Source organism: Rattus norvegicus, chromosome 9 (genome assembly GCF_021556685.1).
Source record: "Rattus norvegicus strain SHRSP/BbbUtx chromosome 9, alternate assembly SHRSP_T2T, whole genome shotgun sequence".
NCBI classification, from domain to species: domain Eukaryota; kingdom Metazoa; phylum Chordata; class Mammalia; order Rodentia; family Muridae; genus Rattus; species Rattus norvegicus.
The window spans coordinates 27,947,602-28,008,549 of NC_141542.1; the positions used below are offsets into that span (position 1 = coordinate 27,947,602).

Consider the following 60,948-nt stretch of genomic DNA (forward strand, 5'->3'; position numbering starts at 1 on the left):
TCTAACCTCAGTTCTAACAGTAAAAAGCCTGAGGTGGTGGCCTACACTAATAATAGATCCTTGAGACACACTGGCCAGCCAGCCTAGCTAAATCAGCAAATTTCAAGAAGAAGATGAGACACTCTGCCTCAAAAAGTAAGGTACCCTGAAGGATGACACCTGAGGTTGCTATCTAGCCTCTACATGCATGTACACCCTCACACATGTATATGCACACTCACATGACAATTTCTATGCACGCAGACACAGGGATCATTTAAAGCGTTTGAGTTCCATGGGCCACATGTCTCGTGGCTCTTGCAAATAAAAAAACAAAATGAGACACGACTCTCTCTGAGCTCTGAGGAAAACCAATTCATACTTCAGCCATCCTTTCAGGCTTCCGGAGTACACGCTGATGGTGTATAGAGAGAGCTAGGTCAGGTAAGGATACCTTGGAGGCCAGGGTTTCTAGCAGCCTGGCTTTCTCCCACAATCTTCATCTGAGTTTCAGGACAATAAGAAGTGGATTTCCCTTGGGTAGCACAGTTCAGTAAAAGGTAAGCAGTGGACTTGGAAGACAGTCGGGTCCCATTTCCCAGATCTCTAACTAGAAGTTACATTCTTAGGAAGCCTCTTGCAATCTACCCTCCTGCTCCCAAGATGCCATCGGTGGCCTTACCTTGGGCTTCTAAACTGTGCATCGCAGGCCTTGCTGTGGGCACAAACAACTTAAAGGTCTTATTTCAAATGCAGACCCTGCCTCAGTAGACTAGAAGTGACACTTGCTTATGAGGAAAAAGTCTCTAGGCTCACTTCAGTAGTGACAAACGTACTTACAAGTCCCCACTATGAAATCTGAGTTCTCTGAGAAATAGCCTGTGCCTTGCAGGGCTCTACATCCCCAGCAAGTAACAGTGGATGTGTCAGGGATGGCAGAGAGCAAAGGAACAGGCCTCACTTCCTAGAACCAGGAGAATCTGTGCCAACCCCAAGACGGGGCTCAGTTGCAATACACCAGTAAAGGACAGGCTGAGAGTGATGTGACTTCCACAGGCAGAGGGAACAATGTCAGGAGAGCATGGGGCTGGTGGAGAGTGAGCTGCAGGCAAGAGAATTCCCAACTCAAAGGACCAAGAACTCTTTCCCCATTCCCCTCCCCTCTTCCTCCTTTTCTCCTTCCGTTCCGCTTTTATTGCCTCTGACTCAGGATGACTTCATACTCTTTCTTTGGAGTTTAGCAAAAGAAAACCTTGTTTCTTGGATGGCAATGTTTATTTCCATCCTCAGCTCCATTGCTTTTCACCTGCTCATCTGTCCATCTGTCCATCATTCTTTCCGTTATCCATCAATCTATATTTACATACATACATTTGTTCCTCCATCCATTATCCATCTATCTATCTATACATACATACATACATACATACATACATACATACATACAAACAAACATACATACATCTCTCCCGCCATCCATCTCTCATCCATCCCTCCATCTTTCCGTCCATCCACCCACCTACCCATTCATTATCTATACATGTCTTCCTGCAGTTTCTTCAGATGTGTCCATTCCTGACATCATTCCTATTGAAAAGCTGACTGCGGTTTCCATCCTCGTTACCACAAAATACTCGCCCAGTGACACAACTACGACCCCATCCCTACCCAAGTCCACTGCTGTTGTTTCCTCTCCTGATCCTGAAGTCACCGTCAAAAATGGGACAGATCCTACCAGGTATAATTTCTTGGCTCCTGGCTTGGACACCCTTCATTTCATCATCCTTGTGTTGAGAGGATGTGGGAATGAGGATGTGGGGTGGGTGGAGCAGGATCAGATTTGAGTCACTTCAGTCTCTGTAGATATTTCAAGACATGGAGGAGGTGACTGGCTGTATAGGAGGCTCCTGTCCTCCCTAGCTCGCTCTCATGTTTTCTTGCACATCAGAGTAGTGGGGGGGATGGAAATGGCATTTTTGATGAATGCTGTTACTCCTGCCAACCCAGAAGCAGGACAGATTCTAGACCATATGTGTATGTAACATTGGGTGAGCCAGGGACCCTGTGACCCAACAGTTCCGAGGGACGCTGTTGGAATCCCAGATCAAAGCTAGAGGAGGCTACCAACTGCCTCCCTGGATATTGTATGACAACCATCACTAGTACTGCTCAGTCATTCTGTTTGACTTTACTTATTTGTTTCATTTGATTTTAATGATGGTGGGAGCACCCTCCCATAGACACAAGGCACATACTACCATAGACTGAAGGAACGTCAGTTTGTGAAGTGGTTTGCACTTTTTTCTGTTTGTACTTCTAGGGATTAAACTCGCCAGAGCTCCTGGTTTCTGTATAAGCTAAAATAAGGTTTTTCAGGAGATTGTTAACCCATGATTATGTCAGTCACCTTTCATCTTTGTATGAGCGCCTGAGACAATAGGTTTAACGGAGGATGGGTGTACTTTGTCTCCAAGTTCTAGAGGTTTCAGTGCATGGCTTTGGGATCACAGAGAACACAAGATATACCCACAAGGCATATCATGTCACCTATATTCCCAGTATCTGCACCCTCTTCTGGCTCTCATGGGCAGACATTTCACCTACACAGTGCATAAACATATCAGGCAAGCACACATATACATAAACAAGAATAAATAAAAGATTTGCAGATGATCCCCAATGTTGAAATGGGGTGGTGGTACTGCAGGGCGGCCATCTTGGGTTTAGTTTATTAAAACATTTCCTCTATGGCCGATCATTGGCTCAGAGAATGGGCTAAGGATGCACAAGAATCTGTTTCCATCTTCAGCATCTAGAAAAAACATATTCCTAGCAAATTAGATGTGGTGCGTTCATGGTACTCATTTCTCTGAGAGTGTAGACTCCTGTTCCAGGCTTGGAGGCAGGCCTAGTGTTTCCCCTCTTCGCATTGTTTGCTTGGTACCAGGTCAAGTGTCTGGCACAGGGTAGGTACTTATTCAGCCTTCACGGACTCAATAACATTTGCAATCTAGTGAGTGTTAGCACTGATCTTTCTTTTCTTTTTAAAAATATTAACTTTTCATTGCACCTGCGTGCGTGCGTGCGAGCGTGTGTGTGTGTGTGCATGTGTGTGAGTGTGTGTGTGCATGTGTGTGTGAGTGAGTGTGTGTGTGAGTGTATGTGTGTGTGCATGTGTGTGTGAGTCTGTGTGTGAGTCTGTGTGTGTGAGTGTGTGCGTGTGTGTGAGTGTGTGAGTGTGTGTGTGTGTGTGTGTGTGTGTGTGTGTATTAATTGTACACCTGAGTTCAGGTGCTTGAATAGACTGCAGAGGCATCTGATCCCTTGGGGTTAGAGTTACAGTAAGCTGTGAGCTGCCCAATATGGCTGCTGGGAAATGTAACTCAGGCCCTCTGGAAGGGCAGTATATGCTCTTAACCACTGAGCCATCTTCCCAGAAGTTACTTTTTCTTCCTTGCCTTTATTTTCCAAGGCACAGGAGGCAGGCGCCCTGCTCACATTCTGACTACCACTGTACCTCTTCCACCCCCTAACTTTATCCAGTGTAGATATTACGTGGGATCATGCACCAGTTCTGATCATTTTGGTCAGAGTCCAGACAGGACAGCAGCAGCCATCCCAGCTGTCCGTACAGAGAATTCTGGGATTCAATGAGTTCTCTGCCTGTGTGACAGAAGAGCAGAGCCCCTGCCCTGTTGATGGGCAGGCATTGTAGGGAGCCCCCTCCTCCTGTGGCAGGGACTTCCTCATAGGTAGGGCATGGGAAAGTAAACCTCATGAAAATGTCTAGGAAGTAGTCCTTGGAAGAGTCATTAGGGAAATGAGGCTGGGCAGGGAAGGAAATCAATAAAGGGTCATAAACAGGGCCAGCTTCCCAGGTGTGCTGTAGTGTGGGTCACACAACAGAGTCTGGTGAACACCTGAACTTGCTTCTATCAGAGGCAGAAGGCCTGGTGTGTTCATACCCCTGCATCCAGTCATTGGGTGAGGGCAGCCCTAAGCAGTGCATGGGTACATGGTGTTTGTCTTAGTCAGGGTTTCTGTTCCTGCACAAGCATCATGACCAAGAAGCAAGTGGGGAGGAAAGGGTTTATTCAGCTTACACTTCAATGTTGCTGTTCATCACCAAAGGAAGTCAGGACTGAAACACACAAGTCAGGAAGCAGGAGCTGATGCAGAGGCCATGGAGGGATGTTACTTACTGACTTGCTTCCCCTAGCTTGCTCAGCTTGCTCTCTTATATAACCCAAGACCACCAGCCCAGGGATGGCAGCACCCACAATGGGCTGGGTCCTCTCCCCTTGATCACTAAGTGAGAAAGTGCCTTACAGCTGGGTCTCATGAAGGCATTTCCACAAGGGAGGCTCCTTTCTCTGTGGTAACTCCAGCTTGTGTCAAGTTGACACACAAAACCAGCCAGTACAGAGACCTAGCACCTCAGGGGCCCCACAGTCTGTGCAAAGTCTGGGAAAGAGATAGGTGAAGTGCTGCCCTGAGGATGTGCCCTGCAGCCCAGTGCATGACAACAGCTCACAGCTCCAGGAAACACAAGAGAACCCTGGCAGCCTTGACTTGGGAAGCAGTGCAGTTAGCCAAGGCCAGAAGCAGGGCCTTTCTAGCAGCAGGTTCCTCTGGGGGCCGAGGCTGGCACCAGGGAAGGTACTGTGGCGACCACAAGATGAGAGACAGGAGCCAGCCTCCCTGCACTGGTTACCGCTCCAGCTCTGTCAACTGCTGACCTTACCAAGTGGCCTTGGGGATATTGTCACCCTGATAGGAGACAGGCAGGAGGCTGGAGAGGGTGTCAGCACAGAGGGGCATGTAACCCCAGTCTATCAGCATTTGCATGACTACATGAACTTCTTCCAAGATTATTATTTTGATTTATTCTTTAACTGAGCTCAATTCCATTTCCTAGTGATTTTCCATGATACCTCCACCATATCTATCTATCTATCTATCTATCTATCTATCTATCTATCTATCATTTATCAATTATTTCTATATCTATACTGTATCATGTAGTTTCTACTACCTCACTTAAAGCTCAGGGCATATCTCTCTTTTTTTTTAGATTTTATTTATTCATTTTATATATGACGAGTACACTGTCACTGTCTTCAGACACACCATAAGAGGGCATCAGATCTTGTCACAGATGGTTGTGAGCCACCATGTGGTTTGGGGGATTTGAACTCATGACCTCTGGAAGAGCAGTCAGTGCTCTTAACCACTAAGCCATCTCTCCAGCACCAGGGCATATCTCATGACCAGCCACCACCCTGGTTCCCTTGGTTTCGTGGACGGAAGACGTGTGTGTGTGTGTGTGTGTGCGCGCACACACACACACACACACACACACACACGCTCATTTTTAACCTGCCATATGGTTCAGTAGCTGGCCTCTTTTAAACCTTTACTCCTTGCTCAACACTAAAAATCTGCCCTCAGCTTAGCTGTGTTTCTAATCTCCTGCCTGCTACCCCAGGCCCTATCAGGGATGTGGCTAAAGTCACTCAACGTGAGATCTCACATGGCTGAGGGCTCTCTTTCCCCCTGAAGCATGGTGAATTCCCTTTCCCTATTCCTGCCTGCCTGTAGGAACCTAGAAATTCCACCTTTTCTTCCCAGTCATTGACTGGGGTCATCTTTATTGATTGATCAAGAACCAGTTGGAGAACAGGACCATCAGGATCACATGGAAATTTCCAATCAAAGCATCATAACCACCCCCTACACTACATATACTATATATCTATACATATATCTAATCTATATCTCTATGTGTCTAACCTATAGGTCTAGACCTCTACACTTCTACATTTCTATATGTCTAATCACTAGCCATGGTTGGAGCAGGGCTGTAGTGTGTGCTCAGACCAGCAGGACTTTACACTGCTCTGTATAACTACACTACAGGGTTACCCACTAAGCTTTAGTTAGTAAGCAGGTCATTGACCAAGCCATTCCATTCTTTTTTTTTCTATTCTTTTTTTCGGAGCTGGGGATCGAACCCAGGGCCTTGTGCTTGCTAGGCAAGTGCTCTACCACTGAGCCAAATCCCCAACCCAAGCCATTCCATTCTTATTTATTTACACAAGGTCTCATCTTGTTGCCCATGCTGCCTCCTGTGGATTTGTGATCTTCTGGCCTCAGCTCACCAATGCTGGGATTATGAGCATGAACCATTTCTGGCTTTGTTAGCCAGTATGTTGTTATATGTAGAGCGTATGATGGCCTTGTGCTTACATGTAAGCAAGCACTGGGGAACCAGTCGTGCTAAACATGCATTGCTGTCTCTTCAAAGGAAGAGATGAAAAGCCTGCCTTCTGCCAGAGATCAGGGAGTGGTCACCTCTCTCCTCACAACCCTACCCATGTGGTTAAGTCACACCTGCCTGGCTGCCCCCTCCCCACCACAACTGTTACGTTTATCTCAGTCATTCACCCAACATCCTCATCTCGAGCACTGTTTCTCAGGCAATAGAACCCATCTTTATGGAGCATGTCATTTGTACTTTGGAACTGAGAATGGGATCCACAATGGAGGTGTTAGAGGAAGGATTGAAGGAGCTGAAGGGGTTTGCAACCCCATAAGAACAACAATACCAACCAACCAGAGCTCCCAGGAACTAAGCCACCACCTAAAGAGTACACAAGGGCAGACCCATGGCTCCAGCTGCATATGTAGCAGAGGATGGCCTTGTTGGGCACCAATGTGAGGAGAAGCTCTTGGTCCTGTCAAGGCTGGATCTCCTAGTAAAGGGGAATGTCAGAGCAGGGAGGCAGGAAGGGGTGGGTGGTTGGGTGGGGAAACACCCTCATACAAGAAGGGGGAGGGGGAGGAGATAGGGGGTTTATTGATGGGAAACTGGAAAAGGGGATAAGATTTGAAATGTAAATAAAAATATCCAATTACAAAAGAAAAAGAAAATACAGAGAGAGAAAAAAAAGAGTTTCGGTATCATCATGTTATATAAGCTTTGTTGTATACACAGGATTGAGTTAATTACAATCAGGAACCTCTTTTTTCTAATTGTGCTGTAGTTAAGTTTGCCTAAAACAAACTGCTCAGGGTCAGACTTCTAAGTTTCAACTAACACCAACCACTGAATTTGTGGATCCAGCTGTCCTTCTTGCCTCACGCAGATGGACACTCTGCTGGCCATGGATTTGCAGAGACCCCCACAAGTATATGTCATAAATACTCCATGTGGCCTCCCTGTGATTCACTGTCACCTGTTCCTTTTGTCTCTGTGTCCTATCATGCAGAGTCTGTGTGTCCTCATCTGTTTCCCTATCTGCCCAGGGTCAGGCAGGGCTCGTTCTTCTCTGTGGGTCTATTTTCTAAGTCTACCTGGAACTTGGCTAAACTCATGACAAGTCCAAAGTGGGCTTTTCAGTGACGTTGGGTTCTTCCTGGTTTATGAATGGGAAAATGAGGCTAAGGTGCAGTGACTGTCCCCAGAAGAGGGTCAGAAGGCTGACCACAGAGATCACTTCCCTAGATGTGGTCCTCACTCATTTCACAGAGAAGGTTAAGATGCTGGGTTAACCCTTCCTCCTTCATTCATCTTCCGGACCTGAGCTCTGTGCTCTCCACAGCACGCATTTCTAATTGGTAATGCCAGGAAGTGACCCTCTGAACTGCACAGGGCCAGAGGCTGTGGGGAAGCTGTAGGAAGGACCTGGGTTGAAAGATGGTGTGGGAGTGTGGGTGGCCACTGCACCGACCTTGAGGTGATGTGACTTACAGAGGCAGCCGGAACAGTGCCAGGGAGAGGATGGGGCCGCTGGAGAGTGAGCACCAGCCAGCGATAGAATTATTGCCACAACTCAAACTGCCCAGAAATCTTTTCTCATGCCTCTTCCCACCCTTCCTCCTTTTCTCCTTCCATTCTTTCTTTTTTACTATCTCTGGCTGAGGATGACTCTGCACTATTTCTTTGGATTTTGGTAAAAGAAAACCTTGCTTCTTCCGTAGCAGTGTTAGTTTCCATCCTGAGCTCCATTTTCTCTCTCCACCAATTATCTTTCCACTTCTCACCCATCCATTTATCTGTCCATTCCATGTGCCATCTTGCAGGTGATTCAAGTACTACTGTCTATTGCAGGTTTCCAACTTTGAGAGCTCATACACGTAGTCCCACACAGGACCCACTCTCCATTGCCAAGTCAACCGTTGTTGTCCTCTCTCTCCAGACCCTGACGTCAACTTCACAAACATGACAGGTGTTACCAATATGTTTTCAGGCCACCGGGCTCTTTGTTTGAATACGTTTTGTCCCCAGCCCTTGCCCAGAAAAAATGTGGGAGATAAGAATGAAGCCAGGGAGGGGAAGGCTGAGGCAGGAGTGAACTCAAGTCACCCCAGTCTGTGTAAAAATTCCCAGAGAGCTGACAGGTGGTGACTGACTGGGAAGGAGGATCATGTCCTCCCCAGCTCACCTTCTACATTTCTTTTACACCAGAGTAGTAAAAGGAAGGAAGTGGCATATTTGACGAAGCCCATCTGCCCTGCCAACCTAGGAGTGTAATGATGTAGTGAAATACCCTGAGCCTGTGTTCTCATGGCAGGTAAACTGCGTGACTTCGAACAAGTCGGGAACCTCTGTAGCTTTAGTTTCCTGTAGTGGAGGGACACCAGAGCAGAAGGGACACTAGAGCAGAGGGGGAGGGACACACAACTCTTTTTTGGAAACAAGATCTGTGTAGCCTTGGCTGTCCTTGACCTCTGTGTTGACCAGGCTGGCTGTAAACTCGAGTGCTGCCCCCAAGTGCTGGGATTCAAGGCATTTGCCACTGTGCCTGCCGAGTCCCTCAGCTCTTACAGCTATGGTGAGGACTCTCTTGAGTTTTTTGCTTTTGTTTTGCTACGCTTTGCTTTGCTTTGCTTACTTAGTTTGTTTTCTTGTTTGATTTCAACACTGGTGTGAGCACCTTATTCTACATGGACGGAATGACAATTTCTGGACATAAATTCTCACCGTTGTTGTTGTTTTTGTTGTTGTTGTTACTAAAGCCGGGGATGGAAATTAGGGCCTCACCCATGCAAATAGATGCGTTCCCTCCAAGCTCCACCCCTAGCCACTGGTCTCTGGGTTTTAGAATAAGATTTTCAGATTTCTATCAGGCAATTGTGTTGGCCAGCTTCCCCTCACTGTAACAGACCCTGCAGGCTAATCAATTTATAAAGATGAGAGGAGCCTAGTTTGTCTGGGAGCTGTAGAGGCCTCAACACACGGCTTTGAACCTGGGACAGGCAGCACGTGGCAAAGCCTTTCTCCATAGCCGGGCTACGAAGAAAAAAAGAAGTGGAGACTGGGTCCCATTGTCTCCTTGAGGATGGGGGAATGGATAGATAATGGATATGTGTATGGAGAGGTGATGGCTGAAGAAACAGGTAGGAAATGCAATAACTAAATGGGTGAATGAATTGGTAGATATCACCAATGATTGATAGATATCACCAGTGATTGATACAAATCGCCAATGACCTGAAGTCTCCGATTAGTCCCAGTCTATCTCATCATCATAATTATCTCATGCTTCGTCGCGTCTGTTTTAGTAAGACTCTTGTTCTCTTGGTGCTGAGGACAGAACCCAAGGCTTCATGAGTCCTTAGCCCATGCTCTGAGCTCCACACGAGGCCCCAGCACAAATATTTTAAAATTCTAAGCCTGCATTGACTAACTTGCAGTAAACCTGACTCACTCTGCACTAAATAAGTTCCAAATTATGGATTTCAGAAGACGGCTTGTACGTGTGATGATATCCAGGGTAACATACATGCTCAAATTTTCATGGAAATTGTATAGGGATAAATAATTTTTTTAAATGGACTGCAGAGAGGACTCAGCAGTTAAGAGTACTTGCCGCCCTTGCAGAAGACCCGGGGTCAGTTCTGAGTGTTAATGTCAAGCAACTCACAACCACTTATATAATAACCAGTCCAGAGGCATCCCGCACCCTCTTCTGACCCCTGTGGCCTCTGTGCTCACATGCACAAACCTGCATATGAGACACCACTATGTACACATGAATAAAAATAAAAATAAAAACTTAGAGAACTAAGAGTAATATCAATGACTAATAACTGACAAAGGATTGTGCTTCTCTGACTGATGGGAAATTTGGCATTTGTTGACATTAGAATCACGGATACTAGATACTGAGGTTGAAGGACAATCTTAGCAGACAAGATGATGATGTGCAGTGTAAATTTTAAATAATCTGCAAAATATGATGATCAGAAGGTGGCTGGTGTGGCTGATGATATACAGAGGGACATGTATGCTCAAATTCTCTGGGGAGATTATATACAGATAAATGATTTTTAAAACAGAATTAGTGTCATGCTAAAATAGGTCTACGCATGGATAAAGACTGGACAAGACGGTGAGGAGTCATTTTAGATTAGTCGGAATGAAGTAAACGTTTTCTCTCTGTGTTAATTCAGCATTTAAATGAAGATACATCAAAATTCAATAGGAAATGCATCAAGTTTGTGGCTCTTGATGCTGCTTATTGGTGTACGCTGGATCTGATGTGTTCTGCAGAGGCCCAAGTTGGTTTAGTCACCCGAGTGGCCCTCAGTCACTGAGGAGAGAGTAGTAGAAACTTCAGAAGGCTCTGTGTACTCTATGTGGCCCTTGTCTGATTCATTGTCATCTGCTCCTTTTGTCCCTGTGTCCTATCACACAGAGTCCGTGTGTCCTCATCTGCTTCCCTATCTGCCCAGGGTCAGCAGGGCTCGCTCTCCTCTCTGGGTCTATTTTCTACGTCTATTGCTCTCTACCTGGAACTTGGAGAACCATTTTGCTAAACTCATGACAGTCCAAAGTGGGCTTTTCAGTGACGTTGGGTTCTTCCTGGTTTATGAATGGGAAAATGAGGCTAAGGTACAGTGACTGTCTCCAGAAGAGGGTCTGAAGGCTGACCACAGAGATCACTTCCCTAGATGTGGTCCTCACTCATTTTGCAGAGAAGGCCAAGATGCTGGGTTAGCCCTACTTGTTTCATGCATCTCCCAGACCTGAGCTCTGTGCTCTCCACTGCCAGCATGTCTAATGTGGGACGATTCTGCTGCATGGGTGGCCATTGCAATGACCTTCAATCTCTTCTCTCTGCAGGGGCTGTGTATTCAGTGTGGTTCCCGTGGTCTGTGCACTTCTCATCAAGAATGTGATCTTCATCGTCTTATTTGCTGTCACACAGAGGTCATTTGGATGACAGATCTTGAAGCTACACAATAGTGACCTTCAGCCATGTCTCTCACAGAAGGAGCTGACATGGGGGGCTAAGGAGGACCTGTGACACGAATTGAGCCTGTAATCATAGGTGACATCTAAGGCTCAGGATGTCCCCACCTGGCCCTGCCCACCCTCCTCATCTCATCCATCATTTAGGGAACGTATTCTGCACCCTCAGGAAAGAGGAACCAATTCCTAGAACACTCTAGTCATTCCCCCTAAATATGTGGGTTTGTCTGAAATAAAGACAGAGCAAAGTACTTCCCCCTGTCTCCTTTTGGGGCAGTCATGAAGATTATGGTTTCCATGCTATCCCCATCCCTCGTCCTTCCCCTGGACGGTACAATTCTAGCCACTGGGCAGGTCCCTTGCTCATGAAGCAGCCTGCACTCCCACCTCTGGGGCCTTCTGCTCTGGGAGTCAGACACTCAGATTTCTGCCTTCACCTGTGCTCCTCGGAACACTCCCAACCATGGATCAAGAAGACAAGATCCCACCTTGACAATAATGCAACTGGGAGAGAGGAATCAAGATAAACTGGGAAACTGCTGTTGCCTGGGAAACACCTAGAGAAGCAGATGGCATCTGTAGGTTTGGATCAGTACAGCACATCAACATGCTGTGCTCATTTTATCATTGACTCCTCAGTGCATCCCATGAGCGTCAAGGAGTGTGTGAGCAGAGTGAGGCTGCAGGAGTGAGGCCATCACCTCTTGGCAAGAATGAAATGTAGAGAGCTCCCTTGGTGAGACAGGGAGTTAGAGGCTCCAGAGGCAGGGGGATGGAGAGCCAGGCTCTGCTGCTAGCTGAATGCCTTTTGGCCTGGACTGAGGCAGGGGCCAGCATTGCAAGGGTCCCAACCCAAGCTGTCCCCCTGTGTGCCTCTGCCTCCCACCCACCTTCTTTCACCTCTCAGTCTCCTCCCAGGTACTCTATGGCTCAGGCGCTTTCTCTGGGACATATCAGCACTTTCTTGTTCCTACCTCTTTGGACTCTACAGGCAAAGTGGCCCCATGGGGCATGGGGGGAGGATGGTACATGAACTCATTCTACGTCAGCAATGGCTGGAGCCAACTTCATCCCAAGGTTCCCAAGAGCAAACACATCACCACATAGCATCCAGCTCATGTGATCTCACCCAGAAGGCTGAGGAGTGGCTGGACCCCTCATCTCAGGTCAGGAAAGCACATTCCTGTCAGGGAGACTTCCACCTCCTCCTGTGAAGATCCTAGGTCCTAAGGCATGCTTCAGTCTCATAAGGATGGTTCATTGTGAACATGGCTTTCTGTGTAATTCCCCCCCTGGGGTGGCATTGATGAGGCACGGGGTATTTACAGCCCTATGACATCTAGTGTGTCCGGAGAGGCCTCAGTGGAATTCATCTATGTTGGTGTTCTGGGTGGGTCTTTGGAGAATTGATCCAGAAAATGGTCACCTCAGTATGATGTATGATTTTTTGTGTGTTCCTAAAGAACCAAGCTGTGATTTCCTGGGCTTTTCCACCCAGGACTTCTCTGATCCCTGGAGTAATGACTCTGAGTCTTCTTGTTTATTAATAAATGCCTACATCATAAGCTTCAGCTTGTTCTCCAACCAGTTCTTAATTTATTCTAAGCTGAGTGCATTCACGTGGCTGGTTTTCTCTCATTGTCTTCTTTTTTTTTTTTGGTTCTTTATTTCAGAGCTGGGGACCGAACCCAGGGCCTTGCGCTTCCTAGGTAAGCGCTCTACCACTGAGCTAAATCCCCAGCCCCTCTCGTTGTCTTCTTATGTCTGAGTTCCCAGAGCAAAATCTGTCACCTTTATTTCCCAGAATTCTCTCTCTCTCTCTCTCTCTCTCTCTCTCTCTCTCTCTCTCTCTCTCTCTCTCTCTCCCTCCCTCCCTTCCTCTCCCTCTCCCTCTTCCCCCTCCCCCTCTTCTCTCCTCCCCTCTCTCTCTCATCCCACCTTCTATTTCCTGCCTCAGCTCATTGGCCGCAGGCTTCTTTATTGACAGGCGATGCCTATAAGAGATTCTCTCTACACCAAGCAGGAGGCTTTGGTCCGGTCAAGAACCAGTTGGTGTAGTACTTGCCACGAACCCAGGATTGGTGCACAGAAACCATGTGGAAATGCTGGTTGCGATGTGGCAGACTTTAATTCCAGCTCTGTAGAGACAGACACGGGTCATTTCCTAGGTTTTGCTGGCCTGCAGTCTAGCCAGGCTAGCTCGAGAGCCTGTGTCAAAGAGCAAATGTATGGCTCTTGAGGAGCAACATCCAAAGCTGACCACTGGTCTCCACATGCACTCTCCCAGAAATGCCTGCACACATGTTCTTTTAAATGCTAAGGGAGAGACTGAAGAAGACACCTAAGAGACCTCCTGCGCACATCGATTGGTAAACTTTAGGTGGTGGACACGGTCATTTTACCAAAAGCAATCTACAGTTCCTATCAAAAGTCCAATGCAACTCTTCACAAAAATTGGATAAACAATCTTAAAATTAATTAATACAGAAGCATAAAAGACCCCTGTATGGCCAAAACAATCCTGAACAATAAAAACACCACCAGAAATATACTACAGAGCCATGGTAGCAGAACCAGTACAGTGCTGGCAGAAAACAAACAACACACACACACACACGCACACACACACACACACACACACACACACACACACAAATGGATTCACTGATCGATAGAATAGACTTAAGGACCCAAATAGTCCATACATCCAGGGGAGGATGTAGCATCTTTAACACACCATGTCGGCAAACTGGTTATCTACATGTGATGAATGAAATTTGACCCTTCTCTCACTCTGTACATATGTACATCAATTCCAAGTGGATCTAGGATCTCAATATTAAACCCAGAACTCTGAAACGTCTAGAGGAAGACATCGGGTGTACACTATGGGATACAGGCCGAGGTAAGAACTTTCTGGATAGGACCGTGGTCACGCAGGAAATGGTGCCAACAGCCAACCTGTGGGACCTTATGAAGTTAAAAAAAAACCTCATTCATTGCAAAGGAAACTTAAGCATCTGAAGAGGCAGACAGCCTACTGAATGGGAAGCAGTTATTTCCAGCCGGGCATCTGACAGGATTGCTGTCCAGAATATACCAAGAACTAAAGCTCACAATAGTATCAACCCAATTTAAAAATGGAAGTAGAACTAAACAGAGAGTTCTCAGAGAAGTGTAAATGGCTAAAGAATGGAGGGTTCTAAGATTTTGTTTCTATTTTCAACAGTATGTGTGTGTTCTCTCTCTCTCTCTGTGTGTGTGTGTGTGTGTGTGATCTGTGTGTGGGTATGTACACATGGGTGAAGTATCCATGGACCATGGAGACCAGAAGAGAGCATTGGATCCCCAGAGCTAGAGTTCCAGGCATCTGTGAGCTACCCAGTGTGGGTGCTGGAAAGAGAACTCAGTCCTCTGTAAGAACAGTATATGTTTTCATCACTGTCGTTCGCCACCTCTCCAGCCCACTACAAAACATTAGTGTTCAAAGTCACTAGCTATCAGAGAAATACAAACTAAACCTGTCTTGAGCTGTCTTCTTGACCCAATCAGAATAGCTAAGACTAGGAAAACAAGCGTTTGGGGAGGATGTGGGGAAAGCATTCACTCACTATTGGGAGTGCCAACTGCTGTAGTCACTATGGGAATTGGCATGGCTCCTCAAGGAGCTAGAAATGCACTTGCCAGGTGGCCCAACTCTGCCCTTCCTGGCATATACCTAATGGACTCTGTTATATGAGGGAGACAGGGGCTCATTCATGTCCACTGCTGCTCTATTCACAATAACTAGGACAGAGAAATGGCTAGATGTCCATCAACTAATGGCTGTATAACAAATGATGGTATCTCTATACAACGGAATTCCATTCAGTTGGAGAGAAAAATCCAGTTATGAAAAGTTCAGATAAATGGGTAGAACTGGAAAAAATTATACCACATGAGGTAGACCAGGCCCAGAGAGACAAACACAGCATGTTCTCTCTCATAGGTGAGTTCCACTGTCAAATCTTTAGAACTGTGAGTTTAACTTGGAATTTCTGTGGAAGACAGGAAGTAAAAAAGCATCGGGAAAGGGAGAGAGATTATGGAAGAGGGGATGGAAGGACACAGGTTATAAAGAAAGTAAGGGGAGGCTTAGGTGAGGAGGGGAATAGGGTAACAAAGAGGAAACGGTAACCAACACTGAGTTATCTGAGAGCCATATTGAAACCCACTATTTTGTGAAGTGGAAGTTTCTGGTTTCTATAAAACTCAGTTGTGTCATGCAATGTGTTTCTGGAAGCTGTCTTGTGAGAGGACACTTGATGTTTTGCTGAGAGCAGACCCTTGAGAGAGTGTGTGATGTTTACAAAGAGTATAAGTAGAACCCCACGGGTAATGAGAGGCTGCTCTTGCACCGCTACACCGTGCAACGCTTCGCTGGTCGTCACTGGTCTTTGCTGGTCTTCACTTGTCCTTATTGGTCTTCCCTTTTTAGAGAGAAACTCAGCAAAGGACTTCTCATGGTATTCTGGCTGATTCTGGACAACTCTGCTGGCTCATGCCGATTTGGCAGAGACTTCTGTTTCTGTTAGGTCACGCCTCTGCTAAGAATTCATTTTTGGTGTTTGCTGTTAGAGTGGACTGCTAGGATCCTGACAACAAAAATTAGAATTGCCTCAGTGAACTACTTCTAAACGGATCCACAAATCACCCCTCCCCTGCCACCCCCCATCCTACAAACCTTCTTTCTTCCCTATCTCTGGTGTATAGGTTAAGAACACTTATTAAAATAGAAGCAGAAAAATCAAAGCCTACAATTTTATAAAATTGTACACATGCATATACACACACACCCCACACACACATATACACACACCACATACACACACACATATACCACACACACCACATACACACACACATACACCACACACACCACACACACACCACACACACACCACACACACACCACACACACACCACACACACACACATACACACACACCACACACACACATACAACACACAGACATATACACACACACATACAACACATAAACCACACACCACACATACACACTTCACACACACACACACACACACACACACACACACACACACACACACAAATGTAAATGGAGTTACCCTACATGGGGGTTAATGCTTCTCCCACAGGTCATAGAATACAAAATAAAAAATCTCAGTTCCAGATGTGGGATACAGTACTCAAGTTGTGGGTTGGGGGAGATCCCAGAACAGTGATAGCAGGCTTTTGCCGTTGCTCTCGAGTGCCCACTCAACCTGACAATAAGGTCCTGGTACTGAAAATAGCACATACTTTTGTACAAGACTTGGAGAAATCAAGATAGTGCTTACCTAGAAGCTTCCTCCTTGTGAACTAGCTGCCTTTGTCCTGGAAAGCACTCTCTTGTGCTAGGGGAGAGGGAGGGAGCATTCACTAGCAGTTCTACCCCCCCCCCCCCCGCTGTGAATCCTGCAAACTACAATAACAATTGTCCTGGCAAGTCAGACCCATAAGCACTATTGGGGTACGGATGTTGTGAAGGTAACCAAGCCCTTTCTGACTGGATTTAAGGTTCACTCCACTGAAGGAAATTCATGCATGGTACTATAAACATGACCAGGGCTGGAGAGATGGCTCAGCGGTTAAGAGCACCCGACTGCTCTTCCAGAGGTCATGAGTTCAATTCCCAGCAACCACATGGTGGCTCACAACCATCTGTAAAGAGATGTATCTGGTGTATCTGAAGACAGCTACAGTGTACTTATATATAATAAATAAATAAATAAATCTTTAAAAAAAAAATAAAAAAATAAACATGACCAAAGCCTCATGTCTGGGGAGCTCATAAGCTCTAGGGGTGACTCTGCTGTTATTGCATTGTTAAATGGAGATAGTATCACACTGGCCAGGGTAGGTCTCAGTCCTCATCAGAGAAACTTTGCAGAGAATAAATGTCTGTAGACATTTATGGTATATTATATGTCCTTACCCATGGCTCAGTGTTGGGAGCAATGCCCTTAAAACCCTCCATTATTGATGTTAAAATTATAATTAAAGTATGACTGGGTTCATTAAGAGGTCAGGACAACAGAAAATCCCCAGCCAGCAGCAGAAAGCGAATATAAATCTGGTGGTCAGAATGCCTAATGATATGACAAACTTGTGACCTTTCTGAGAAACCAACATCCTGTTGACATCAGCTGACCACAAGAGCACTGTGTCCTTGGCTTTCATAGATGTTTCCCGATTCCCCCCTCCCTCTGTTACCCCTGCTATGGTATAAATTCAGCCTTGGGAAAAAAATAAAAGTTGTCACCTTGATCAGACTTTTGTCTTGGCATCCTTCTTCAAGTCTCTTGTCCCCCATTCTCTCCTAGGTGGTCCCCAACCTCCTCCGATGACAGCCCTGCAGGACAGGGCAGCTCAGGAATCATCATAGAAGAAAGAGTGAAAAGATTGTAAGATCCAGATATCAGAAGCAAAGCAGTGTCTCTTGGGTAGAGCAGGACCTTTGCATTTCTAAACTCAGGAGCTGTGGTTGCCTGAATGAAACCTGGGCAAGATTGAGCCAGTCAACATTCTATCATGAATAGGAATCACGTCTCTTCCTACCCTGTGAGTCTATGGGATTGAAATCAAGTCATTGTGCTTAGTAAGAGAGGCCCTTCTCCAAAGAGCAGTCTCAGTGGTCCGTTTTGGTTTTGGTTTTAGACAATCTCTGTACCTAGGGCTGGCTTCAAACTTCTACATAGCTGAGAGTGACCTTGGACTTTTTAAGTTTATTTATCTTATCTTTTGTGTGTGTGTGTGTGTCTGTGTATGTGCGCGCGCGCTCTTGAGCATGCCATGGTGTATGTGTGGATATCAGGAGTTAGTTCTCTCCACCATGTGGGTCCTGGCATTGAACTAAGGTGCCAGTCTTGGTGGCAAGTACCTTTACCTTCTGAGCCACCTTCCTAGCCTCACCTTGAACTTCTGATCTCCTGCTTCCACCCTCTTGAGTACTGCGATCATAAAGCTAGACCACCATTGTCATTTTAAAGAGTTTTGTGGGTTTAACCCAGGACTGTGTATGCATGGTAGGCAGGCCACCTTCCCTAGCTTCTCAAAATGGACTGTGATTCATCTCACCACGCTCTTTCTGGAAGGTGGAATCGATTTGTTTTACGCAGTAGCACATGCAATTATCTTTGACCTAAAACCTTCTATGCCTCTATTAGTATCTTTCCATCATTTCCATTTCCATCATGCTAAAGAGAAGAAGTATCTTTGCATTTATTTTAATAATTTTCATCTTGAATACATCTTATTAATGTTGCTAACGTAAATTCCTTCCAGGGGAAACTGCTTTCCTGCAGCCATATCTCCTATTTCTACTCAAATGTTCACAGTATTGTGTTTCTTTAAAAAAAAAAAACCTGTTTTTTACATGAGGTCTAATAACCTTTAATCTTGCAAATAGGGAAGGAAGTTTTAATACTACTTGTGATGTTTAAAAAACATATGCGTCATATTTTTTAGTAATATCTAACTCTTCATCCTTGTAAAGTGTGAGCTGCCATTTCTTCCTGTATGGTTGTTAGCCCTAATAATCAGAGGTTCTAGAGCTAGGGTTATAGCTATCTAGTAGACCACCAGCTTAACCTGTCCAGGAGTGACACTACCCACAATGCACTGGGCTGTCCCACATCAATTATTAATCAAGAAAATGCACCATAGATTTGCCCATGAGTCAATATAATGTAGACAATTCCTCAATTGAGTTTCCCTATTCCCAGATATGTCTCGGTTTATGTCAAGTCGACAAAAACAACCAGCACAGGGATCAAGAAAATGTAATGGCTTTCCCTTCCCTTTCCTTCCCCTCCTCTTGTCTCACATCCCCCTTTTCCTTAAAACATTTTGTAGATTTATTTATTTCATTATGAATATGTGTTGCACTGTGCACATGCCCAGTGCCTTTAAAGATGCTACAACAAAAGGATTTGGAGCCCTGGAACTGGAGTTACAGACAATCGCCAGCCACCAAGTGGGTGCTGGGAACCAACTCAGGTCCTCTGCAAGAGCAACAAGTGCGCTTAACCACTGAGCCAACTCTCTAGCCTGGTAAAGTGATCTCCTTTTTTCCCCTCATGCTGTCGGGTAGCCAACAAGCTGGGGTGCTGTACACGCTAGGTAAATGCTCCACCACTAGGGGCACCCCAGTCCTTGTTTATTGTTCTGTTGTTATTTATTTTACTTTCAATTGTGTCCACACAGAAGGCAGGTGTGTGTGCACATGCCAGTGTGCAAGAGTGGAAGAATCTAGAAAAGGGCATTGGATCCCTGGAGCTGGGGTTACAGACACGGGTGATGGAGCTGAACTTGGGTCCTCTGTAAGAGCAGTATGCTCTCTTAACATCTGGGCCAGTTCTCCAAGACGCGGGCAGCCAGAGCTACACAGAGAAGCCCTGTCTTCGAAAAAAACTAAACTAAACTAAAGACGTGCTACTTCAACTAGAATTCTCATATAGCCAAGAATGATTTTGAACTTATGATTCTCCTACCACCTCCTCCTGTATGCTACAATTACAAGGGTGCGCCACCACGCCTAGTTTATATGTCCTGGAGGTTTGGGGCATGCTAGGTAAGCAGACTACCAAGTGATCTATGCCTCCATTATGATTTTGCATTTAAAAAATGTTCACTGAGCACCAAACTTTTACATACAATACCTCATGAATTCTCACAATGACCTTGCAAGGTAGGTGCTGTTTCTATAAGCAGTTTTGCACGTGACAGAGTGCAACTCAGTGGGCCTGATTGCTCACAGATGTGCTCAACAGATGTGCTCAACAGGTGTGCTCACAGGTGTGCTCAACAGGTGTGCTCACAGGTGTGCTCAACAGGTGTGCTCAACAGTTGTGCTCTCAGGTGTGATCCCAGGTGTGATTCCAGGTGTGATCCCAGGTGTGATCCCAGGTGTGATCCCAGGTGTGATCCCAGGTGTGATCCCAGGTGTGCTTCTTATGTCTTTCATTACATTGGCCCGTCTGGGCTGAGTCAAGATGATTTGAGCCACACTAGAATGGCATCTTAGGTTTGGTGGTTGTTTTATTTTGTTTTGTTTTGTTTTCCTCTTTCTCTGATAAAAGATGCTAACACAAGAAATTTAAAGAAGGGGTTCATTTTGGCTTAGAGTTCCTGAAGAGTACAATCATCCTAGCAGGGAAGACACGTCGGCCTCCCTTAGCTGGGAAGGAGCAAGTCACATCAGCTACTGGCTGGAGGCTGGCTGGTCACATTGTGTGTGCACTCAGGAGGCAGAGAAGGAACACAAATGGTACCCAGCTATAGAACTCCAAAGTCTGACCCCAGTGACCTGATTTCTCCAGAGAGACTCCACCCCTAAAGGTTCCACAGCCTTCCCAAACTGCACTGCCCTCTATGGATCAAGTGTGCAAACGCACTCCGGAAAGGGGATGTGTCACGTTCAAACCACTGTATATGCTTGCCCTGAAGTCCTCAAGATGCCTGGAGGGTCCTAGAAACAACATTCACGGGGCGTCTCTCTTCTTCTCTGGGTATTTGAAAACATAAGACACCACTGAAGCCTGCAGGGCCAGCCTAGACTGACACCAGGTATCCTCTGAGAGTCTTGGCAGAGCCTGGCCCACGTCTTTCTTCTCCTTAGCAGGAGCCTGTCTGTTGACTTGTCTCCAGCCCCAATGGTTGGACCATGGCAGCCAGCAACCCCTTCAACAGCACCCTTTCCAGATTCTCTACTGGATACCCACTGCCTTTATCCTAACGTCATGTCCTGGGCCACATGTGTTCAACTCTCTCCCCGAGTCATCTCTCACAGACTTCCTTGGATCTCACACTCACCACCTCTCAGGGAAGCCTCTCACCTCTTCAGAGCACAGGAAGACCACACCCTGTCCTGTGGCTGCCATACCTACAATTCCCCAGGCCCCAAAGCCACTCACTGTTTGTTTTTTGGCCCATTTTTTTTCCTCACTTCACCTCCCTGACCATTTAAAACGTTGTTTAATATATTCAAAACGCTATATTTATTATACAGGTAATTCCCAAGTACGTGCATAACAGTACTTCAGACAAACACTCCAAGTGTTGATCTAAAGGTACCGTTTCATTTAGACAGATGGGTATGGCCAGGTGGCTCACTAACCTGTAACCCTGGCTCGGGGAATCTGGCACCATTTTAGCCTCCATGGGCACCTACAGTCACATGCACATACCCATACAGCCAAACACACACACAGACACAGACACAGACACACACACACACACACACAGACACACACACACACACACACACACACACACACACACACTCTTAGTAAAAATAAACTGTAAAAATAATCCTAACCAATCCAGTAATGGTCGACATCATTTCTCCATCTGAGTGTCTCAAGTAGACTCCTCCTTCTAAAAGCCTAGTCGGGCTTTCCCCGACATCCCTGCTATGACCTCTTTTTGTCCATTCCTTTGCCCTTTCTCTGTCAGCCACACTGCAAGGAGCAGGACACTGCCCTGAACTTAGAGGCAAGCCTTTGACAAGGTCCAATTACCAACTCTGAGCTGGTCTCCACCCACTAACAGATAGAGTGGCAGCGCCCCTTGTGGCTCAACAGGAAATTACACCTTCCCCACCTCTGCAGATTACATTCCTTTTAAAACTTGAATCAATAATGAATAAGACTCACTCTTTCTTCTGTTTAGGTTTATATCTCTAGCGTGCACAGGTGGTAGAGTCGAACGTGCACCCGGCCAGGATCTTTCTCATCTATTCTTATTTTGTCTTTTTTTTTTTTTTTCGGAGCTGAGGACCAAACCCAGGGCCTTGCCCTTGCTAGGCAAGCGCTCTACCACTGACCTAAATCCCCAACCCCTCATCTATTCTTATTACAGAGGCGCTGAAAGAGGCACCAAACCCAAGCCTCCCCATCCACCTCCAATGTCCTCTCCACCTGTCCCTCTGCCTGTCCCAGCAGGTGCAGGGAAAGGGCCCCGTGGCCTGCAGGTCCCCACTCGTACCTCTGCTGCTGTTGTGTTCCCAGGTGAGGAGGGGAGAAGGGAGTGGTGGGAACTGTTGTGGGGGGTAGCACTGTGACCACAGGCCTGGGGTGGGGCCAATTCTATGCATACGCTGGACCTTGTTCTCCAGATTCATGCGCACACTCAAAGGTGCCAGTGGTTCAAATAGGGGTGGGGCTGACCCTCTCTGTGAAGTGCCTGTACCCATCCATGAGTAGGGCCTACAGGAAGGAAGTTGGTGCTGGATAAGACCAGCTTTTTTATGCATCAGGTTAACCCTGGAACTCCAGCCCCTAGTCACTAGCATCTCGATTCTCAATCTGGGATGACCCCAGTGTTGGCTTCTTCTTTACCATAACCATGGACAGTGTGATAGAGGAGGACTCTAAGCACTACTAATGAGCCATATACCATGGTTCCAGCAGCTCTGTCAGGTGACCTCCAAATTCCACCTGTTAGCGTCTCCAGGTGAGCGAGCCCCTTTCCCTGCCCTGCAGGGAAGTTTCTTTGCTTACTTTGGAGGTCTTCTGGTCATATCCTCCTGGAAAGGTTGCTGAGAACAGGACTTTGGGGACCCAAGTAGATGTACACACTCAGCCACCTCAACTATCCATGACTTACAAGCATGCAGCTTTTCAGAGATCCTCAGACACACCAGCCAGACGTGCTGAGCAGGCTGAGCCTATAGTAGCTGGCCACATAGAGCCCAGGCTTCTTCCATGCATTACGCACATAGCAGATCCCCAGCAAATATGCATTCCCAGGCTTCCAAGAAACTCTTACCTAGAACATCCCGTGGTGGTGTAAGCTTACTGGGGCTGTCTGTTCTTCCTGGACCAGATGACAGACATTCAGAGAGGGCCTCCAAAGTCCTCCTTACCTAGATGGTAGTCAGTAAGCAAGAGACCCCAAAGTCAGAAGGGTTTTGTGATTAGGAGGAACAAAATCAAGGAGAAAATTGTAGTGGAAATTTCTGGTTTCTTTGGCGATTCAGTTGTGTCATGTGATGTTTTGGGTTTGTTGACTGGCTGGTTGGTTGGTTGGTTAGTTGGTTGGTTGGTTGGTTGGTAGGTAGGTAGGATGGTTGGTAGGTTGGTTCGTTGGTTGGTTGGTGAATTGGTTGGTTGGTTGGTTGGTTGGTAGGTTGGTTGGTAGGTTGGTTAGTTGGTTGGTAGGTTGGTAGGTTGGTAGGTTGGTTGGTTGGTTGGTTGGCTGGTAGGTTGGTTAGTTGGTTGGTTGTTTGGTTGGTTGGTTGATAGGTTGGTTGGTTGATTGGTTGGTAGGTTGGTTGGTTGGTAGGTTAGTTGGTTGGATGGTTGGTTGGTTGGTTGGATGGTTGGTTGGATGGTTGGTTGGTAGGTTGGTTGGTTGGTTGGTTGGTTGGTTGGATGGATGGTTGGTTGGTAGGTCGGTAGGTTGGTTGGTTGGTTGGTTGGTTGGTAGCTTGGATGGTTGGTAGGTTGGTTAGTCGGTTGGTTGGTAGGTCGGTAGGTTGGTTGGTTGGTTGGTTGGTAGGTTGGTTAGTTGGTTGGTAGGTAGGTTGGTTGGTAGGTTGGATGGTTGGTAGGTTGGTTAGTTGGTTGGTTGGTGAGTTGGTTGGTTGGTTGGTAGGTTGGTTAGTTGGTTGGTAGGTAGGTTGGTTGGTAGGTTGGTAGGTTGGTTGGTTGGTTGGTAGGTTGGTTAGTTGGTTGGTTGGTTGGTTGGTTGATAGGTTGGTTGGTTGATTGATTGGTAGGTTGGTTGGTTGGTAGGTTAGTTGGTTGATTGGTTGGTTGGTTTGTTGGTTTGTTGGTTGGTTGATAGGTTGGTTGGTTGATTGGTTGGTAGGTTGGTTGGTTGGTAGGTTAGTTGGTTGGATGGTTGGTTGGTTGGTTGGATGGTTGGTTGGATGGTTGGTTGGTAGGTTGGTTGGTTGGTTGGTTGGTTGGTTGGATGGATGGTTGGTTGGTAGGTCGGTAGGTTGGTTGGTTGGTTGGTTGGTTGGTTGGTAGCTTGGATGGTTGGTAGGTTGGTTAGTCGGTTGGTTGGTAGGTCGGTAGGTTGGTTGGTTGGTTGGTTGGTAGGTTGGTAAGTTGGTTGGTAGGTAGGTTGGTTGGTAGGTTGGATGGTTGGTAGGTTGGTTAGTTGGTTGGTTGGTGAGTTGGTTGGTTGGTTGGTAGGTTGGTTAGTTGGTTGGTAGGTAGGTTGGTTGGTAGGTTGGTAGGTTGGTTGGTTGGTTGGTAGGTTGGTTAGTTGGTTGGTTGGTTGGTTGGTTGATAGGTTGGTTGGTTGATTGATTGGTAGGTTGGTTGGTTGGTAGGTTAGTTGGTTGATTGGTTGGTTGGTTTGTTGGTTTGTTGGTTGCTTGGTTGGTTGGTAGGTTGGTAGGTTGGTTGGTTGGTTGGTTGGAAACTGTCTTATGAGAGGATGTTTTGCTAAAAACAGACATGTAATGTTTTTCTGGAAGCTGCCTGGAAAGGGGGCATATAATATTTTGCTACAACATACGCTTGAGAGAACACAGGAAGTTTGGAAAGGGTATAAATATAACACAACAGACAGTGGCAATACTGGTCACTCTTTGCTGGTCTTTGTTGGGCTTTGATGGTGCCGGTCTTCTCTGATGACACTGTGCGGTATTAGTTTGCCTTGCCTCTCTTTGCTGGTCATTTGTCAAGACTTCATAGAGAAAACACACCAAATAATTGCTGATGGTGTGCTGGAAGTATTTTGCTACTTCCACAGTTGCTGGCCACGTGGCTTGTTCTGGATTGAACTGCCCTTGCTGATTTGTGTGCCATGTCTGCCAAGTGGACTGGGCTGCAGCTGCTGGTTCCTGTTTGGTGTTTGCTAGTGGACTGGACTGAGAACAACGAAGACTGAAATCACCCCAAAGAACTATTTCTAAATAGGTACACTTCCCCCATACCCTAATAGCCTTTCTTTTCCATTACCTCTGGTAGGTGGTGGGCTAGAGGGGAGGTTGAACCCTTATTAACAAAGTAGGCTGTGAAAAACATATGCTTATATGCATACACTGTGATTCTTTTCACACACAGAGTTACACACACAGATAGAGAGACACACGGGCACACACAGTTACACACAGAGTTATATACATACATACAATTATACACACAGTTACACACACACACACACACACACACACACACACACACACAGGGAGAAATAGCAGAGACCAGATGTGCTAACATGTGCCTGTAATCCCAGCAGTCAGGAAATATATAGGTACGTTGATAGAAATAGAAACGTATAAACAATTTCAGGGCTTAATGTTTTTAATTTTGACCAAACATACAGAGGTATTTGGTGTATCTTCAAAATATACCTTTGATTACCTTCTACATTGTTTTATCTTTTAGAAAGATACAGTGCTGCAGATCTATTCTCTCAGTGCTCAGGAGAGGAAGGCAGAAAGATTTTGAATTCTACACCTGGGTAGGCTACATGGTGAACGTAAGCTAGCCTGAACTAAATGAAATCTTGTTTCATAAATCAGTGTCTGGAACTGTACCCCACAGATGGGCTGTGTCAGCCTCATATGCACAAGGTCCTCGGTTCCTCACCACCAACAATAATGTGTTTGTGTACACATGTATACGCGCGCATGTGCTTTTGAGTTATGCCCTCTCCCAATCTCTGGAGTGTTTTTCTCTTTCTTTAATAAACTGTCTTTTCTTTTATCCCTGTGAGGAACAATTTAGAGGCTGAAGAGATGGGTCAGCAGTTTCAAGCCTTGCTGTTCCTGCAGAGGACCCAGCAGTCACATCACCACCTCTGCTTGGAGCTCACAACCATCTGTGACTTCAGTTCCAGAGGAATTGACTCCATTTTCTGACTCTATGGGTACTGCATGCATATCATGCACACATGCACATAATTCACACACACACACACACACACGAAATGAATACACCGGTTAAAAAATTAAAAAGCTATAGCTAAATTTAATTTACTTTTATATAAAAATAGATTCTGAGTCACCATATTTTGATAAAATTGATTTTCAAAATGCCCTACCAAATTATGACTGATTGTGGGAGTCACTTCTGCCCAGACACAGCGTCTAGACCAGCATGCACTCTGTTGAGAGTTGCCAGTCATCAAGACCATGTCATAACGACTCTCTGAAACTGTTCCGAGCTTTTCCCACTCATAACTTTACTTTGATTCAGCTTGGAAAGCAAGCCTCATTCCTTCCTCGCATCAAAACATGAATGCGGCCCAGCCTGGCATTCAGTAGCAAAGACAGGCAGATCTCTGTGAGTTCGAGGCCAGCCTGCAAAGTGAGTTCTAGGATATACAGAGTACATAGTAAGATCCTGTCTTTTAAAAAAAAAATGGCAAAACAAGTAGAGGTTGTGGTGAATCTTCTCCGGGGCAGTGCAGAGCCGTCCGCCCATTTACAGACGCATCAGCTGCTGAGCAGAACAGAAGGAACGTTGGCACTTGGTCCTGGTGCGCAAGAGCAGGCGTTGATGGCTCATTTCTCCACGAATGCACAAGACAGTGGCTTCAATATTCATGTATTTTCTTATTTTTGCGCAGGGGTGTGTGCGGGTGCTCACGTGCACATTGGCGCACATACATGTCCGTGTTTGTGGAAGCCAGAGAGCAACCTCGGGGGTCGTCTCTCATAAGCCATCCACGTTGTTTTCTGAGATGAGGTATCCCACTGGGACCTGGGGTTAAGCAGAGCTGCTGACCCGTGAGCACCGGGGCTCCTCCAGGCTGCGCCTCCTCAATGCAGGAATTGCAAGTGCAGGCTCTCACACTGAGTTTTGACATAGGTGCTGGGGATCCAAGTCAGGTCCTCGTGTGTGTGTGTGTGTGTGTGTGTGTGTGTGTGTGTGTGTGTGTGTGTGTGCGCGCGCGCATGTGTGTGTGTGCCCGCCTGCCTGCTTGCCCATCTGTCTGTCTGTCCGTCTTTCACCCATCTCCAGGTACACAGGTATACATGTATGCATGTGTATGACATCCGAAAGATAACCTTGGGTCTGGGTACGGTTCCCTCAGGTGATAGCCACCTTTTCCCCTCCAATATCTTTCACTGGCCTGGGACTTGGCAAGTAGCTTACGCCAACTGACCTATGAGACCCAGGGGCCCATTTGCCTCTACGTCTCCAGCCTTAGGATTACTAGCACCTGTCAAGAAAGGTTTGTAGTTTGTTGTTGTTGCTGTTGTTGTTGTTGTTGTTGTTGTAACATGGTGTGGTGGTTTGAATGAAAATGGTCCCCATAAGTACACAGGGAATGGCACTATTTGGAAAAATTAAGATGAGGACTTGTGGCCTTGTTGAAATAGGTGTGGCCTCATTAGAGTGGGTGTGGCCTTGTTGGAGTGGGTGTGGCCTCGTTAGAGTGGGTGTGGCCTTGGAGTGGGTGTGGCCTCATTAGACTAGGTATGGCCTTGTTGGAGTGGGTGTGGCCTCATTAGAGTGGGTGTGGTCTTGTTGGAGTGGGTGTGGCCTCATTGGAGTGGGTGTGGCCTTGTTGGAGTGGGTGTGGCCTCTTCTGAGGAAATGTGTCCCTGGTGGTGAGCTTTGAGGTTTCAAATGCTCAATCAGATCCTCTCTCTCTTTCTTCCCTCCCCAACCCCCCCCCACTGCTGTCAATCCAGATGTAAGACCCTCTCTCAGGTCCTTCTCCAGCACCATGTCTGCCTCAATGCCCCCATGCTTCTCACCATGAGGACAAAGGACTAAACCTCTGAACTGTAGGCCAGTGAAATGTTTTCCTTCCTAAGAGCTGCTGTGGTTGTGGTGCCTCGTCATAGCAGGCACCTGAACCCCGCCCCCTCACGTGTGTTCATACGACGGTGGGGCTCTGTGAGCCAGCAACACATGAGAGCTGTTCACTCTGATCCCTCCCCACTTGGGGACTCATGGTAGGGACACTGGGAACAGGAGTGCAGTAGACACCTATTCCTCAGCTCCTGCAGCCTGCATGGCTCCCCTTTTTCTCAAACCCCAACCCAGTCTCCTTCTTCCTGCCTTTCTTTCTTGAGCTCCAGCAGAGCCAGAACCAAAGGAGAGTTAGGTCTGGGGGCTGGGGGGCTCAGCCATCAAGGGTACCAGACAGGCCAGGAATGCTGCCTGCCTTGGAGAGGCAACAGGGGCTGAAGACCCCTGCACGAGCTTGCTTGTTTTTGTGCACTGAGAGTGGAGGAGTAACCCTGTGGCCACAGCTGTGCAGGCTCCCGTAGAGTTTACATAGTGGCTGCAGAATGCGTGCCTTGATCTGCTTACTGGGAAGGATGCTGCCAGGTCTGGCCTCAGCAGCCTTGGACTTCCTGTTCCATAGTGGGAGTGGTGAGGAGTCACCGCAGAGTGCCCTTCAGCGGCAGAATGTCACCTTGTCAATGCTCAACTCCCTCTAGACATCCTGCCTTGCCACTGACTGATTGACACTGGTACCTCAAGGCTTGAAACCCCTTTGCCAACCTGATCAAAGGCTTTCCCACCTCTTAGACCTCCTCACAGGGTGACCTGTGCTTCCTTGGTGCCAGCATCACTACCCACTCCTCTGTCCCTTTCTTCCCCAGAGCCCATCACAAGTCCTGTGCCAATCTGGATCAACCCTTGTTCCCGGGCATCCTACCTGAAACACTGCATTGCCATTTAAAGGTTTCCCCACTATCATAGGCTTTTAAAATTATGTTTATTTGTTTATTTTGGGAAAGGTTCTCATGTAACCTTGACTGAACTTGCTGTGTAGCCAAGAATAAACTTGCCTCGCCATCTTCCTGCCTCTACCTCCTAAGTTCTAGGGTGATAATCAGGCACCCTCATGCCTGATTTTCCCCTTACTCATCTGATAACTGTGAATAGCCTGTAGCTATTGATATTCCCTAGCTCATGTAATGAAAGGTGGATTTATTTACTTTAAATTTTTCACGGTGGGGAACTGAGGGCACGTGTGTTGGGAATTGGGTCTCTCTTTCCAGCCTATGGGTCTTGGGGTTCAATCTCAGGTTCTCAGTCTTGGTAGCCAGTGTCCTTACCTGCTGAAGATCTCGCTGTCCTGTGACAGCTCGTTTAAAAATGTGTGTGATGGCTACATTGACTTCTTAGCAGTGAGTGTGGCATGTTGGGGAGCTGGGTGTATGGGGGTGACACGGGGCCTGGGGCTCCATTCTGAAGTCTTCTATCATGCCCAGGTTTCCCACCCCCACCCTGACCAGGCTCCTTCCCACCCCCTTGTTCTTCTGTTCCTGAGAGTAAATGTCATCTCCTTTCCTCTCATCACCTCTGCTCCGCATGGGACAGGAGGGCTGGTCGAAAAGTTCTGATCCCTGAGCGAAAGCTGGGCTTGGAGTTCTAGCCAGGTCTCCAAAGGGCCTCTAATTCTGTCATCTACCTTCAGTGGGTCCATCTTGAGTGGATAACAGAGACTTTAAGCTGAAGAGGAAGTGGGAGAATGGGGGTGGGGGAGGAGAAATGAGCATTCTCTTAGGGGGAGGAGAAATGAGCATTCTCTTACTTCACTTTCCTCAGGCTTTCTCAGCCCTCAGCCCTGGCCTTATGAGGCAGGAGATCACAGAGTCTCTGAGAGCCTTTACCTAGTTCAGTACAGGGACCTAGACTCAAAGCCTGTAGCTGATGGATACACAGGACCACACTGGCCTTACCTATCTTCCCTCGTGTCCACAGAGGTCTCCGGCTTCCTCAGCAGTTCATGCAGGACTGGCTGTGGTGGCTCCTGAATCCTGTCCAGGACTGCTCTCCTCTCTTCAGAGCATCCCTCCGTTCTTGCTCCCACCCCCTCTCTCAGGAAGAGAACTGAACGATGGCCTGGGAGGCCACATACCTGCTCTCCTCAATGCTGCTGCTGCTCCTGGCCTCAGGTGAGGACAGGGGACAAGGACAGAGGGAAGGAACCAGGTTGCTAAGAGGGCAGGGGGCAGGAGGTGTGCACAGTGGGGCTCTGTGCTTGGGAAGGCAGAATACATGGCGGGTTGTGGCCAGTCATTGGCTGTAAGAAAATTCTGAGCATAGACACAAAGAGGGGTCACCCCCTGAGAAGGGAGCCTATTTTCTCCTGCTGCTGCAGAGGATGGGGCTCTGACACGAAGCGTGTATTTCCAGGCTCCTGGGCACAGGACCCAGAGGTATTTCGAACATGGGAGGGCAAGACTGTTTCTGTGACATGCTGGCATAATCCCGGATACCGCTTCAATGAGAAGTTCTGGTGTAAGGAAACATCAGAAGTCGCTTGTCAACCTTTAGTGTCGAGTGTCAGCAGAGGTGCTGAGAAGCTAAGACTCTCCATCCAGGAAGATTCTCGGTTCAGCTTCTTCACTGTCACCATGACTGAGCTAGAGACGGCCGACTCGGGCATCTATCACTGTGGGTTCTTTGGAAATCAAAGAAACTTCATCTATATTCTCAGAACTATTCACCTGGTGGTATCAAAAGGTGAGCTTCCCCTTTCTATGTCGTTTTTAAGCCTTCCTGAGTAACAAGTCTTGAGATTGGAGAGGACTCAAGAGACTGCGTCCTCTAGTAGAGGGGTTGTCAACCTATGGGTCAAAAGCCCTACTGGGATCACATATCAGATATTTACATTGTGATTCATAACAGTAGCAAAGCTGGGGATTTAGCTCAGTGGTAGAGCGCTTACCTAGGAAGCGCAAGGCCCTGGGTTCGGTCCCCAGCTCCGAAAAAAAAAAAAAAAAAAAAACCAAAAAAAAAAAAAAAAAAGCTTAAGCTCATAACAGTAGCAAAATTACAATTATGAAGTAGCAATGAAATATCTTTATGATTGGGGGTTTCACAACTTGAAGAAGTGTGATAAAGAACGACAGCATTAGGAAGTTTGAGAATGCCTAGGTGCTCTGGTAGCTGAAAACTGACCCCTCCCACAAGGCCATCAATTTGCTAAATTTGGGGCCAACCCTAGGAAGCTTGCTGGCCTCTGAGGACACTGGTAAGAACTGAACATTTTTGCTGCTGTTGCTAACAGAAATCTTCCATTTGGTTTTTAAATATCTAATTTTAATTGTATGTGTGTACATGCTCATGCTATGGCAGACATGCAAATGTTCTTTTGGGATTCAGTTCTCTCCTTCTACCATGTGGGCTAAACTTAGGTCATCAGGCTTGGCACAGAGAACCTTCATCCGCTGAGCTATCCCATCTACGCCATTAATGTGGAAGAATCTTAAAGTTCCCTAAGGCTTTCACAAGCTTCCATTCCTGAGTGTTCCTTGTCTATAATTCCACGAGAGCCCTCTCCAGGGCCGGTGGGCTCCAGCACACCATTACCTCAGAGCAGAGGGAGGTGGTCACATGACAGAGAGGAGGCAGAGAGACAGTAAAGGAGACTCTGGAGTGAAAGATGTGAGTCCTCATCCTGGATCCACCATTAATAAGTAAGAACCTGTGAGCTTTGGCATGGCAGCCCTGAGACCTTCACTGGTCCCTAGACCCCTTCACAGCTCATTCTGAACACTGCAGGGGTACCAGGCTCCTTGCATTTGTCTATGATGTTCAGAGCTTCAACAGAGCCCTCTCCATGATGCCTACACATTTGGTCAAGTAAGTACCTGAAGGTCAGTCCCATCCGAGCTTTGACCCCAAGTCTATTCCATGTAGAAGACATATTAGGTATCATGGTAGTTTGAATGAACTACCCATGGGCTCCTACAGTAGTAGAGGTGTGGCCTTGTTGGAGGAAGTTGAAGTCATGAGCGTGGGCTTTGAGGTTTCAGATGCTTGTCAGGTCCAGGGTTCCTCTTTCTTCTTGCTGCCTTCAGATCCAGATGTCTCCAGCACCATGTCTACCCACAGGGCCCTTTGAGTCCCTCCAAGATGATCATGGACTAAACCTCAGAGCTGCAAGCCAGCCCCAGTTAATTGTTTCCCTTTGTAAGAATTGTCATAGTCATGGTGTCTCTTCATAGCAATGGAAGCCCAAATTGAGACAAGTGTAAAAAGTATGTGGCGTGTTCAAATGTAGTGCAGGCAGGGCTGGAAAGACAGCTCTGCTGGTGTAGGGCCTGACATGCACATGGGGGTTCTAACCTCAGTTCTAACATTAAAAAGCCTGAGGTGGTGGCCTACACTAATAATAGATCCTTGAGACACACTGGCCAGCCAGCCTAGCTAAATCAGCAAATTTCAAGAAGAAGATGAGACACTCTGCCTCAAAAAGTAAGGTACCCTGAAGGATGACACCTGAGGTTGCTATCTAGCCTCTACATGCATGTACACCCTCACACATGTATATGCACACTCACATGACAATTTCTATGCACGCAGACACAGGGATCATTTAAAGCGTTTGAGTTCCATGGGCCACATGTCTCGTGGCTCTTGCAAATAAAAAAACAAAATGAGACACGACTCTCTCTGAGCTCTGAGGAAAACCAATTCATACTTCAGCCATCCTTTCAGGCTTCCGGAGTACACGCTGATGGTGTATAGAGAGAGCTAGGTCAGGTAAGGATACCTTGGAGGCCAGGGTTTCTAGCAGCCTGGCTTTCTCCCACAATCTTCATCTGAGTTTCAGGACAATAAGAAGTGGATTTCCCTTGGGTAGCACAGTTCAGTAAAAGGTAAGCAGTGGACTTGGAAGACAGTCGGGTCCCATTTCCCAGATCTCTAACTAGAAGTTACATTCTTAGGAAGCCTCTTGCAATCTACCCTCCTGCTCCCAAGATGCCATCAGTGGCCTTACCTTGGGCTTCTAAACTGTGCATCGCAGGCCTTGCTGTGGGCACAAACAACTTAAAGGTCTTATTTCAAATGCAGACCCTGCCTCAGTAGACTAGAAGTGACACTTGCTTATGAGGAAAAAGTCTCTAGGCTCACTTCAGTAGTGACAAACGTACTTACAAGTCCCCACTATGAAATCTGAGTTCTCTGAGAAATAGCCTGTGCCTTGCAGGGCTCTACATCCCCAGCAAGTAACAGTGGATGTGTCAGGGATGGCAGAGAGCAAAGGAACAGGCCTCACTTCCTAGAACCAGGAGAATCTGTGCCAACCCCAAGACGGGGCTCAGTTGCAATACACCAGTAAAGGACAGGCTGAGAGTGATGTGACTTCCACAGGCAGAGGGAACAATGTCAGGAGAGCATGGGGCTGGTGGAGAGTGAGCTGCAGGCAAGAGAATTCCCAACTCAAAGGACCAAGAACTCTTTCCCCATTCCCCTCCCCTCTTCCTCCTTTTCTCCTTCCGTTCCGCTTTTATTGCCTCTGACTCAGGATGACTTCATACTCTTTCTTTGGAGTTTAGCAAAAGAAAACCTTGTTTCTTGGATGGCAATGTTTATTTCCATCCTCAGCTCCATTGCTTTTCACCTGCTCATCTGTCCATCTGTCCATCATTCTTTCCGTTATCCATCAATCTATATTTACATACATACATTTGTTCCTCCATCCATTATCCATCTATCTATCTATACATACATACATACATACATACATACATACATACATACAAACAAACATACATACATCTCTCCCGCCATCCATCTCTCATCCATCCCTCCATCTTTCCGTCCATCCACCCACCTACCCATTCATTATCTATACATGTCTTCCTGCAGTTTCTTCAGATGTGTCCATTCCTGACATCATTCCTATTGAAAAGCTGACTGCGGTTTCCATCCTCGTTACCACAAAATACTCGCCCAGTGACACAACTACGACCCCATCCCTACCCAAGTCCACTGCTGTTGTTTCCTCTCCTGATCCTGAAGTCACCGTCAAAAATGGGACAGATCCTACCAGGTATAATTTCTTGGCTCCTGGCTTGGACACCCTTCATTTCATCATCCTTGTGTTGAGAGGATGTGGGAATGAGGATGTGGGGTGGGTGGAGCAGGATCAGATTTGAGTCACTTCAGTCTCTGTAGATATTTCAAGACATGGAGGAGGTGACTGGCTGTATAGGAGGCTCCTGTCCTCCCTAGCTCGCTCTCATGTTTTCTTGCACATCAGAGTAGTGGGGGGGATGGAAATGGCATTTTTGATGAATGCTGTTACTCCTGCCAACCCAGAAGCAGGACAGATTCTAGACCATATGTGTATGTAACATTGGGTGAGCCAGGGACCCTGTGACCCAACAGTTCCGAGGGACGCTGTTGGAATCCCAGATCAAAGCTAGAGGAGGCTACCAACTGCCTCCCTGGATATTGTATGACAACCATCACTAGTACTGCTCAGTCATTCTGTTTGACTTTACTTATTTGTTTCATTTGATTTTAATGATGGTGGGAGCACCCTCCCATAGACACAAGGCACATACTACCATAGACTGAAGGAACGTCAGTTTGTGAAGTGGTTTGCACTTTTTTCTGTTTGTACTTCTAGGGATTAAACTCGCCAGAGCTCCTGGTTTCTGTATAAGCTAAAATAAGGTTTTTCAGGAGATTGTTAACCCATGATTATGTCAGTCACCTTTCATCTTTGTATGAGCGCCTGAGACAATAGGTTTAACGGAGGATGGGTGTACTTTGTCTCCAAGTTCTAGAGGTTTCAGTGCATGGCTTTGGGATCACAGAGAACACAAGATATACCCACAAGGCATATCATGTCACCTATATTCCCAGTATCTGCACCCTCTTCTGGCTCTCATGGGCAGACATTTCACCTACACAGTGCATAAACATATCAGGCAAGCACACATATACATAAACAAGAATAAATAAAAGATTTGCAGATGATCCCCAATGTTGAAATGGGGTGGTGGTACTGCAGGGCGGCCATCTTGGGTTTAGTTTATTAAAACATTTCCTCTATGGCCGATCATTGGCTCAGAGAATGGGCTAAGGATGCACAAGAATCTGTTTCCATCTTCAGCATCTAGAAAAAACATATTCCTAGCAAATTAGATGTGGTGCGTTCATGGTACTCATTTCTCTGAGAGTGTAGACTCCTGTTCCAGGCTTGGAGGCAGGCCTAGTGTTTCCCCTCTTCGCATTGTTTGCTTGGTACCAGGTCAAGTGTCTGGCACAGGGTAGGTACTTATTCAGCCTTCACGGACTCAATAACATTTGCAATCTAGTGAGTGTTAGCACTGATCTTTCTTTTCTTTTTAAAAATATTAACTTTTCATTGCACCTGCGTGCGTGCGTGCGAGCGTGTGTGTGTGTGTGCATGTGTGTGAGTGTGTGTGTGCATGTGTGTGTGAGTGAGTGTGTGTGTGAGTGTATGTGTGTGTGCATGTGTGTGTGAGTGTGTGTGTGAGTCTGTGTGTGTGAGTGTGTGCGTGTGTGTGAGTGTGTGAGTGTGTGAGTGTGTGTGTGTGTGTGTGTGTGTAAATTGTACACCTGAGTTCAGGTGCTTGAATAGACTGCAGAGGCATCTGATCCCTTGGGGTTAGAGTTACAGTAAGCTGTGAGCTGCCCAATATGGCTGCTGGGAAATGTAACTCAGGCCCTCTGGAAGGGCAGTATATGCTCTTAACCACTGAGCCATCTTCCCAGAAGTTACTTTTTCTTCCTTGCCTTTATTTTCCAAGGCACAGGAGGCAGGCGCCCTGCTCACATTCTGACTACCACTGTACCTCTTCCACCCCCTAACTTTATCCAGTGTAGATATTACGTGGGATCATGCACCAGTTCTGATCATTTTGGTCAGAGTCCAGACAGGACAGCAGCAGCCATCCCAGCTGTCCGTACAGAGAATTCTGGGATTCAATGAGTTCTCTGCCTGTGTGACAGAAGAGCAGAGCCCCTGCCCTGTTGATGGGCAGGCATTGTAGGGAGCCCCCTCCTCCTGTGGCAGGGACTTCCTCATAGGTAGGGCATGGGAAAGTAAACCTCATGAAAATGTCTAGGAAGTAGTCCTTGGAAGAGTCATTAGGGAAATGAGGCTGGGCAGGGAAGGAAATCAATAAAGGGTCATAAACAGGGCCAGCTTCCCAGGTGTGCTGTAGTGTGGGTCACACAACAGAGTCTGGTGAACACCTGAACTTGCTTCTATCAGAGGCAGAAGGCCTGGTGTGTTCATACCCCTGCATCCAGTCATTGGGTGAGGGCAGCCCTAAGCAGTGCATGGGTACATGGTGTTTGTCTTAGTCAGGGTTTCTGTTCCTGTACAAGCATCATGACCAAGAAGCAAGTGGGGAGGAAAGGGTTTATTCAGCTTACACTTCAATGTTGCTGTTCATCACCAAAGGAAGTCAGGACTGAAACACACAAGTCAGGAAGCAGGAGCTGATGCAGAGGCCATGGAGGGATGTTACTTACTGACTTGCTTCCCCTAGCTTGCTCAGCTTGCTCTCTTATATAACCCAAGACCACCAGCCCAGGGATGGCAGCACCCACAATGGGCTGGGTCCTCTCCCCTTGATCACTAAGTGAGAAAGTGCCTTACAGCTGGGTCTCATGAAGGCATTTCCACAAGGGAGGCTCCTTTCTCTGTGGTAACTCCAGCTTGTGTCAAGTTGACACACAAAACCAGCCAGTACAGAGACCTAGCACCTCAGGGGCCCCACAGTCTGTGCAAAGTCTGGGAAAGAGATAGGTGAAGTGCTGCCCTGAGGATGTGCCCTGCAGCCCAGTGCATGACAACAGCTCACAGCTCCAGGAAACACAAGAGAACCCTGGCAGCCTTGACTTGGGAAGCAGTGCAGTTAGCCAAGGCCAGAAGCAGGGCCTTTCTAGCAGCAGGTTCCTCTGGGGGCCGAGGCTGGCACCAGGGAAGGTACTGTGGCGACCACAAGATGAGAGACAGGAGCCAGCCTCCCTGCACTGGTTACCGCTCCAGCTCTGTCAACTGCTGACCTTACCAAGTGGCCTTGGGGATATTGTCACCCTGATAGGAGACAGGCAGGAGGCTGGAGAGGGTGTCAGCACAGAGGGGCATGTAACCCCAGTCTATCAGCATTTGCATGACTACATGAACTGCTTTCAAGATTATTATTTTGATTTATTCTTTAACTGAGCTCAATTCCATTTCCTAGTGATTTTCCATGATACCTCCACCATATCTATCTATCTATCTATCTATCTATCTATCTATCTATCTATCTATCTATCATTTATCAATTATTTCTATATCTATACTGTATCATGTAGTTTCTACTACCTCACTTAAAGCTCAGGGCATATCTCTCTTTTTTTTTAGATTTTATTTATTCATTTTATATATGACGAGTACACTGTCACTGTCTTCAGACACACCATAAGAGGGCATCAGATCTTGTCACAGATGGTTGTGAGCCACCATGTGGTTTGGGGGATTTGAACTCATGACCTCTGGAAGAGCAGTCAGTGCTCTTAACCACTAAGCCATCTCTCCAGCACCAGGGCATATCTCATGACCAGCCACCACCCTGGTTCCCTTGGTTTCGTGGACGGAAGACGTGTGTGTGTGTGACAGTGTACTCGTCATATATAAAATGAATAAATAAAATCTAAAAAAAAAGAGAGATATGCCCTGAGCTTTAAGTGAGGTAGTAGAAACTACATGATACAGTATAGATATAGAAATAATTGATAAATGATAGATAGATAGATAGATAGATAGATAGATAGATAGATAGATAGATAGATATGGTGGAGGTATCATGGAAAATCACTAGGAAATGGAATTGAGCTCAGTTAAAGAATAAATCAAAATAATAATCTTGAAAGCAGTTCATGTAGTCATGCAAATGCTGATAGACTGGGGTTACATGCCCCTCTGTGCTGACACCCTCTCCAGCCTCCTGCCTGTCTCCTATCAGGGTGACAATATCCCCAAGGCACACACACACACACACACACACACACACACACACACACACACACACGCTCATTTTTAACCTGCCATATGGTTCAGTAGCTGGCCTCTTTTAAACCTTTACTCCTTGCTCAACACTAAAAATCTGCCCTCAGCTTAGCTGTGTTTCTAATCTCCTGCCTGCTACCCCAGGCCCTATCAGGGATGTAGCTAAAGTCACTCAACGTGAGATCTCACATGGCTGAGGGCTCTCTTTCCCCCTGAAGCATGGTGAATTCCCTTTCCCTATTCCTGCCTGCCTGTAGGAACCTAGAAATTCCACCTTTTCTTCCCAGTCATTGACTGGGGTCATCTTTATTGATTGATCAAGAACCAGTTGGAGAACAGGACCATCAGGATCACATGGAAATTTCCAATCAAAGCATCATAACCACCCCCTACACTACATATACTATATATCTATACATATATCTAATCTATATCTCTATATGTCTAACCTATAGGTCTAGACCTCTACACTTCTACATTTCTATATGTCTAATCACTAGCCATGGTTGGAGCAGGGCTGTAGTGTGTGCTCAGACCAGCAGGACTTTACACTGCTCTGTATAACTACACTACAGGGTTACCCACTAAGCTTTAGTTAGTAAGCAGGTCATTGACCAAGCCATTCCATTCTTTTTTTTTTTTCTATTCTTTTTTTCGGAGCTGGGGATCGAACCCAGGGCCTTGTGCTTGCTAGGCAAGTGCTCTACCACTGAGCCAAATCCCCAACCCAAGCCATTCCATTCTTATTTATTTACACAAGGTCTCATCTTGTTGCCCATGCTGCCTCCTGTGGATTTGTGATCTTCTGGCCTCAGCTCACCAATGCTGGGATTATGAGCATGAACCATTTCTGGCTTTGTTAGCCAGTATGTTGTTATATGTAGAGCGTATGATGGCCTTGTGCTTACATGTAAGCAAGCACTGGGGAACCAGTCATGCTAAACATGCATTGCTGTCTCTTCAAAGGAAGAGATGAAAAGCCTGCCTTCTGCCAGAGATCAGGGAGTGGTCACCTCTCTCCTCACAACCCTACCCATGTGGTTAAGTCACACCTGCCTGGCTGCCCCCTCCCCACCACAACTGTTACGTTTATCTCAGTCATTCACCCAACATCCTCATCTCGAGCACTGTTTCTCAGGCAATAGAACCCATCTTTATGGAGCATGTCATTTGTACTTTGGAACTGAGAATGGGATCCACAATGGAGGTGTTAGAGGAAGGATTGAAGGAGCTGAAGGGGTTTGCAACCCCATAAGAACAACAATACCAACCAACCAGAGCTCCCAGGAACTAAGCCACCACCTAAAGAGTACACAAGGGCAGACCCATGGCTCCAGCTGCATATGTAGCAGAGGATGGCCTTGTTGGGCACCAATGTGAGGAGAAGCTCTTGGTCCTGTCAAGGCTGGATCTCCTAGTAAAGGGGAATGTCAGAGCAGGGAGGCAGGAAGGGGTGGGTGGTTGGGTGGGGAAACACCCTCATACAAGAAGGGGGAGGGGGAAGAGATAGGGGGTTTATTGATGGGAAACTGGAAAAGGGGATAAGATTTGAAATGTAAATAAAAATATCCAATTACAAAAGAAAAAGAAAATACAGAGAGAGAAAAAAAAAGAGTTTCGGTATCATCATGTTATATAAGCTTTGTTGTATACACAGGATTGAGTTAATTACAATCAGGAACCTCTTTTTTCTAATTGTGCTGTAGTTAAGTTTGCCTAAAACAAACTGCTCAGGGTCAGACTTCTAAGTTTCAACTAACACCAGCCACTGAATTTGTGGATCCAGCTGTCCTTCTTGCCTCACGCAGATGGACACTCTGCTGGCCATGGATTTGCAGAGACCCCCACAAGTATATGTCATAAATACTCCATGTGGCCTCCCTGTGATTCACTGTCACCTGTTCCTTTTGTCTCTGTGTCCTATCATGCAGAGTCTGTGTGTCCTCATCTGTTTCCCTATCTGCCCAGGGTCAGGCAGGGCTCGTTCTTCTCTGTGGGTCTATTTTCTAAGTCTACCTGGAACTTGGAGAACCATTTTGCTAAACTCATGACAAGTCCAAAGTGGGCTTTTCAGTGACGTTGGGTTCTTCCTGGTTTATGAATGGGAAAATGAGGCTAAGGTGCAGTGACTGTCCCCAGAAGAGGGTCAGAAGGCTGACCACAGAGATCACTTCCCTAGATGTGGTCCTCACTCATTTCACAGAGAAGGTTAAGATGCTGGGTTAACCCTTCCTCCTTCATTCATCTTCCGGACCTGAGCTCTGTGCTCTCCACAGCACGCATTTCTAATTGGTAATGCCAGGAAGTGACCCTCTGAACTGCACAGGGCCAGAGGCTGTGGGGAAGCTGTAGGAAGGACCTGGGTTGAAAGATGGTGTGGGAGTGTGGGTGGCCACTGCACCGACCTTGAGGTGATGTGACTTACAGAGGCAGCCGGAACAGTGCCAGGGAGAGGATGGGGCCGCTGGAGAGTGAGCACCAGCCAGCGATAGAATTATTGCCACAACTCAAACTGCCCAGAATCTTTTCTCATGCCTCTTCCCACCCTTCCTCCTTTTCTCCTTCCATTCTTTCTTTTTTACTATCTCTGGCTGAGGATGACTCTGCACTATTTCTTTGGATTTTGGTAAAAGAAAACCTTGCTTCTTCCGTAGCAGTGTTAGTTTCTATCCTGAGCTCCATTTTCTCTCTCCACCAATTATCTTTCCACTTCTCACCCATCCATTTATCTGTCCATTCCATGTGCCATCTTGCAGGTGATTCAAGTACTACTGTCTATTGCAGGTTTCCAACTTTGAGAGCTCATACACGTAGTCCCACACAGGACCCACTCTCCATTGCCAAGTCAACCGTTGTTGTCCTCTCTCTCCAGACCCTGACGTCAACTTCACAAACATGACAGGTGTTACCAATATGTTTTCAGGCCACCGGGCTCTTTGTTTGAATACGTTTTGTCCCCAGCCCTTGCCCAGAAAAAATGTGGGAGATAAGAATGAAGCCAGGGAGGGGAAGGCTGAGGCAGGAGTGAACTCAAGTCACCCCAGTCTGTGTAAAAATTCCCAGAGAGCTGACAGGTGGTGACTGACTGGGAAGGAGGATCATGTCCTCCCCAGCTCACCTTCTACATTTCTTTTACACCAGAGTAGTAAAAGGAAGGAAGTGGCATATTTGACGAAGCCCATCTGCCCTGCCAACCTAGGAGTGTAATGATGTAGTGAAATACCCTGAGCCTGTGTTCTCATGGCAGGTAAACTGCGTGACTTCGAACAAGTCGGGAACCTCTGTAGCTTTAGTTTCCTGTAGTGGAGGGACACCAGAGCAGAAGGGACACTAGAGCAGAGGGGGAGGGACACACAACTCTTTTTTGGAAACAAGATCTGTGTAGCCTTGGCTGTCCTTGACCTCTGTGTTGACCAGGCTGGCTGTAAACTCGAGTGCTGCCCCCAAGTGCTGGGATTCAAGGCATTTGCCACTGTGCCTGCCGAGTCCCTCAGCTCTTACAGCTATGGTGAGGACTCTCTTGAGTTTTTTGCTTTTGTTTTGCTACGCTTTGCTTTGCTTTGCTTACTTAGTTTGTTTTCTTGTTTGATTTCAACACTGGTGTGAGCACCTTATTCTACATGGACGGAATGACAATTTCTGGACATAAATTCTCACCGTTGTTGTTGTTTTTGTTGTTGTTGTTACTAAAGCCGGGGATGGAAATTAGGGCCTCACCCATGCAAATAGATGCGTTCCCTCCAAGCTCCACCCCTAGCCACTGGTCTCTGGGTTTTAGAATAAGATTTTCAGATTTCTATCAGGCAATTGTGTTGGCCAGCTTCCCCTCACTGTAACAGACCCTGCAGGCTAATCAATTTATAAAGATGAGAGGAGCCTAGTTTGTCTGGGAGCTGTAGAGGCCTCAACACACGGCTTTGAACCTGGGACAGGCAGCACGTGGCAAAGCCTTTCTCCATAGCCGGGCTACGAAGAAAAAAAGAAGTGGAGACTGGGTCCCATTGTCTCCTTGAGGATGGGGGAATGGATAGATAATGGATATGTGTATGGAGAGGTGATGGCTGAAGAAACAGGTAGGAAATGCAATAACTAAATGGGTGAATGAATTGGTAGATATCACCAATGATTGATAGATATCACCAGTGATTGATACAAATCGCCAATGACCTGAAGTCTCCGATTAGTCCCAGTCTATCTCATCATCATAATTATCTCATGCTTCGTCGCGTCTGTTTTAGTAAGACTCTTGTTCTCTTGGTGCTGAGGACAGAACCCAAGGCTTCATGAGTCCTTAGCCCATGCTCTGAGCTCCACACGAGGCCCCAGCACAAATATTTTAAAATTCTAAGCCTGCATTGACTAACTTGCAGTAAACCTGACTCACTCTGCACTAAATAAGTTCCAAATTATGGATTTCAGAAGACGGCTTGTACGTGTGATGATATCCAGGGTAACATACATGCTCAAATTTTCATGGAAATTGTATAGGGATAAATAATTTTTTTAAATGGACTGCAGAGAGGACTCAGCAGTTAAGAGTACTTGCCGCCCTTGCAGAAGACCCGGGGTCAGTTCTGAGTGTTAATGTCAAGCAACTCACAACCACTTATATAATAACCAGTCCAGAGGCATCCCGCACCCTCTTCTGGCCCCTGTGGCCTCTGTGCTCACATGCACAAACCTGCATATGAGACACCACTATGTACACATGAATAAAAATAAAAATAAAAACTTAGAGAACTAAGAGTAATATCAATGACTAATAACTGACAAAGGATTGTGCTTCTCTGACTGATGGGAAATTTGGCATTTGTTGACATTAGAATCACGGATACTAGATACTGAGGTTGAAGGACAATCTTAGCAGACAAGATGATGATGTGCAGTGTAAATTTTAAATAATCTGCAAAATATGATGATCAGAAGGTGGCTGGTGTGGCTGATGATATACAGAGGGACATGTATGCTCAAATTCTCTGGGGAGATTATATACAGATAAATGATTTTTAAAACAGAATTAGTGTCATGCTAAAATAGGTCTACGCATGGATAAAGACTGGACAAGACGGTGAGGAGTCATTTTAGATTAGTCGGAATGAAGTAAACGTTTTCTCTCTGTGTTAATTCAGCATTTAAATGAAGATACATCAAAATTCAATAGGAAATGCATCAAGTTTGTGGCTCTTGATGCTGCTTATTGGTGTACGCTGGATCTGATGTGTTCTGCAGAGGCCCAAGTTGGTTTAGTCACCCGAGTGGCCCTCAGTCACTGAGGAGAGAGTAGTAGAAACTTCAGAAGGCTCTGTGTACTCTATGTGACCCTTGTCTGATTCATTGTCATCTGCTCCTTTTGTCCCTGTGTCCTATCACACAGAGTCCGTGTGTCCTCATCTGCTTCCCTATCTGCCCAGGGTCAGCAGGGCTCGCTCTCCTCTCTGGGTCTATTTTCTACGTCTATTGCTCTCTACCTGGAACTTGGAGAACCATTTTGCTAAACTCATGACAGTCCAAAGTGGGCTTTTCAGTGACGTTGGGTTCTTCCTGGTTTATGAATGGGAAAATGAGGCTAAGGTACAGTGACTGTCTCCAGAAGAGGGTCTGAAGGCTGACCACAGAGATCACTTCCCTAGATGTGGTCCTCACTCATTTTGCAGAGAAGGCCAAGATGCTGGGTTAGCCCTACTTGTTTCATGCATCTCCCAGACCTGAGCTCTGTGCTCTCCACTGCCAGCATGTCTAATGTGGGACGATTCTGCTGCATGGGTGGCCATTGCAATGACCTTCAATCTCTTCTCTCTGCAGGGGCTGTGTATTCAGTGTGGTTCCCGTGGTCTGTGCACTTCTCATCAAGAATGTGATCTTCATCGTCTTATTTGCTGTCACACAGAGGTCATTTGGATGACAGATCTTGAAGCTACACAATAGTGACCTTCAGCCATGTCTCTCACAGAAGGAGCTGACATGGGGGGCTAAGGAGGACCTGTGACACGAATTGAGCCTGTAATCATAGGTGACATCTAAGGCTCAGGATGTCCCCACCTGGCCCTGCCCACCCTCCTCATCTCATCCATCATTTAGGGAACGTATTCTGCACCCTCAGGAAAGAGGAACCAATTCCTAGAACACTCTAGTCATTCCCCCTAAATAGGTGGGTTTGTCTGAAATAAAGACAGAGCAAAGTACTTCCCCCTGTCTCCTTTTGGGGCAGTCATGAAGATTATGGTTTCCATGCTATCCCCATCCCTCGTCCTTCCCCTGGATGGTACAATTCTAGCCACTGGGCAGGTCCCTTGCTCATGAAGCAGCCTGCACTCCCACCTCTGGGGCCTTCTGCTCTGGGAGTCAGACACTCAGATTTCTGCCTTCACCTGTGCTCCTCGGAACACTCCCAATCATGGATCAAGAAGACAAGATCCCACCTTGACAATAATGCAACTGGGAGAGAGGAATCAAGATAAACTGGGAAACTGCTGTTGCCTGGGAAACACCTAGAGAAGCAGATGGCATCTGTAGGTTTGGATCAGTACAGCACATCAACATGCTGTGTTCATTTTATCATTGACTCCTCAGTGCATCCCATGAGCGTCAAGGAGTGTGTGAGCAGAGTGAGGCTGCAGGAGTGAGGCCATCACCTCTTGGCAAGAATGAAATGTAGAGAGCTCCCTTGGTGAGACAGGGAGTTAGAGGCTCCAGAGGCAGGGGGATGGAGAGCCAGGCTCTGCTGCTAGCTGAATGCCTTTTGGCCTGGACTGAGGCAGGGGCCAGCATTGCAAGGGTCCCAACCCAAGCTGTCCCCCTGTGTGCCTCTGCCTCCCACCCACCTTCTTTCACCTCTCAGTCTCCTCCCAGGTACTCTATGGCTCAGGCGCTTTCTCTGGGACATATCAGCACTTTCTTGTTCCTATCTCTTTGGACTCTACAGGCAAAGTGGCCCCATGGGGCATGGGGGGAGGATGGTACATGAACTCATTCTACGTCAGCAATGGCTGGAGCCAACTTTATCCCAAGGTTCCCAAGAGCAAACACATCACCACATAGCATCCAGCTCATGTGATCTCACCCAGAAGGCTGAGGAGTGGCTGGACCCCTCATCTCAGGTCAGGAAAGCACATTCCTGTCAGGGAGACTTCCACCTCCTCCTGTGAAGATCCTAGGTCCTAAGGCATGCTTCAGTCTCATAAGGATGGTTCATTGTGAACATGGCTTTCTGTGTAATTCCCCCCCTGGGGTGGCATTGATGAGGCACGGGGTATTTACAGCCCTATGACATCTAGTGTGTCCGGAGAGGCCTCAGTGGAATTCATCTATGTTGGTGTTCTGGGTGGGTCTTTGGAGAATTGATCCAGAAAATGGTCACCTCAGTATGATGTATGATTTTTTGTGTGTTCCTAAAGAACCAAGCTGTTATTTCCTGGGCTTTTCCACCCAGGACTTCTCTGATCCCTGGAGTAATGACTCTGAGTCTTCTTGTTTATTAATAAATGCCTACATCATAAGCTTCAGCTTGTTCTCCAACCAGTTCTTAATTTATTCTAAGCTGAGTGCATCCACGTGGCTGGTTTTCTCTCATTGTCTTCTTTTTTTTTTTTTTTTTTTTTTTTTTTTTTTTTTTTTTGGTTCTTTATTTCAGAGCTGGGGACCAAACCCAGGGCCTTGCGCTTCCTAGGTAAGCGCTCTACCACTGAGCTAAATCCCCAGCCCCTCTCGTTGTCTTCTTATGTCTGAGTTCCCAGAGCAAAATCTGTCACCTTTATTTCCCAGAACTCTCTCTCTCTCTCTCTCTCTCTCTCTCTCTCTCTCTCTCTCTCTCTCCCTCCCTCCCTTCCTCTCCCTCTCCCTCTTCCCCCTCCCCCTCTTCTCTCCTCCCCTCTCTCTCTCATCCCACCTCCTATTTCCTGCCTCAGCTCATTGGCCGCAGGCTTCTTTATTGACAGGCGATGCCTATAAGAGATTCTCTCTACACCAAGCAGGAGGCTTTGGTCCGGTCAAGAACCAGTTGGTGTAGTACTTGCCACGAACCCAGGATTGGTGCACAGAAACCATGTGGAAATGCTGGTTGCGATGTGGCAGATTTTAATTCCAGCTCTGTAGAGACAGACACGGGTCATTTCCTAGGTTTTGCTGGCCTGCAGTCTAGCCAGGCTAGCTCGAGAGCCTGTGTCAAAGAGCAAATGTATGGCTCTTGAGGAGCAACATCCAAAGCTGACCACTGGTCTCCACATGCACTCTCCCAGAAATGCCTGCACACATGTTCTTTTAAATGCTAAGGGAGAGACTGAAGAAGACACCTAAGAGACCTCCTGCGCACATCGATTGGTAAACTTTAGGTGGTGGACACGGTCATTTTACCAAAAGCAATCTACAGATTAAATGCAGTTCCTATCAAAAGTCCAATGCAACTCTTCACAAAAATTGGATAAACAATCTTAAAATTAATTAATACAGAAGCATAAAAGACCCCTGTATGGCCAAAACAATCCTGAACAATAAAAACACCACCAGAAATATACTACAGAGCCATGGTAGCAGAACCAGTACAGTGCTGGCAGAAAACAAACAACACACACACACACACACGCACACACACACACACACACACACACACACACACACACACAAATGGATTCACTGATCGATAGAATAGACTTAAGGACCCAAATAGTCCATACATCCAGGGGAGGATGTAGCATCTTTAACACACCATGTCGGCAAACTGGTTATCTACATGTGATGAATGAAATTTGACCCTTCTCTCACTCTGTACATATGTACATCAATTCCAAGTGGATCAAGGATCTCAGTATTAAACCCAGAACTCTGAAACGTCTAGAGGAAGACATCGGGTGTACACTATGGGATACAGGCCGAGGTAAGAACTTTCTGGATAGGACCGTGGTCACGCAGGAAATGGTGCCAACAGCCAACCTGTGGGACCTTATGAAGTTAAAAAAAAACCTCATTCATTGCAAAGGAAACTTAAGCATCTGAAGAGGCAGACAGCCTACTGAATGGGAAGCAGTTATTTCCAGCCGGGCATCTGACAGGATTGCTGTCCAGAATATACCAAGAACTAAAGCTCACAATAGTATCAACCCAATTTAAAAATGGAAGTAGAACTAAACAGAGAGTTCTCAGAGAAGTGTAAATGGCTAAAGAATGGAGGGTTCTAAGATTTTGTTTCTATTTTCAACAGTATGTGTGTGTTCTCTCTCTCTCTCTCTGTGTGTGTGTGTGTGTGTGTGTGTGATCTGTGTGTGGGTATGTACACATGGGTGAAGTATCCATGGAGACCAGAAGAGAGCATTGGATCCCCAGAGCTAGAGTTCCAGGCATCTGTGAGCTACCCAGTGTGGGTGCTGGAAAGAGAACTCAGTCCTCTGTAAGAACAGTAAATGTTTTCATCACTGTCGTTCGCCACCGCTCCAGCCCACTACAAAACATTAGTGTGCGAAGTCACTAGCTATCAGAGAAATACAAACTAAACCTGTCTTGAGCTGTCTTCTTGACCCAATCAGAATAGCTAAGACTAGGAAAACAAGCGTTTGGGGAGGATGTGGGGAAAGCATTCACTCACTATTGGGAGTGCCAACTGCTGTAGTCACTATGGGAATTGGCATGGCTCCTCAAGGAGCTAGAAATGCACTTGCCAGGTGGCCCAACTCTGCCCTTCCTGGCATATACATAATGGACTCTGTTATATGAGGGAGACAGGGGCTCATTCATGTCCACTGCTGCTCTATTCACAATAACTAGGACAGAGAAATGGCCTAGATGTCCATCAACTAATGGCTGTATAACAAATGATGGTATCTCTATACAACGGAATTCCATTCAGTTGGAGAGAAAAATCCAGTTATGAAAAGTTCAGATAAATGGGTAGAACTGGAAAAAATTATACCACATGAGGTAGACCAGGCCCAGAGAGACAAACACAGCATGTTCTCTCTCATAGGTGAGTTCCACTGTCAAATCTTTAGAACTCTGAGTTTAACTTGGAGTTTCTGTGGGAGACAGGAAGTAAAAGAGCATCGGGAAAGGGAGAGAGATTATGGAAGAGGGGATGGAAGGACACAGGTTATAAAGGAAGTAAGGGGAGGCTTAGGTGAGGAGGGGAATAGGGTAACAAAGAGGAAACGGTAACCAACACTGAGTTATCTGAGAGCCATATTGAAACCCACTATTTTGTGAAGTGGAAGTTTCTGGTTTCTATAAAACTCAGTTGTGTCATGCAATGTGTTTCTGGAAGCTGTCTTGTGAGAGGGCACTTGATGTTTTGCTGAGAGCAGACCCTTGAGAGAGTGTGTGATGTTTACAAAGAGTATAAGTAGAACCCCACGGGTAATGAGAGGCTGCTCTTGCACCGCTACACCGTGCAACACTTCGCTGGTCGTCACTGGTCTTTGCTGGTCTTCACTGGTCCTTATTGGTCTTCCCTTTTTAGAGAGAAACTCAGCAAAGGACTTCTCATGGTATTCTGGCTGATTCTGGACGACTCTGCTGGCTCATGCCGATTTGGCAGAGACTTCTGTTTCTGTTAGGTCACGCCTCTGCTAAGAATTCATTTTTGGTGTTTGCTGTTAGAGTGGACTGCTAGGATCCTGACAACAAAAATTAGAATTGCCTCAGTGAACTACTTCTAAACGGATCCACAAATCACCCCTCCCCTGCCACCCCCCATCCTACAAACCTTCTTTCTTCCCTATCTCTGGTGTATAGGTTAAGAACACTTATTAAAATAGAAGCAGAAAAATCAAAGCCTACAATTTTATAAAATTGTACACATGCATATACACACACACCCCACACACACATATACACACACCACATACACACACACATATACCACACACACCACATACACACACACATATACCACACACACCACACACACACACCCATACACCACACACACCACACACACACCACACACACACCACACACACACCACACACACACACATACACACACACCACACACACACATACAACACACAGACATATACACACACACATACAACACATAAACCACACACCACACATACACACTTCACACACACACACACACACACACACACACACACACACACACACAAATGTAAATGGAGTTACCCTACATGGGGGTTAATGCTTCTCCCACAGGTCATAGAATACAAAATAAAAAATCTCAGTTCCAGATGTGGGATACAGTACTCAAGTTGTGGGTTGGGGGAGATCCCAGAACAGTGATAGCAGGCTTTTGCCGTTGCTCTCGAGTGCCCACTCAACCTGACAATAAGGTCCTGGTACTGAAAATAGCACATACTTTTGTACAAGACTTGGAGAAATCAAGATAGTGCTTACCTAGAAGCTTCCTCCTTGTGAACTAGCTGCCTTTGTCCTGGAAAGCACTCTCTTGTGCTAGGGGAGAGGGAGGGAGCATTCACTAGCAGTTCTACCCCCCCCCCTGCTGTGAATCCTGCAAACTACAATAACAATTGTCCTGGCAAGTCAGACCCATAAGCACTATTGGGGTACGGATGTTGTGAAGGTAACCAAGCCCTTTCTGACTGGATTTAAGGTTCACTCCACTGAAGGAAATTCATGCATGGTACTATAAACATGACCAGGGCTGGAGAGATGGCTCAGCGGTTAAGAGCACCCGACTGCTCTTCCAGAGGTCATGAGTTCAATTCCCAGCAACCACATGGTGGCTCACAACCATCTGTAAAGAGATGTATCTGGTGTATCTGAAGACAGCTACAGTGTACTTATATATAATAAATAAATAAATAAATCTTTAAAAAAAAATAAAAAAATAAACATGACCAAAGCCTCATGTCTGGGGAGCTCATAAGCTCTAGGGGTGACTCTGCTGTTATTGCATTGTTAAATGGAGATAGTATCACACTGGCCAGGGTAGGTCTCAGTCCTCATCAGAGAAACTTTGCAGAGAATAAATGTCTGTAGACATTTATGGTATATTATATGTCCTTACCCATGGCTCAGTGTTGGGAGCAATGCCCTTAAAACCCTCCATTATTGATGTTAAAATTATAATTAAAGTATGACTGGGTTCATTAAGAGGTCAGGACAACAGAAAATCCCCAGCCAGCAGCAGAAAGCGAATATAAATCTGGTGGTCAGAATGCCTAATGATATGACAAACTTGTGACCTTTCTGAGAAACCAACATCCTGTTGACATCAGCTGACCACAAGAGCACTGTGTCCTTGGCTTTCATAGATGTTTCCCGATTCCCCCCTCCCTCTGTTACCCCTGCTATGGTATAAATTCAGCCTTGGGAAAAAAATAAAAGTTGTCACCTTGATCAGACTTTTGTCTTGGCATCCTTCTTCAAGTCTCTTGTCCCCCATTCTCTCCTAGGTGGTCCCCAACCTCCTCCGATGACAGCCCTGCAGGACAGGGCAGCTCAGGAATCATCATAGAAGAAAGAGTGAAAAGATTGTAAGATCCAGATATCAGAAGCAAAGCAGTGTCTCTTGGGTAGAGCAGGACCTTTGCATTTCTAAACTCAGGAGCTGTGGTTGCCTGAATGAAACCTGGGCAAGATTGAGCCAGTCAACATTCTATCATGAATAGGAATCACGTCTCTTCCTACCCTGTGAGTCTATGGGATTGAAATCAAGTCATTGTGCTTAGTAAGAGAGGCCCTTCTCCAAAGAGCAGTCTCAGTGGTCCGTTTTGGTTTTGGTTTTAGACAATCTCTGTACCTAGGGCTGGCTTCAAACTTCTACATAGCTGAGAGTGACCTTGGACTTTTTAAGTTTATTTATCTTATCTTTTGTGTGTGTGTGTGTGTCTGTGTATGTGCGCGCGCGCTCTTGAGCATGCCATGGTGTATGTGTGGATATCAGGAGTTAGTTCTCTCCACCATGTGGGTCCTGGCATTGAACTAAGGTGCCAGTCTTGGTGGCAAGTACCTTTACCTTCTGAGCCACCTTCCTAGCCTCACCTTGAACTTCTGATCTCCTGCTTCCACCCTCTTGAGTACTGCGATCATAAAGCTAGACCACCATTGTCATTTTAAAGAGTTTTGTGGGTTTAACCCAGGACTGTGTATGCATGGTAGGCAGGCCACCTTCCCTAGCTTCTCAAAATGGACTGTGATTCATCTCACCACGCTCTTTCTGGAAGGTGGAATCGATTTGTTTTACGCAGTAGCACATGCAATTATCTTTGACCTAAAACCTTCTATGCCTCTATTAGTATCTTTCCATCATTTCCATTTCCATCATGCTAAAGAGAAGAAGTATCTTTGCATTTATTTTAATAATTTTCATCTTGAATACATCTTATTAATGTTGCTAACGTAAATTCCTTCCAGGGGAAACTGCTTTCCTGCAGCCATATCTCCTATTTCTACTCAAATGTTCACAGTATTGTGTTTCTTTAAAAAAAAAAACCTGTTTTTTACATGAGGTCTAATAACCTTTAATCTTGCAAATAGGGAAGGAAGTTTTAATACTACTTGTGATGTTTAAAAAACATATGCGTCATATTTTTTAGTAATATCTAACTCTTCATCCTTGTAAAGTGTGAGCTGCCATTTCTTCCTGTATGGTTGTTAGCCCTAATAATCAGAGGTTCTAGAGCTAGGGTTATAGCTATCTAGTAGACCACCAGCTTAACCTGTCCAGGAGTGACACTACCCACAATGCACTGGGCTGTCCCACATCAATTATTAATCAAGAAAATGCACCATAGATTTGCCCATGAGTCAATATAATGTAGACAATTCCTCAATTGAGTTTCCCTATTCCCAGATATGTCTCGGTTTATGTCAAGTCGACAAAAACAACCAGCACAGGGATCAAGAAAATGTAATGGCTTTCCCTTCCCTTTCCTTCCCCTCCTCTTGTCTCACATCCCCCTTTTCCTTAAAACATTTTGTAGATTTATTTATTTCATTATGAATATGTGTTGCACTGTGCACATGCCCAGTGCCTTTAAAGATGCTACAACAAAAGGATTTGGAGCCCTGGAACTGGAGTTACAGACAATCGCCAGCCACCAAGTGGGTGCTGGGAACCAACTCAGGTCCTCTGCAAGAGCAACAAGTGCGCTTAACCACTGAGCCAACTCTCTAGCCTGGTAAAGTGATCTCCTTTTTTCCCCTCATGCTGTCGGGTAGCCAACAAGCTGGGGTGCTGTACACGCTAGGTAAATGCTCCACCACTAGGGGCACCCCAGTCCTTGTTTATTGTTCTGTTGTTATTTATTTTACTTTCAATTGTGTCCACACAGAAGGCAGGTGTGTGTGCACATGCCAGTGTGCAAGAGTGGAAGAATCTAGAAAAGGGCATTGGATCCCTGGAGCTGGGGTTACAGACACGGGTGATGGAGCTGAACTTGGGTCCTCTGTAAGAGCAGTATGCTCTCTTAACATCTGGGCCAGTTCTCCAAGACGCGGGCAGCCAGAGCTACACAGAGAAGCCCTGTCTTCGAAAAAAACTAAACTAAACTAAAGACGTGCTACTTCAACTAGAATTCTCATATAGCCAAGAATGATTTTGAACTTATGATTCTCCTACCACCTCCTCCTGTATGCTACAATTACAAGGGTGCGCCACCACGCCTAGTTTATATGTCCTGGAGGTTTGGGGCATGCTAGGTAAGCAGACTACCAAGTGATCTATGCCTCCATTATGATTTTGCATTTAAAAAATGTTCACTGAGCACCAAACTTTTACATACAATACCTCATGAATTCTCACAATGACCTTGCAAGGTAGGTGCTGTTTCTATAAGCAGTTTTGCACGTGACAGAGTGCAACTCAGTGGGCCTGATTGCTCACAGATGTGCTCAACAGGTGTGCTCACAGGTGTGCTCAACAGGTGTGCTCACAGGTGTGCTCAACAGGTGTGCTCAACAGTTGTGCTCTCAGGTGTGATCCCAGGTGTGATTCCAGGTGTGATCCCAGGTGTGATCCCAGGTGTGATCCCAGGTGTGATCCCAGGTGTGATCCCAGGTGTGCTTCTTATGTCTTTCATTACATTGGCCCGTCTGGGCTGAGTCAAGATGATTTGAGCCACACTAGAATGGCATCTTAGGTTTGGTGGTTGTTTTATTTTGTTTTGTTTTGTTTTGTTTTCCTCTTTCTCTGATAAAAGATGCTAACACAAGAAATTTAAAGAAGGGGTTCATTTTGGCTTAGAGTTCCTGAAGAGTACAATCATCCTAGCAGGGAAGACACGTCGGCCTCCCTTAGCTGGGAAGGAGCGAGTCACATCAGCTACTGGCTGGAGGCTGGCTGGTCACATTGTGTGTGCACTCAGGAGGCAGAGAAGGAACACAAATGGTACCCAGCTATAGAACTCCAAAGTCTGACCCCAGTGACCTGATTTCTCCAGAGAGACTCCACCCCTAAAGGTTCCACAGCCTTCCCAAACTGCACTGCCCTCTATGGATCAAGTGTGCAAACGCACTCCGGAAAGGGGATGTGTCACGTTCAAACCACTGTATATGCTTGCCCTGTAGTCCTCAAGATGCCTGGAGGGTCCTAGAAACAACATTCACGGGGCGTCTCTCTTCTTCTCTGGGTATTTGAAAACATAAGACACCACTGAAGCCTGCAGGGCCAGCCTAGACTGACACCAGGTATCCTCTGAGAGTCTTGGCAGAGCCTGGCCCACGTCTTTCTTCTCCTTAGCAGGAGCCTGTCTGTTGACTTGTCTCCAGCCCCAATGGTTGGACCATGGCAGCCAGCAACCCCTTCAACAGCACCCTTTCCAGATTCTCTACTGGATACCCACTGCCTTTATCCTAACGTCATGTCCTGGGCCACATGTGTTCAACTCTCTCCCCGAGTCATCTCTCACAGACTTCCTTGGATCTCACCCTCACCACCTCTCAGGGAAGCCTCTCACCTCTTCAGAGCACAGGAAGACCACACCCTGTCCTGTGGCTGCCATACCTACAATTCCCCAGGCCCCAAAGCCACTCACTGTTTGTTTTTTGGCCCATTTTTTTTCCTCACTTCACTTCCCTGACCATTTAAAACATTGTTTAATATATTCAAAACGCTATATTTATTATACAGGTAATTCCCAAGTACGTGCATAACAGTACTTCAGACAAACACTCCAAGTGTTGATCTAAAGGTACCGTTTCATTTAGACAGATGGGTATGGCCAGGTGGCTCACTAACCTGTAACCCTGGCTCGGGGAATCTGGCACCATTTTAGCCTCCATGGGCACCTACAGTCACATGCACATACCCATACAGCCAAACACACACACAGACACAGACACAGACACAGACACAGACACAGACACACACACACACACACACACACACACACACACACACACACACACACACTCTTAGTAAAAATAAACTGTAAAAATAATCCTAACCAATCCAGTAATGGTCGACATCATTTCTCCATCTGAGTGTCTCAAGTAGACTCCTCCTTCTAAAAGCCTAGTCGGGCTTTCCCCGACATCCCTGCTATGACCTCTTTTTGTCCATTCCTTTGCCCTTTCTCTGTCAGCCACACTGCAAGGAGCAGGACACTGCCCTGAACTTAGAGGCAAGCCTTTGACAAGGTCCAATTACCAACTCTGAGCTGGTCTCCACCCACTAACAGATAGAGTGGCAGCGCCCCTTGTGGCTCAACAGGAAATTACACCTTCCCCACCTCTGCAGATTACATTCCTTTTAAAACTTGAATCAATAATGAATAAGACTCACTCTTTCTTCTGTTTAGGTTTATATCTCTAGCGTGCACAGGTGGTAGAGTCGAACGTGCACCCGGCCAGGATCTTTCTCATCTATTCTTATTTTGTCTTTTTTTTTTTTTTTTCGGAGCTGAGGACCAAACCCAGGGCCTTGCCCTTGCTAGGCAAGCGCTCTACCACTGACCTAAATCCCCAACCCCTCATCTATTCTTATTACAGAGGCGCTGAAAGAGGCACCAAACCCAAGCCTCCCCATCCACCTCCAATGTCCTCTCCACCTGTCCCTCTGCCTGTCCCAGCAGCTGCAGGGAAAGGGCCCCGTGGCCTGCAGGTCCCCACTCTCACCTCTGCTGCTGTTGTGTTCCCAGGTGAGGAGGGGAGAAGGGAGTGGTGGGAACTGTTGTGGGGGGTAGCACTGTGACCACAGGCCTGGGGTGGGGCCAATTCTATGCATACGCTGGACCTTGTTCTCCAGATTCATGCGCACACTCAAAGGTGCCAGTGGTTCAAATAGGGGTGGGGCTGACCCTCTCTGTGAAGTGCCTGTACCCATCCATGAGTAGGGCCTACAGGAAGGAAGTTGGTGCTGGATAAGACCAGCTTTTTTATGCATCAGGTTAACCCTGGAACTCCAGCCCCTAGTCACTAGCATCTCGATTCTCAATCTGGGATGACCCCAGTGTTGGCTTCTTCTTTACCATAACCATGGACAGTGTGATAGAGGAGGACTCTAAGCACTACTAATGAGCCATATACCATGGTTCCAGCAGCTCTGTCAGGTGACCTCCAAATTCCACCTGTTAGCGTCTCCAGGTGAGCGAGCCCCTTTCCCTGCCCTGCAGGGAAGTTTCTTTGCTTACTTTGGAGGTCTTCTGGTCATATCCTCCTGGAAAGGTTGCTGAGAACAGGACTTTGGGGACCCAAGTAGATGTACACACTCAGCCACCTCAACTATCCATGACTTACAAGCATGCAGCTTTTCAGAGATCCTCAGACACACCAGCCAGACGTGCTGAGCAGGCTGAGCCTATAGTAGCTGGCCACATAGAGCCCAGGCTTCTTCCATGCATTACGCACATAGCAGATCCCCAGCAAATATGCATTCCCAGGCTTCCAAGAAACTCTTACCTAGAACATCCCGTGGTGGTGTAAGCTTACTGGGGCTGTCTGTTCTTCCTGGACCAGATGACAGACATTCAGAGAGGGCCTCCAAAGTCCTCCTTACCTAGATGGTAGTCAGTAAGCAAGAGACCCCAAAGTCAGAAGGGTTTTGTGATTAGGAGGAACAAAATCAAGGAGAAAATTGTAGTGGAAATTTCTGGTTTCTTTGGCGATTCAGTTGTGTCATGTGATGTTTTGGGTTTGTTGACTGGCTGGTTGGTTGGTTGGTTAGTTGGTTGGTTGGTTGGTTGGTAGGTAGGTAGGATGGTTGGTAGGTTGGTTCGTTGGTTGGTTGGTGAATTGGTTGGTTGGTTGGTTGGTTGGTAGGTTGGTTGGTAGGTTGGTTAGTTGGTTGGTAGGTTGGTAGGTTGGTAGGTTGGTTGGTTGGTTGGTTGGCTGGTAGGTTGGTTAGTTGGTTGGTTGTTTGGTTGGTTGGTTGATAGGTTGGTTGGTTGATTGGTTGGTAGGTTGGTTGGTTGGTAGGTTAGTTGGTTGGATGGTTGGTTGGTTGGTTGGATGGTTGGTTGGATGGTTGGTTGGTAGGTTGGTTGGTTGGTTGGTTGGTTGGTTGGATGGATGGTTGGTTGGTAGGTCGGTAGGTTGGTTGGTTGGTTGGTTGGTTGGTTGGTAGCTTGGATGGTTGGTAGGTTGGTTAGTCGGTTGGTTGGTAGGTCGGTAGGTTGGTTGGTTGGTTGGTTGGTAGGTTGGTTAGTTGGTTGGTAGGTAGGTTGGTTGGTAGGTTGGATGGTTGGTAGGTTGGTTAGTTGGTTGGTTGGTGAGTTGGTTGGTTGGTTGGTAGGTTGGTTAGTTGGTTGGTAGGTAGGTTGGTTGGTAGGTTGGTAGGTTGGTTGGTTGGTTGGTAGGTTGGTTAGTTGGTTGGTTGGTTGGTTGGTTGATAGGTTGGTTGGTTGATTGATTGGTAGGTTGGTTGGTTGGTAGGTTAGTTGGTTGATTGGTTGGTTGGTTTGTTGGTTTGTTGGTTGCTTGGTTGGTTGGTAGGTTGGTAGGTTGGTTGGTTGGTTGGTTGGTTGGAAACTGTCTTATGAGAGGATGTTTTGCTAAAAACAGACATGTAATGTTTTTCTGGAAGCTGCCTGGAAAGGGGGCATATAATATTTTGCTACAACATACGCTTGAGAGAACACAGGAAGTTTGGAAAGGGTATAAATATAACACAACAGACAGTGGCAATACTGGTCACTCTTTGCTGGTCTTTGTTGGGCTTTGATGGTGCCGGTCTTCTCTGATGACACTGTGCGGTATTAGTTTGCCTTGCCTCTCTTTGCTGGTCATTTGTCAAGACTTCATAGAGAAAACACACCAAATAATTGCTGATGGTGTGCTGGAAGTATTTTGCTACTTCCACAGTTGCTGGGCCACGTGGCTTGTTCTGGATTGAACTGCCCTTGCTGATTTGTGTGCCATGTCTGCCAAGTGGACTGGGCTGCAGCTGCTGATTCGGGTTTGGTGTTTGCTAGTGGACTGGACTGAGAACAACGAAGACTGAAATCACCCCAAAGAACTATTTCTAAATAGGTACACTTCCCCCATACCCTAATAGCCTTTCTTTTCCATTACCTCTGGTAGGTGGTGGGCTAGAGGGGAGGTTGAACCCTTATTAACAAAGTAGGCTGTGAAAAACATATGCTTATATGCATACACTGTGATTCTTTTCACACACAGAGTTACACACACAGATAGAGAGACACACGGGCACACACAGTTACACACAGAGTTATATACATACATACAATTATACACACAGTTACACACACACACACACACACACACACAGGGAGAAATAGCAGAGACCAGATGTGCTAACATGTGCCTGTAATCCCAGCAGTCAGGAAATATATTGGTACGTTGATAGAAATAGAAACGTATAAACAATTTCAGGGCTTAATGTTTTTAATTTTGACCAAACATACAGAGGTATTTGGTGTATCTTCAAAATATACCTTTGATTACCTTCTACATTGTTTTATCTTTTAGAAAGATACAGTGCTGCAGATCTATTCTCTCAGTGCTCAGGAGAGGAAGGCAGAAAGATTTTGAATTCTACACCTGGGTAGGCTACATGGTGAACGTAAGCTAGCCTGAACTAAATGAAATCTTGTTTCATAAATCAGTGTCTGGAACTGTACCCCACAGATGGGCTGTGTCAGCCTCATATGCACAAGGTCCTCGGTTCCTCACCACCAACAATAATGTGTTTGTGTACACATGTATACGCGCGCATGTGCTTTTGAGTTATGCCCTCTCCCACTCTCTGGAGTGTTTTTCTCTTTCTTTAATAAACTGTCTTTTCTTTTATCCCTGTGAGGAACAATTTAGAGGCTGAAGAGATGGGTCAGCAGTTTCAAGCCTTGCTGTTCCTGCAGAGGACCCAGCAGTCACATCACCACCTCTGCTTGGAGCTCACAACCATCTGTGACTTCAGTTCCAGAGGAATTGACTCCATTTTCTGACTCTATGGGTACTGCATGCATATCATGCACACATGCACATAATTCACACACACACACACACACACACGAAATGAATACACCGGTTAAAAAATTAAAAAGCTATAGCTAAATTTAATTTACTTTTATATAAAAATAGATTCTGAGTCACCATATTTTGATAAAATTGATTTTCAAAATGCCCTACCAAATTATGACTGATTGTGGGAGTCACTTCTGCCCAGACACAGCGTCTAGACCAGCATGCACTCTGTTGAGAGTTGCCAGTCATCAAGACCATGTCATAACGACTCTCTGAAACTGTTCCGAGCTTTTCCCACTCATAACTTTACTTTGATTCAGCTTGGAAAGCAAGCCTCATTCCTTCCTCGCATCAAAACATGAATGCGGCCCAGCCTGGCATTCAGTAGCAAAGACAGGCAGATCTCTGTGAGTTCGAGGCCAGCCTGCAAAGTGAGTTCTAGGATATACAGAGTACATAGTAAGATCCTGTCTTTTAAAAAAAAAATGGCAAAACAAGTAGAGGTTGTGGTGAATCTTCTCCGGGGCAGTGCAGAGCCGTCCGCCCATTTACAGACGCATCAGCTGCTGAGCAGAACAGAAGGAACGTTGGCACTTGGTCCTGGTGCGCAAGAGCAGGCATTGATGGCTCATTTCTCCACGAATGCACAAGACAGTGGCTTCAATATTCATGTATTTTCTTATTTTTGCGCAGGGGTGTGTGCGGGTGCTCACGTGCACATTGGCGCACATACATGTCCGTGTTTGTGGAAGCCAGAGAGCAACCTCGGGGGTCGTCTCTCATAAGCCATCCACGTTGTTTTCTGAGATGAGGTATCCCACTGGGACCTGGGGTTAAGCAGAGCTGCTGACCCGTGAGCACCGGGGCTCCTCCAGGCTGCGCCTCCTCAATGCAGGAATTGCAAGTGCAGGCTCTCACACTGAGTTTTGACATAGGTGCTGGGGATCCAAGTCAGGTCCTCGTGTGTGTGTGTGTGTGTGTGTGTGTGTGTGTGTGTGTGTGTGTGCGCGCGCGCATGTGTGTGTGTGCCCGCCTGCCTGCTTGCCCATCTGTCTGTCTGTCCGTCTTTCACCCATCTCCAGGTACACAGGTATACATGTATGCATGTGTATGACATCCGAAAGATAACCTTGGGTCTGGGTACGGTTCCCTCAGGTGATAGCCACCTTTTCCCCTCCAATATCTTTCACTGGCCTGGGACTTGGCAAGTAGCTTACGCCAACTGACCTATGAGACCCAGGGGCCCATTTGCCTCTACGTCTCCAGCCTTAGGATTACTAGCACCTGTCAAGAAAGGTTTGTAGTTTGTTGTTGTTGCTGTTGTTGTTGTTGTTGTTGTTGTAACATGGTGTGGTGGTTTGAATGAAAATGGTCCCCATAAGTACACAGGGAATGGCACTATTTGGAAAAATTAAGATGAGGACTTGTGGCCTTGTTGAAATAGGTGTGGCCTCATTAGAGTGGGTGTGGCCTTGTTGGAGTGGGTGTGGCCTCGTTAGAGTGGGTGTGGCCTTGGAGTGGGTGTGGCCTCATTAGACTAGGTATGGCCTTGTTGGAGTGGGTGTGGCCTCATTAGAGTGGGTGTGGTCTTGTTGGAGTGGGTGTGGCCTCATTGGAGTGGGTGTGGCCTTGTTGGAGTGGGTGTGGCCTCTTCTGAGGAAATGTGTCCCTGGTGGTGAGCTTTGAGGTTTCAAATGCTCAATCAGATCCTCTCTCTCTTTCTTCCCTCCCCAACCCCCCCCCACTGCTGTCAATCCAGATGTAAGACCCTCTCTCAGGTCCTTCTCCAGCACCATGTCTGCCTCAATGCCCCCATGCTTCTCACCATGAGGACAAAGGACTAAACCTCTGAACTGTAGGCCAGTGAAATGTTTTCCTTCCTAAGAGCTGCTGTGGTTGTGGTGCCTCGTCATAGCAGGCACCTGAACCCCGCCCCCTCACGTGTGTTCATACGACGGTGGGGCTCTGTGAGCCAGCAACACATGAGAGCTGTTCACTCTGATCCCTCCCCACTTGGGGACTCATGGTAGGGACACTGGGAACAGGAGTGCAGTAGACACCTATTCCTCAGCTCCTGCAGCCTGCATGGCTCCCCTTTTTCTCAAACCCCAACCCAGTCTCCTTCTTCCTGCCTTTCTTTCTTGAGCTCCAGCAGAGCCAGAACCAAAGGAGAGTTAGGTCTGGGGGCTGGGGGGCTCAGCCATCAAGGGTACCAGACAGGCCAGGAATGCTGCCTGCCTTGGAGAGGCAACAGGGGCTGAAGACCCCTGCACGAGCTTGCTTGTTTTTGTGCACTGAGAGTGGAGGAGTAACCCTGTGGCCACAGCTGTGCAGGCTCCCGTAGAGTTTACATAGTGGCTGCAGAATGCGTGCCTTGATCTGCTTACTGGGAAGGATGCTGCCAGGTCTGGCCTCAGCAGCCTTGGACTTCCTGTTCCATAGTGGGAGTGGTGAGGAGTCACCGCAGAGTGCCCTTCAGCGGCAGAATGTCACCTTGTCAATGCTCAACTCCCTCTAGACATCCTGCCTTGCCACTGACTGATTGACACTGGTACCTCAAGGCTTGAAACCCCTTTGCCAACCTGATCAAAGGCTTTCCCACCTCTTAG

General features: G+C 46.7%; 2 protein-coding genes across 4 annotated transcripts in view; both read left to right on the top strand.

Annotated features, from left to right (window-relative positions):
* Positions 1–11,490, top strand: part of Ncr2 (natural cytotoxicity triggering receptor 2) — a 13,873-nt gene extending 2,383 nt beyond the window's left edge. Inside the window, exons 3-4 of one of the 2 annotated variants that reach the window (XM_087568967.1) lie at positions 1,534–1,717; positions 11,111–11,490. In XM_087568967.1, the coding sequence (XP_087425093.1) occupies positions 1,534–1,717; positions 11,111–11,210 (284 nt within the window). In that variant the 3' untranslated portion in view covers positions 11,211–11,490. The remainder of the gene's footprint in view (positions 1–1,533; positions 1,718–11,110) is intronic. The other variant, XM_087568968.1, reaches the window with a different exon arrangement.
* An 18,281-nt stretch (positions 11,491–29,771) lies between these two features.
* Ncr2l1 (natural cytotoxicity triggering receptor 2 like 1) lies at positions 29,772–45,522 on the top strand. 2 transcript variants are annotated; one of them, XM_087568136.1, is made up of 4 exons: positions 29,772–30,132; positions 30,374–30,703; positions 33,839–34,022; positions 43,812–45,522. In XM_087568136.1, exons 1-4 carry the CDS (start codon positions 30,075–30,077, stop codon positions 43,909–43,911), a joined length of 672 nt encoding a protein of 223 aa, XP_087424262.1. In that variant the 5' UTR covers positions 29,772–30,074; the 3' UTR covers positions 43,912–45,522. The 2 variants fall into 2 exon arrangements, with proteins under 2 accessions (XP_087424262.1, XP_087424263.1); XM_087568137.1 differs by lacking the exon at positions 33,839–34,022 and having other exon boundaries at positions 43,812–45,510.
* Positions 45,523–60,948: the final 15,426 nt, after the last annotated feature.

What these genes read in the sequence shown, in the direction of transcription:
- Ncr2l1 (XM_087568136.1), top strand. Translation starts at nt 30,075, where the DNA reads ATGGCCTGGGAGGCCACATACCTGCTCTCCTCAATGCTGCTGCTGCTC. An exon ending in GCTGCTGCTCCTGGCCTCAG is followed by an intron (nt 30,133 to 30,373) that starts GTGAGGACAGGG and finishes GTGTATTTCCAG; the next exon opens with GCTCCTGGGCACAGGACCCA. An exon ending in TCACCTGGTGGTATCAAAAG is followed by an intron (nt 30,704 to 33,838) that starts GTGAGCTTCCCC and finishes GTCTTCCTGCAG; the next exon opens with TTTCTTCAGATGTGTCCATT.